This window comes from Elaeis guineensis, chromosome 7 (assembly GCF_000442705.2).
Source record: "Elaeis guineensis isolate ETL-2024a chromosome 7, EG11, whole genome shotgun sequence".
In the NCBI taxonomy this organism is placed as follows: Eukaryota; Viridiplantae; Streptophyta; class Magnoliopsida; order Arecales; family Arecaceae; genus Elaeis; species Elaeis guineensis.
Genome location: NC_025999.2, coordinates 16,634,619 through 16,706,707, shown reverse-complemented (window position 1 = coordinate 16,706,707; position 72,089 = coordinate 16,634,619). Strand labels below are relative to the sequence as shown.

Genomic DNA, 72,089 nt, shown 5'->3' with positions numbered 1-72,089 from the left:
GATGGACTGGCCAACTATATGTCGGTATTCGGCTGCCGGGATGTCGGGTGATAAATCGGAGACACCGTCGGCTGGTCAGGTATCTTGTGAAAGTCGGGCGTCGGCTGCCACCCCCGACAGCGGGTCGGTGATTTGGGCTCAGCCGCTTGATCGATCAGGAACAATATGAGTCTGTTCGGCCAACATACCTTCGGTCGGATATCGTCGGCAGCCATCGTCGGCAGTCATCGTCGGAGTCGTCCGTCGGAGTCGTCCGTCGGTCCAGTCGGTAGAGTCGGACATCGGTCGGATCGGTCCGAGGATAAGTCGGTGTACAGGGGTCGGTCGGTATATCCCAACAAGATTAATCACAACTTATTTAGAGTTACAATTACATGTAGGAGAAGAACATTCGAATTACCTGAATCTTCTTTTTAATTCTTTCAATTCCCTTTTGAGTGCTCACATACGTTCTCCAGGTGACACAAATCCATTCCATCCAATCGTTCGTTAAATGTCAGACCATACCATCCACTTTGGTTGGTGGCATGGGATAATAAGTTGCCAGATCTGGATACCATAGCCGTTATTCTAATTCTCTTTTGTGAACGATGTGCTTAATCCCACATCGGGAACAATAAAAAATTCTGTAAACTTTGTAATACACCATGTCATGCCGCATGTCGCCGAGTCGTGTAGCGCCGATTTGTAACCCGAGCGGGGGCAACAGGGTGGTGGGATGGTGGGATCTGGTTGATGGGTGGGGCGTAGCAGTGCCAAGTCTGGCTTGTCCATTTCAAGTTAGGGGGTTGAGCCATATGATTCGGGCGAAGGCTCGAGTCAACTGGCCTCCTAAAGTGGAGGGCACCGCGTCAGGCTGGCTTCACAGAGCAGCGATTACCTCTCGCCCTTAACGGTGGAAGGATTACAGGCCGGTGCGCGCTACGCCCACCGTGCTCAGCAAGCAGAGCATCATCAAACCACCATCTCTTTTTTCAGTCTCAAATGCTTGATCTTGCTGATCAATTGGCCTGGCCTAGCTCCCAAATCCTCAGTATATTTTGATGGTCCAACTCTACAACACCCTATATTTTTTTTTTTTTATGGTGTTGTAATATGAAAATGATTAAAACCTTAATACCAAGTCTATGTATGCTTGTTGAGGGCAATGTGTCATATTTTCATTTGACTTTAGGTACTTGGTCTCAAGGTATTTTTTGTTTGATTTTCTGTTGCCTTAAAATACCAATTACAATGTTCATCTCCTATAGTCATATGACTCATATGTAAATCTATATATCTTTGTACAATCTCATGAAAAGATTAGTGGTATAAAGAGTTCTTGTTATAGTATTTGGTGATCCAAATGGGATCACCACAGTGATCTAAGATCACTAATGATCTGAATCCTATGATGATCTTAATCATCAGTGATATAAAATCACTATATTTGGTATGCCATAGTCTGATGATTAAAGATCTTCGGATATTCATGAGTAATCTATTTGATATTCGATAAAAATCTAAGATCATTGATAATATAATACCAAAACTATCCATAATATATTTCATAAAAATATATTTATTAACCATACATAATATATTATAAATAAAATATTACTATATTTATTAATATATTAATAATTAATAGATTTTATAAAAATATATTTATTAGTCCTATAAATAATTAATCTTAAAAAATATATTAATTGTTATTATAGAATTAATATTTTTTAATATATATTATTTATTAATATGAATATTTATTTTGATTTAAAAAGATAAATAGAAGTAATATACTAAATATTTTTATTATATAAATATAAAGTACAATAAGATATTTTTGTTAGAAAATATGTCCCAAAAGTCAATCGTCAACCTGTTGACGGTTGAGCAACCTTGTATTGTAATTGATTTGTTAATAAATAAAATATATTTTTGATATTTTCATAATAAGTTTTCATTTTCTAATGAACTATGTTGTTGTGATGAAGTCCTTAGGACTATTTAGGTTCGATAAAGAAAAGATTTATCGATTAGTCCTTAAAACTGTTCACGATCAAATGATAGGCTGTTAATAAAGACGATAGCTTCTATCGAGCATAGGTTGCTGTAGACCATATGGGTTGGTTGTCCTCTTAACCAAAGAGTGTGGAGATACTGGTATTGCATACAGGTGAGATGTAATGGTACATCATCATTGAACGTGACCAACTCCAGTGCATTCTGCTGTCAAGAATGCCTCTGATGGGATATAGGTATAAGTGTCCCTTAGACTTGAGATTGCCTCAGTGACTTGCAAGCAATTCACTGTACTTTGGTACTAGACTAACTGAATTTTTAATTCAGTGATGGAAGGCTTCTGAGCACAGTCAAGTACTTGTGAAGTCAGAGTGTGATCAAGATGGGATTGACCACTCCAAGAGTTGGAGAAGAATGAGTCGCTGTATTTTAATTTAGCAAAATCTTGACCAATATAATCCATCAGATGGATTTGATATTTTAAAATACAATGTGGACAACCTGATCAGAGTTGACAGTTGAACTCTGAGGTGTCCTATGAGCATTTTGATCAAGGGGATGAATTATATGGAAACTATATCCAAATGGATTTTAAGGATGTTGTTCTACACATTCGACCTATCCGGTCGTCGGATACTATTGCTAGATGGTCACTTCGATTAGTATAAAAATTTATTTCTATGCTACCGACTTAGGTTCGAACCTATGAAGTCACACACATCAGAGTTCACGATCCGATCGGATGGTTGATCAACGATTAAGAATCGTTCTAGGGTTAAATGATCAATACGATGACATTTAACCTAGTGCAAGTATTGCAGGAAGATCGATTAGTAATTCGATTGCTAATTAGCTTAATTTGATTAAGCCAATGGGTTAAGATTAAGTCTAACTGAATATGATTTAATTAGATTTAGTTTGGACTTGATTGGATTAAGTCAAATTGATTTATTGGATAAGCCAAGTGCAAGGAAAAACTAGTCCTAGTTCAATTAGGACTTGGATCAACCTAATTTTTAATTCAATTAAAAAATTAAATTAGATCTAAATCTAATTTAATCTGATTAAATTAGATTCTTAATTGGGTTAAGACTTATTTTAATTAGATTGATTTGATTTTGGTTTGAGAAATCAAATTTGAACAAGTCAAAGATTGAATCCTAGTAAGATAAGGATTCCACCTTGCGCCACCTTAGCCCCCCACGCCCACTCTCACTTATTTTGTGCGACAAAACCTTCTCTCCCAGGCCTTCACGCATGCCCAAAGCTTTTCACTCTTTCTCTCTTATATGGAATGTGGTTGTGAACCAAGTCAAAGTAGGAATTAGTTTGGATTTTAAATTCTATGAGATGGAATTTTAGGAAATCAAAACTCTTTCCTTATGGTACTAATTTTACTCAAATTTTTTTTAAGATTTTTGTAGCTTTTATGGCACATATTCTGTACCCTTTTCTGGTAGTCCATGACAGAAAAAGAAAGAGGGGGCACCCATGAGTTGGGCACCTCTTGTCTTGCCCTGTTTGGATTTTCTTTGACTAGGTATTTGACTAGACAAGGATTCTTCATATCTCATTATTTAAGATGAATTTTTTTTAAAAATTTTTGTGAATTATAGAGCTTTGAGAGTCTTTTGGGGCATGTAAAAATTAGAGATAAAGAGTGTTGGGGCACGGAGATATAATAGACACAAAACTAAGTGTCTGGGTTAAAGCAAAGAGAAGAAGAAGTGGGTCTTCTTCTACGGTTGCTGAGTTCACCTCTTTTCCTCCTCCATCTGTGAGTTCTCTGAGAGTGTCTCACATCTAAAACTCCTTCTCCTATTTCTCATCTTTGGAAGAGTCCAAATCAAGACGAAAGAGGCATCTGATCGACCATTGAAGAAGGATCAGCACAGTACTAGCATATTGTGCTGATTTTCTGGACCAGGACTTCTGATCGTGATTCGTGGGCTCGTGTGGATGACTCTTAGAAGTCGGATGCATATATGGCTCGCAATATCATCCTCAAGCCCAGATCAGCAAAGTTAGAACGTCTAACTTGCAAGGTAATAAATCTGATCTATTATATTTTACATACATTAGATGTATTATAGAAATATGTTGATATGATCAACATGTAGTTTTTGCTCTTTATATTTTAATTTTTAATTTAATATCATGTAATAATCATGTAATAGGATCTTAGATCTAGAGATTCTGTGATTTTATCAGATAAATTTTGATTTATTTTAGTCTTTCGCTGCCTGATCTTTAAAAAGTTTCAAGATCTAACCCTGAAACCCTAGATCTGGTTCCTTAAATTGGTATTAGAGCCTAGATTGTTATTACATGATTATTTATATATGCTTAGATTATTTTTTAGATTAGATCTAATTTATAATCTGATTGTTAAATCTGAAATTAAAATTTTTAGATCAATCATGAACTGTAGGTTGTCCTGCTGTAAGGTTTACCCCTTATAGTGCAAAGATTGTCCTAATTCGTGTAGATCTATCTTTAATCATAAATTTGTTAAATGTGATCTAGATTAAATTTATGATTTATTAGATTTAAAAAGTGTTTAAATCTAAAATAAAATCTCTTTGTTAATAATTTTCGTGCAAAGAGCCATCATATATTTGTCTGAAAAATTTGCGCAGTTTAAAGTTGAAATTGTTTCAATTACATGAACCTGTTTAGATAAGATCTAAAGTAGTTTCATGCTTATTTTACTTGCATTTTGATTATGAATCAAACATGCAACTTGGTTGCTAGAACCATGTTGTAAAAATATTTTACAAATATAAAAATTATTTTCGAAAAGTCGAACCTCAACCCTCAGCCCAAAACTTAATTGAGAATTAAGAAGTTGTTTGATTAGGTTCTAGGATTGTGAATTGAAGAACCTAAGACACAAACCATAACACATTAGGTTAATGGGTTAGTGGGAATTAGGTCCATTAATTGGGTTAGACCTAAGGTTAGATTAAAGATGGACTTAATTAGAGAATTAACTAAATCTAATCAATTGTTGTCTTAGATTAGGTCAATGATTCTCTAGATCAATTCAATAGTTGTAGTTGGTCAAGTCCATGTCTTTAACGAGAACCAAATGGACTTGATTCTTGGCTAAGCAGTCTAGCACGAACTGTTAGGTTGATCTAATTGAAACTAATTAAACCAGTTGGTGTCTAAGGTAAATCAGACCGGTGGTTTTTAATTGGCAGCCCGCTTACCTGGTCATTTCTGATGGTGTTTAAGGCAAGCTGTGGCAGACCCTCCCATCGATCGAACTTACCTGGCCTCTTGGTGAAATTATATTTTGATTGGATCACTTGACTATTCGAGTTGACCCATGTCAGGTAGGTAAATCAGTGTGACTGATTTAGGTGCTCCTAGACCAGCCCTTCTAATGGTCTCCCTTAAGCTGACTTGGTGAAGTCAGTGGGAGGATCATGATAAGCTGGTTCATCTGACCTCCTCTAAATCAATTAAATCCTCTAAAATTATTAGATCCTTAAAATAAAATAGTTATGGTGATAACTAGATCATAGCCTCCCATTAAGTGGATGATAATGGATCCATCAGTTGGATAATCATTGGAGGCCCAAAGGCCTGATGCTTATCGGCTGATGGAATTGTCATTCATAATATGATTTTTTGACTGCATCTTTTTAAATGGTGGTTAGGTTGGCCAACCAAAGTTGGGCCTAATCATTCATTGGCTAGATGGGCCAAGTATGGTCTTGTTAATGGTTGGACCTAACCAGACCTTTTCAGTGGAGGCCAAAGCCTACTGATTAGGGACTGGGGCAAAATTTAATTTACTAAAAATTATTTAGAGAAATAATTGATTATGAATCTATCCTTAGATGTACATGGGTTGGCCAACCAAAGTTGGGCTTGTGTGTAGTCTAAGTGGATTCTAGTATCCACTAAGAAATTAGGATAATTTCTCGAATTGGAAGTAGAGGCTACTAATTCGAATAAAATAGTGGAAGAAACTTTTTGATTAAAGTCTAAATCTTTAGGTTTAATGAATCAATTACTAATTAGGTTATAGTTTTTCTTAATACAGATATGGCCACTTTCCTATCACTACGATCATTATTGGACAATGAAAATTTGGTGGGACCCAACTTCGGTAGCTGATACCGAAAGTTGAAGATAGTCCTGAAGCATGAACAGATCCTATATGTGATAACGGACCTGCACCTGGAGCCAGCTGCCAATGCATGTAAAACAGTCAGAGACACTTACCAGAAGTGGCTCAATGACCGGACCACAGTGCGCTGCATTATGCTGGCTGCCATGAGCAACGAGTTCAGTCACAGATTTGAAACGGCTCAGCCAAAGGATATGCTTCAAGTGTTGGAGGATGCCTTTGACACACCCGATGATGTAGAGAGGCACAAGACTAGTTATGCCATCTTCAACGCCAAAATGCAGGATGGTGCCTCTATCACTGATCATGTATTGTACATGATCGAGCTGATGGAGAGTTTGAGCAAGCTCGGCTTTCCCATGCATGAGCAGCTTGGAAAAGATGCAATACTGAACTTGCTGCCCCAGTCTTATCTCTCATTCCTCACTCATTATAAAATGACAAAGCCTGAAGTAAACTACCATGGGTTACTGAGGTTGCTTCAGAACTTTGAGAAGGATCACCAACTCTACAAGGAGTCGGTGAACTTAGTGGGAGGTTCGTCTTCTAGTTCTCGACCCTTTGAGAAAGGAAAGAAGAACAAGAAGAAAAAAGTAAAGAAGGTACAAGTTCAGGCTGGAACATTAGTGCAGGGCCAGACCAAAAAGATCAAGCTCGATAAGAGTCAAGCTGAATGCTTCTTTTGCAAGAAGTGGGGGCACTAGAAGAGAAACTGTCCTCAGTACATTGCCTCCCTGGATCCGAACAGGTAGAGAAAGACGCAAGCTGTTGCTGGACAAGGTATTTATATGATAACTCCTTGCAATTTCTTTATTTGTGATATAACTGATTGGGTATTGGATACCGATAGCCCTTACCATATTTACAATTCGTTGCAGGGGTTGCAGGTCAGTAGGAGATTCGAGTAAGACGAGAGGTTCTTGAATGTTGGAGATGGAAGATCAGTTCCAGTTCTAGCATTAGAAATCTTGAAACTTGTATTTAAGTCCCATACCGTTGTTCTTAATGATTGTCATTTCTGTCTCAGTTTTTTTTAAATGTTATTTCTGTAGACCTTCTGGCCAAAAATGATTATGAAATTTCAATAAAGAAACAAGTTTATAATATCATTATGAATGGTGTTACTATTTTTTGTGGACATTTGAACAATGGTGTGTATATGTTATCACAACCTGTTAACATTGTCTATTCTACTGGCAAGCACCCTAGATTAGATAGTGTATCAGATATCTATTTATGGCACTATAGGCTAGGTCATATAAACAAGAATAGGATAAACATGTTGACTCAAGAGGGAATCCTCAAAGTCAGTGATTGTGAATCGCTTCCAACCTGTGAGTCCTGTCTTCTTGGTAAAATGATCAAGTCACCTTTCACTGAAAAAAGTGAGAGAGCTACTGAGCTCTTGGGCCTAGTACATACTGATGTATGTGGGCCCATGAGCATAAGTGCTAGAGGTGGATAATTCTACTTCATCACTTTCACGGATGATCTATCCAAATATGGATATGTCTATCTGATGAAATATAAGTCGGATTCATTTGAAATGTTCAAACGATTCTGAAGTAAAGTAAAAAAATAAACTGAAAAGAGTATTAAAACTCTTCGGTCTGACCGAGGAGGAAAATATCTTTCTAGTGAGTTTCTCACATATCTAGGAGAGAATGGGATTCTCTCTCGATGGACTCTTCCAGGAACACCACAGCATAATGGTGTGTCTGAAAGGAGAAATCAGACTCTGTTAGACATGGTCCGATCAATGATGGATTTTTCCAGCTTGCCGATATCCTTCTGGAGATATGCACTCGAATTGACCTGTTATCTGTTAAATAGGGTTCCAAGTAAGTCTATAATTAAGACTCCATATGAGATATGGACAGGACGTAAGCCAGCACTTTCACACCTTAAGGTCTGGGGGTATCTGGTCTATGTCAAACGGTTAGTTACAGATAAATTTGGATCTAGATCTGACAAATGCATATTTATAGGGTATCCCAAAGAGACCAAAAGATATTTTTTTCTATAATGCTGATGGACAAAAAGTGTTCGTCAGCCTTAAGGCAATCTTTTTAGAAAAGGAGTTCCTTGGTAAAGGAACCGTTGCCTCTAAGGTTGAACTTGATGAAGTTCAATAGGTAGAAGGACTGACACCAATAGCTGAACCTGAGTCAGATTTGATTAGATCAGATTCAGAGCCCAATGTACCTGCATCATTAAGACGATCCGGTAGAGTACCGCGTCAGCCAGACAGATACTACGGTTTCTTGGTCCGAGACAATGATCCCATCGAATTCGATGAGAACGATGAGGATCCGATCACCTATATGGATGCAATGCAGAGATCTGATTCCGAGAAATGGCTTGAAGCCATGAAATCCGAAATGGAGTCCATGAAGGTCAACGATGTATGGACATTGATTGACCCACCTGAAGGGATTAAACCCATTGGGTGTAAATTGGTCTTCAAAAGGAAGAGGGATGCAAACGGAAAGGTGGAGATCTATAAAGCCCATTTGGTTGTCAAGGGGTATCGTCAACATTATGGTATTGACTATAACGAGATGTTCTCTCCTGTGGTAATGCTCAAATCCATTCGAATAATGCTTGCAATAGCTGCCCATCTGGATTATGAGATCTGACAGATGGATGTAAAGACAGCTTTCCTGAATGGAGAGCTGACTGAAGAGGTGTATATGATACAACCTGAGGGGTTTACTTCCACAGATGAGTCTAAGGTGTGCAAGCTTCAGAGATTCATTTATGGATTGAAGCAAGCTTCTCGGAGTTGGAACATGTATTTTGATAAGGTGATCAAAACGTATGGCTTCGTTAAGAATGGAGAAGAGCACTGCATCTATAAATGGACAAATGATCTAATTGTGGTATTCCTTGTCTTGTACGTGGATGATATTCTCTTAATCGGAAATGACATCCCTGCACTACAGGGAATAAAAGTTTGGTTGTCATCGCAGTTCTCCGTGAAGGACTTGGGTGAAGCATCCTACATCCTAGGGATGAAGATCTATAGGGATAGATCTAAAAGGATGCTTGGGTTATCCCAGTCCACGTACATAGACACTGTGCTGAAGAGGTTCAGCATGGAGAATTCTAAGAAGGGCTATCTACCGATAGGCCATGAAATTTCTCTCTCTAAGAAGAATTGTCCGACAACTCCTGAAGAGAGAGAGTGTATGAGTAGAGTCCCATATACTTTGACCGTGGGATCTATCATGTATGTCATGATCTTACAAGGCCAAATGTGGCATACTCACTAGGAGTAGTGAGTAGATACCAATCTGATCCTGAAAAAAACTACTGAAAAGTAGTTAAAGCCATCCTTAAGTATTTGAGAAATACTAAGGACCAATGGTTGGTTTATGACGAGTCAGATCTGAAACTTGTGGGGTTCACAGACTCTAGCTTTCAATCTGACCATGATGATAGCAGAAGCGTGTCGGGTTATATTTTTACTCTGAATGGTGGAGCCATCTACTGGAAGAGTTTCAAGCAGCATACTGTGGCAGACTCTGTTTGTGAGGTGGAGTACATCGCAGCATCAGATGCCGTGAAGGAAGCTGTGTGGCTGAGAAAATTAATCATCGAGCTCGGAGTAGCACCCTCCCTCGATGGTCCGATCCTGCTCTAATGCGACAGCACTGGTGCCATAGCTTAGGCGAAGGAACCCAAAGCACACCAACGGATGAAGCATATTTTGCATCGCTTCCATCTGATCTGAAAGATCGTGGATCGAGGTGACATCGACCTTCAGAAGATTGACGAAAAGGAGAACCTGGCCGACCCCTTCACTAAAGCCCTGATGATAAAAAAGTTCGATGACCACAAGTCAAAGATGGGTATTAGATCCTGTGCCGAGTGGCTTTAGGACAAATGGGAGTTGTTGAAAAATATGTCCCAAAAGTCGATCGTCAACCTATTGACGGTTGAGCAACATTGTATTGTAATTGATTTGTTAATAAATAAAATATATTTTTAGTATTTTCATCATAAGTTTTCGTCTTCTAATGAACTCCATTGTTGTGATGAAGTTCTTAGGACTATTTAGGTTCGATAAAGAGAGGATTTATCGATTAGTCCTTAAAACTGTTCACGACCAAATGATAGGCTGTTAATAAGGACGACAACTTCTATCGAGCATAGATCGCTGTAGGCCATATCGGTTGGTTGTCCTCTTAACTAAGGAGTGTGGAGATACTGATATGGCATACAGGTGAGATGTAAGGATACATCATCATTGAACGTGACCAACTCCAGAGCATTTTGCTGTCGAGAATGTCTCTGATGGGATATAGGTATAAGTGTCCCTTAGACCTGAGATCGCCTCAGTGATTTGCAAGCAACTTACTATGCTTCGGTACTAGACTAACTGAATTTTTAACTCAGTGACGGAAGGCTTCTGGGCACAGTCAAGTACTTGCGAAGTCAGAGTGTGATCAAGATGGGATTGACCACCCCAAGAGTTGGAGAAGAATTAGTCACTCTATTTCAATTTAGCAAAATCTTGGCCAGGGTAATCCATCAGATAGATTTGATATTTTGAAATACAATGTGGACAACCTGATCAGAGTTGATAGTTGAACTCTGAGGTGTCCTATGAGTATTTTGGTCATGGAGATGAATGGATGTTGTTCTACACATTCGACCTATCCCGCCATCGGGTACCATTACTAGATGGTCACTTCGATTAGTATAAAAATTTATTCCTGTGTTATCGACTTAGGTTTGGATCTATGAGGTCACATACATTAGAGTTCACGATCCGATCGGATGGTTGATCAACGATTAAGAATCGTTCTAGGGTTAAATGATCAATACGATTGACATTTAACCTAGTGCAAGTGTTGCAGGAGGATCGATTAGCAATTTGATTGCTAATTGACTTAATTTGATTAATCCAATGGATTGAGATTAAGTCTAATTGAATATGATTTAATTAGATTTAGTTTGAGCTTGATTGGATTAAGTCCAATTGATTTATTGGATAAGCCAAGTGCAAGAAAAAATTAGTCCTAGTTCAATTAGGACTTGGGTCAACCTAATTTCTAATTCGATTAAAAAATTAAATCAGATCTAAATCTAATTTAATCTGATTAAATTAAATTTTTAATTGGGTTAATATTTATTTTAATTAGGTTGATTTAGTTTTGGTTTGATTTGGTTTGAGAAACCAAATTTGAACAAGTCATATATTGAATCCTAGTAAGACTAAGATTCCACCTTGTGCCACCTTAGCCCCCCACGCCCACTCTCTCTTATTTTGTACAACAAAACCTTCTCTCCTAAGCCTTCACGCATGTCCAAAGCTTTTTACTCTTTCTCTCTTACAAGGAATGTGGTTGTGGACCAAGTCAAAGTAGGAATTAGTTTGGATTTTAAATTCTATGAGATAGAATTTTAGGAAACCAAAACTCTTTCCTTATGGTACTGATTTTATCCAGATTATTTTTGAGATTTTTGTGACTTTTATGGCACATATTGTGCACCCTTTGCTGGTGGTCCATGGCAGAAAAAAAAGAGGGGGCACCCATGAGTTGGGCACCCCTTGTCTTGCCCTGTTTGGATTTTTCTTGACTAGGTATTTGACCTAGATAAGGATTCTTCATATCTCATTACTTAAGATAAATTTCTTCTTAAAATTTTCATAGATTACAGAGGATTGAGAGACCTTTGGGGCATGTGAAAATTAGAGAGAAAGAGTGTTGGGGCTTAGAGATATAATAGACACAAAACTAAGTGTCTGGGTCAGAGCAAAGAGAAGAAGAAGAGGGTCTTCCTCTTGGGTTGCTGAGTTCACCTCTTTCCTTCCTTCATCTGTGAGTTCCTGGACCAGGACTTCTAATCATGATTCATGGGCTTGTGTGGATGACTTTTAGAGGTCGGACATATATGCGGCTCGCAACATCATCCTAAAGTCCGGATCAGCAAAGTTAGAACGTCTAACTTGCAAGGTAATAAATCTGATCTATTATATTTTACATACATTAGATGTAGTATAGAAACATGTTGATATGATCAACATGTAGTTCTTGCTCTTTATATTTTAATTTTTGATTTAATGTCATATAATAATCATATAATAGGATCTTAGATCTAGGAATTCTCTGATTTTATAAGATAAATTTTGATTTATTTTAATATTCCACTGCCTGATCTTGAAAAAGTTTCAAGATCTAACCCTGAAATCCTAGATTTGGTTCCTTCAATTTTCACTCTAATTTAAAATTATCATTGAATCATAATATGACAATAATATGATTAATAATATATTTTATAATTAATATATATCATAAATATGGTATATAATATTAAATATAATATAATATCATATATATAATATTAATATATATTAATGATATATTGATATATTAAATTTTTTTGCCAAATTAAGGGATATTTTTGTCTTTATATTTCAGCCCAAGATCACTGTTTAGGGATGATTTTGGATTTCTGACCTTGAGAATAGGTACCCTATCATTAGATTGGGGGGATGATTTTGAAATCACTACCGCCTAAAATCACTATAGTATAATCAAATACGGTGATATCATCACCTCCACCCACATCACCCTTAATCTTAGGTGGATCACCCCATATCAAACATCCCCTTGGTGAGATAAAACTGAGTGTCTTGATATTTTACAGGATAGTAAAAAGTCCATGTGGATAAAAAATTACTGTGAATATTTTAAGATTGTCTTTCTTTTCAGTTGCATGATTTACTTTTGTGCTTGAGTTGTTCCGTTAAATGTGTGCTGATCTAGTGTTCTAGTTTGTTATTCTGGTCTTGTAGGCTCATGTTGGATGCTCCTTTTATACGCTGATGTAAAGAAGATTGTAAGACTACTTTTGCCATGAAAGATGATAAAAGGTTTTTTCTAGTACTATATATTTTTGCTCTCTCAACTCTCAAGTATTAGTTTCTCATCATGTCTTGACTAAAAATACAGATGACCTATTGTAGGAGACATTGATTAATTATACAGACCCATTTTCCTTTTATATTTAAGATGACATCAAGCTGTTGACGTATTCTGGAGAATTTGATCCCTTATTCACCTAACTTGGCAAGGCTATAGAAACCAGATTCATAACTTTTTAATCTCTTTGATTACTAAAAGGTGATGCATGACAAAACTTTTTGCTTTGGATTGTGCTACGTTTACTAGTATTGTGCTATAAGTAGTAGATGTTACTTTTAATTTTTCTGCTCAAGACTCTTTTTTCAGGAATATATATGGTTGAAACTTCTTGCTTTTACTTCTGCTCTCATTTTCTGTAGGTTCATGCATGTTTGCTCTCATTGGCAGCTCTGTCTTAAAAGATGAAAATGATCAGCACATGGGCAGTGGGTTTAGGTCCATTGAATTTGCATGTGATCATCTTTCCTGAGCTACAAATAACCACATTGGCTTCTCGAAGAGATGTATATATCTTATTTGTCTTTCTATCTTTTAATAATTAGACTGTAAATTATATATGTTCACTAAAATTACACTAGCTAATTTGCTGTTATACGAAAATATTTGGTTTTTCCTCTCTGTGTTGCATGGATATAGGTGTGTGGCACATATTATTAAGTTCTCCAATGTTAAAATTCTGAAAACATGGATATAGGTGTCTAGCACATAGCATTGAATTTCTCCAGCAATGCTAAAAACATGCAAAATATTAGTTCCTTATAGCAAACTAAGTTGATGCTCATCATCTTTTTTTCATTTTGATCAGTGTGTCAACATTGTTATAGAATGTTATCCTGCTTCATATATTGTCTAATTGCTTATAATTTTCAATCTTTCCTAATATCAGGTTGGAGCAGGTTATGTTGTTACATCTGATGGTGGGCAGAAGTTTGTGTCTTTGGCAAGAAACTAGAATTGTTTGTCTTTGTAAGTTCTTCTACCTAAATAGCCTATGTTCTTTTTCCATTGAGACAATTTTGGCTCATGTATCAAAATGATTTTAGGTGAAAAAAAAAAAAAAAAAAAGAGAAACGAACATCAACTATTAGATATGAAAATGTCCAACCGATGCAATTCAAAAATTTATTCTCTCATCCTGTACATCCAAGTTCTAAATTGCATACAGCATTCATTTCCTTAGTGTAGAATAGTTCTTTTCTTTAATAATATTCAATATTGAGGAATGCATAGGATTCACCAATATGAACAACAATAAATAAACAGGTGCACAGGATGGTGCATGTGCCAGACCAAAATTTTGAAAGAATATGACTCAAAATTTTGAATCCAATGTTATATTTCATAGTTTTATGAATATTGAAATCTTTTTATTATTTAATCATTTGCACATCATGAATAATAATCAAGTTAACCTTCATATTGTATGAAAGTTAAATTATTCTTCTCTGAAAGTCAGAACACTATGCTCATTTTTACTATATTTTAATTAATTAATGAGTAAGTCAAGATTCGAATTCGAGCTCAAGTATGACTTAATCAATATTTAAGCCGAGCCAACTCAAGCTCAAGATTATTTTTTTCTTATCGAGTCAAGTTTGAGCTTAGAATATTAAGACTCGATCGATCTCGAGCAGAATTTCTAGCCTGAATATTTAAAGTCGAGTTGAGTTTAAGCTTCCAGATACTCGATTCGGCTTAGCTTGTTTGCATCCTTACGCTCAACTAATGCTTAGTTAAGTATCACTATAGTGGAAACAATGAGTAACTATGAGAAATGTAAAAATTAAAAAAAAAATAAGATGTGAGCAATAATAACACATACACAAATACCAAATTTGATAATGATTCGGTACCAAACTCAACACTTATATCCACTCTCCAAAATACTTTTTTTGAAAATTCTACTATAATCTATCTAAAATTATAGTATGAATGTTTTATTTAGGCTTATAATCAAATACAGTTGATTTTATCAATAAAAATCAACGAAAACCACTCCCTCAAGCCACTCTTAGGCTTGTACAAATAATACAATCTACTTCAAGGCTTGGATTGGTTTTTTCCTCAAGTTTCAATTCTAATTATAACTTGTTATAGTAAGAAATGATTAAGTGTTAAAGAATACAAACAAAAGCTGTCAAAGATCAAGTAAAAGGATTGTTGAAGCTCGAGTCGATATTGCTGAAGATACTTTGCAATTAATGCCCATCTCTTCTTTTTTAAATCCAAAAAAAATATCTCAAGAGTGTAGTGGTTGGAAAGTAAATATACCCTCTTGAATAAACACTTGGTATTTCTTAGATTTTTGCTTTTCCTCTGCTTTCTTCAATGTGTTTGGCATAAATTTAAAGCTCTTGAAAGGTCTGAAAGTTAGTTTATGACTGTTGGAAAGCTGGAACTAGTCGTTAAAGCCATTCTGCACACTTCTATATTTTCTACAAAACTAGCTGTTAAAGCTATCAGATATCGTAGAGTCGACTCGTGGGAACTTGGGGTCAACTCAAAATAGACTTAGGATCACCTTGGACCAACTAAAGATGGATTTAGCAACAAATAGATTTCGAAAGCTCTTTGTCTTTTGCCTAAGACCATTAAGCAGAAAACTCTGCTGAACTTGGAGTCAACTCGAAGTATACTCATGTTGGCTTTTGGTTTGAGAGAGTTGGCTCAAAACTAGGATGAAAAATAGTTCTCCCCATCTTAGGCCTAAGAGAGTCAACTCACGGTAACTTAAAATCGACTCACAATTTTATACCACTTGAGATTTTACATATAAGAGTCATTTCATTAAAATTTTAGGTCAATTCTTGACTTTCAACTTATTTTTCTCAAAGTGTAGCTTGCCAAATTTGCATCTTTTGATCTTAAATTCTTGTAATTGCTATAATATTTTTAGATCAAATTAGCCTACTAAAAATCTTTCCAACACATACTTCAACAAACCATGAGTTCCATTATATACTCAAATATTTTGTATTCATCAAAATGATTCTTTGGTCACTACTACTTAATACCATCAACTTTTTTGTTTCTACCCCCTCTCCACTGCTAGCAAGACCCTTCCTCCCCTTGTCAAATAAAAAAGGTGAAATAAAATAAATGATAAATTAAACAAAATAAAGGGAAGTAGCTCTCCAATTGCATGATAGCAAATCCATTGGGGTTCTACCAACTAGAAATTCAGCATATGGTTAGCATTTTACTGGATGTGCTGCAGCAAAACTCTAATATACTCCAAAGGAGAGAATGAAGTGGCTTAAAAATTGCATTACGGCAAACCTAACCTGATCCTACCAACTACAAATTCAGCATATGTTTAATATTTTAAATCGACATATGCTTTAGAAAAATTCTATTTTTTTATTAAAATATTGATTGCTAAATGCTAACATATATATTTCCATAAATTATCATGTTTATTGGATGCCATTTTGGATCAGGGTATCCATCAAATTATCCTCTCTTTTCATTCATGCCTCATACATGTGTATCAAATGAATATCCCAAAATCCTAGGCAGAAGCCTTTCTCCCATACATTCCATATGGATTTCAACTCCTAAAAAGCCAAAACTGACAGACATTACTTCAGTGAATGGATTGTATTCGCATCTTGATCTGGAGCTCTAGTCTAACTTCAATTGGAACTCAGTTCCATGCCAACTTCACACCCTCCCCCAGTCTCCTCCCATAAGCTCTTCCTCTTTGATCAACAAAGATTTGACTTAACACGAAGGTAGGAGTGGGAATGTAGGACAATGAACAATCACCTTCTCTCCAAACTCCTCATTTATGATCAACCAAGATCTAGCTCAATAGCGAGGTGAGAGTGCGCTCAGGGGCAACATCAAAGCCCTCTCTCCCTTCTTTCTCCTTGCTATCCTCAACCTTCCTAAACTCTCTAAACTTATTTATCTATTTTTTAAGGAAAAGAAACAATGATTGCCAAACATGTTCCCATCTCAAAAATTTTGGAGAAAAAATGAAAAATATATTTTCTTTTATATCTTTGAAAATAAAAAAAGAACTTACAATATTGGCAAAATGCCGAACAATCTAAATATTTATTTTTCCATTGATAAGTGGGTTTGTGATAAAAGAAAAGGCCCAATCTCAAAATACCATAGATAGGGATATGATCCATTGATGATAATCCTCTCAAAGTGGTGCCCAAAAAAAAAGACCCACAGGAGGGTATTAAGAGATGATTGTTGTATTGGTGCAGGTGTAAAGGGTTGTCTCAAGAGAGATATTATCAGGTGTTGCTATAATATAAAAAAAGAAGAAACTGAAGGAAAATGGGATGATTTCATTCTAAATCCATGATGGACCTGATCCATCAAATAATTATTCATCTCAAGAGCATGATGCATGTTTTATTTCAATGTGCATTAGGGTGATCATGCGATGTGAAAGATATGTTAAATCTTATTGGTCCACATTGTGAATTCACATATTGGTTCGAGACATCATGTACGTCATGTCCAATTTTGATGATAAGTCTCAAAGGCTTCTATTATGTTTTTTTGTGATTATTTGAATTGTTTGAATGATAGATAACATTTAGATGTCATATCGATTGGAAAACATATTATTATGCTACGATAACGCTCTATGATGCATTTTTCTGGGTTGCTAGCATGATTTTGTCAGAGATTTAGTCAAATTTATAAGAATAATTTCTGCCTCATTAGGGCAATGAGGCGGAGTACGTGTGGTCAATATGGCCCATTGACCAGCAGAATTGCCCTCAATTTACCCTTAATTGTTCTTTAGATAATGTATACAAAGACAAGTGGGACTAAGTTAATAATTGGAGAAAGACAAACAAGTAAGATTAATTCAGAAGAAATTCCTTGAGGTAAAAAAGATTGTGCTGAAGTTTGAGAACATTTCATATCAACGAGCACCTCAAGGATTAATGTTCAATGTTAGGCTGCAATTTAGCCAACTTTGATGTAGCATAACTTTTGATCAAACCTAGCTCGAAACAAAATTTGATATCTGAATTCAATGATTTCAAAGCACTCCAATCTCTTTCTTCCCTCTATTCGCACAGGTTTCGAAGTGGATATCATATAATCGAATAGTTAGGGTTGTGAGAGAAAGAGAATCATTCTTTTGTGCACAATCGGAACCGTAGTCCATATATGGACTTAATTTGTTTGCTTACAGGGAGAATGATAATTTTCTTTGTCATTCGTATTTATATGATAGGCTTAGAAATACCACCACATATACCCTACCTTTCCCCACTGCGTAGAGTTTTGTGTTGAGATTATTTGATATGCATGTTAGGATGGCATATAAACGAATGTGGGCGAAGAAATCGAATGACGAGGAGGCATGGGCTTTCCTGCTTTCCATGCTGCTATAATGAGTTACCTTTTCTGGGTCCCCAGTGCCATATCAGCGTCACATATTTATTTGTTCCGGGTTTGAGCCATCTTAGGTTAGTCCCACATCGAATAATGCAGAAATATCCATTAGTTTATAATACACCTACAATGCCATCTCTGCCTTCGAGCATGGTGGGTTCTGTTTACAGGCTCCGATGTGGTTGTACTCAAGCATGGCCTTTCTCTTCCTCTTTTTTTTCTTTTTTTTTTTTTGTTTGGTTAACAAGTGAAAGAACTTCATTAATATGGAGCAAAACTATTACATTATCCTGTTTTACATCCTATTTACTAAAACTAAATAGATTAGAGAAGTTATGACTTAGGCATGGATTAGAAAAGGAATAGGTGGGATTTAGCTCCCAAGGGGGTGGTTCTCAGGCGGTAGCAAAGATGGCAGCCAGTGGAGATCCCACATTCCCTGGTTGGTACATGTTAATGAGTCACTGGTTCTGAGTTCTCAATTCAAGTGGAAGGATAACAAGTGGGTGCACCGCACTCCCTGTGCCGAGGAAGCAAACCATATGCAAACCACCATCTTTTTATTTCATTTTTGCCGTTCCATTTCCGTGAATAATAATTTAATTTGTAATTTTGAACCACAATAAAGATAATTTTTTTTAATTTTAATTTTTATTTTCTTCATCTAATCTTTGGATCCATTTCAAGGCTTTCCTATCTGATCACGCGGGAAGCTCCCAAATAAGCCCTCAATATTCTTTTCTTCCATCAGGTTAGGGCTGAGCATGGGTCAGATTCGATTAAGTTGAGAGAAAATTTTCATCCGATTGAACCCAATCGAATTGAAGAAAATTCAATTCACTGTCGATTGTTTATCATGTATAAACCGTCGTTTGCAGAAGGTGAGCCAGCGCCAGGCAATATATCGGGAAGGCAAACCGACGTTGTGCGATTTGATTCTGGCATGTAGATTTTTGCCACGTATTGGGATGTTATTGAGTTGGAGATGTACATGCGGATGGAGGTGATGTTGTTTAATCTGGTGCAGGTGCGTCGAACCGTCGGATCGATGACGGGTCCAGATGCTACCACGTGTCATCATCCAGTGTGGTCTCGATCTGGCTGCTTTCATCCGGGCCATTGTGCGTTCCTCTATATAAAGGACTACTGTCAGCCGGATATCCATCTCTCATTTTGTCTCTTCTGGTGGGAGAGCTTTGCCAGAGAGCTACTTTCGTGCAAAAACATTCATTGTCGTTTTCTTTTTGAGTTCCTTTGGATTTTTGATAGTTCTTCCAATGGGTGAAATTCCTGTAGGGGGTGGTTGGTCGGAGGTTCCAGCCAATGACTCTCTGTCAAGCCTAGGAGTTTTCTTGTACTTGGGTCCGATTATTGGTCGGTTTCGGAAGCGACATTGTGCTTCGGGCTGATGTCAGCTTTTCACTCCTGCTGCCGATGGTCGGATCAATGACTCGTTACCGTATATCCCACATCCCCATCTCAGCTGCACGATCAAGGTCATCTTCGATGGTGGACAAAAATCTGAAGCCCTCCTCTAGCTCTTATACGAGGAGGGTGTGGTTGTCAACTGGGTGAGACCCTCTCTGTTCCCATACAAGTGGATCAAGCTGTTGATGTAGTTGGCTGAGCAATGTGCGATCAATCATCTTCATAGCTCTACTCGAGTCATATCATCCCTCGAGCTGGAAGGTAGAGTTTGCCGAAGAAGTCGATTCAAGGTGGGCCTGCCAATTCTTCAGTAGAATGAAGGGCGCCGATGAAGATTAGTCGGTGTTTTCTTTGGTTTCTCTTTTTGTAAAGAAAGATGTAATCGAACTTCGGTCTGATTTTGTAATATCTTTTTTTTAATAATGAAAGAAGTACTTCTATTCTGAAATGCTCCTCTGTATCATCGAGTCTGCAATATCCGTTTGTAGAATAATCTCTGAATGTAGATCGTAGATCCGATCATTTTGCAGACTTTGTAGAATCTGCTAGTCGCGTAGTTTCTGACGTATTTAGTTAGGATAACGATGGTAAGTTGAATATTCATTATCCGAAGCTTGATCGGATTTATACATCGTATTGTTTGATAATCGGTAGTAAGCCGAATATCCCTCGACTAGCCGTGGCCATGTCGGTATAGTTCCAATCCGACTTTGGTCGTCTTGGTATTTTGCCTTTCTTAGTTGATACTAAGTCGGCAACTTAGCCAACTGCTTCAATGGAGAGCTGACTATGAAGGCAGCACAGCTTTTATGAAAAAAGTCTGCATCCCCGGTGCTGGCCTCTAGTTGAAGTCGATAAGTCGGTTCTGTAAGGGAACTGGAATGTAGCTGGTGTCGAGATAGTCGATCTTCTGGCTTTTACAGTGAAAGTTGAAGCACAGTCGATGTCGAGATAAAGTCGGTCTTCTAACTTTTTACAGTGAAAGTCGAAGTACGATCGGTGTCGAGATAAAATTGATCTTCTGATTTTTTACAGTAAAAGCCGAAGTATATTCGATGTCGAGATAGTCGATCCTCTGACTTTTATAGTAAAAGCCTGCATACTTGATGTCACTTTAAAATCACAGTTGGGATGTCGATTTTTGCAAGAGGACTGAAATATAGTCAACACTAAAGCAGTTGACTCTCTGAGTAGTTGCATTCGGAAAGAAGTCGAGTAGAATAAAATATTTGTCATACTTTTATTAGCTAATTGTTGAAACAATAACAGCATCATCGTGAGGAGTTTGAATTCTTCGAACATCCTCTTCCGAGAAAATTGTTATATTGAGTTGTTGTCGTTTCGCTGACTCTTCTTCGGGAGTTATCCCTCAGTTCAATCGTCCAGAGATCATATTGATGACTCCCGCAGTCGGCTGATTATTTACAGCGTCCTCAATCGGATGGAGGTTGAGTCGGTGGATCCCTCCAATATTTTTTGAGGTAGCCTCATCGTATCAGGACCTCTATTTCATCCCTGAGCTGGATACATTGTTCGGTATCATGGCCGTGGTCATGGTGAAACCGACAATACTTCCTTCGATCGTGGTTCCTCATTTTCATCGATGGAGGGTGCCGTAGATATTTCGCTCTTCGATCTCCATGAGGATCTATGCACGAGGAGCAGAAAGAGGGGTATAAGAGTCATACCTGTTATACGTCGGCCTTGGACTCTATTGTCGGGGTGAGGTTAGCTTATTAGTCGAGGGCCTATTTGATTCGGCTGGAGCTCCACTCTTCTTTTGCTTTTTCTTCTAACTTTTGGCTTCTGCTTAGCGTCGGTCAGAAGTTTCTTCGTCTGCGCACATGTATTTGTACGTGTGCTCCAAGAGTTCAGCATATGTCCGAGAGAGAGTCTTATCCAATGAATATGTGAATCGAGATCCCCTCAGTCCTCTTATCATGGTCGATATGGCCATATCTTCGTTGAGATCCTTGACCTCGAGCGTGGCTGCATTGAATCGGGCCACAAAATCTCGGAGTGTTTTGGTCTCTCCTTATTTGATCGAGAAGAGACTATCCGAGATTCACGACGGCCTCCGACTGGTGCTGAAGTGGGCCACAAAGGAATATTTCAGCTGCCCGAAAATATGGATGCTTTCCGACCGAAGCCCGGAGTATCAGGCTCGAGCAGCTTTCCAAAGTGTGGTCGGAAAGTCGATGCATAGAAGGGTGTCTGTTGCCCCTTGGATTGTCATGAGAGCCTTGTAGCTCTCAAATTTATCAACTGGGTCGATGGAACCATCATAGGGTTCCACATACAGCATCTTGAATCGAGTTAGGATCGGCTCATCTAAGACATGTTAAGAGAGAAATTGGATGGTACAAAAATCAAAATCGTCTGAAGACTTCTGACCGTCCACAGGTAGTTGGGCATGTCGGCGGTCAATTTCTTCGAACTTACATTCGTAGTCTTCAAATCACTGGTGATGGAAAACTTCAAGGGTTGAACCTCCTAATGAATTTGAAGGAGAAGCAGACGGTGTTCGCAGTCACTTTTCCTTCCTTGCCCGATCTAACTTAGAAGCAGAGGGGTGCCGTGAATGGTGGGTGGCGCATCGAGAGCACCACGAGTGCCTCTGCTCATCCCGATGAGAGAGCCGAGACGGCCGCTCTGGTGAAGGAGACTGCCGTGGATGACAGCGGCTATGCTTGGATGGCACCGAATGCGCCACCGGTTGCTCTACCGACGGCTGTGGTGGCTGGGTCTGCTGCTGTTGGAGGCTTCTAATCACCTCCGTAAGAACGTTCATTTGCTGTACAGATTGCAGCAATCTGGACGTCCGTAGTGACCACGGGTCGCAGAGAACTGGGCTCTGCTATCGGAGGCAGGAGAGGAGATTCTTCCTGACGGAAAGAGTGCCTTGCCGATCTGATTGCCGTTGACCGTTGAGCTCTAATTTTCATCATTCCGAGTAATCTTCTCCCCTACCTGGCATGCCAATCTGTTGCATCTAACTCCCTCGTCACCTGTCGTCGAAAACAAGAACCTGCAAAGCAACATTCACACTGACCGGAGTTGTCTCCGACGGAGACCCTCCGATGCTTAAGTCAGAGAGGGAGACTGAGCAACAGTATTTTTGAATGAGAAAGGTGGCAGAGCTCAGCTCGAAAGTGGCCCTCCGATGTTGTTGCCTTACCTCTTTTTTATAGAAAAGATAGTTGTAACCGTCGGATATGGTCCCATACTTTATGGCGTAGAATCATTGGACTGTAATCTCGTGGTGGGTTATGAATTCCCATGGATCATGCTGCGATATCTGAGGGATAACCATCCATGACAGTTATGATATGTTGAATGAGTTGGCCGACTATGCGTCCGGAGTTGACTGTCGGTTGAGAACTCTAAAATACCAGCGATCGAAGTAGTCCGCTGCCTGTATTGTCCGAATATCGATTGCTTGCAGATCTTGAGTCGATGAGGTGTGCTCAGTTGGTCGGTTGAGAGTAGTATCGGCCTGCTTGATCGATGTTCGATCGGTCGCTTTCAGGGTCATATCTGTTTGTGGGGCTAGAGTTGGGTGTTGGTCAATTTGTGCTGGAGATCAGTCGGTTTATGGGAGTTGGTCGGTTTATCCCAATAGAATCCTAAATATATGCATATACATGCTAGATCTTGGTATAATTAGCTATACTTTACAACCAGATCTAAAATGCAGGTTTGTAAAATATGAGCTTTGGTTGGACCATATAAAATCTAAACCATATCTCATTTCATTAATATGAAATAGGAATGGGCCAAGCTTAGGAGTGAAAATGATATGGATATTATTTGTTCGAATCCATTTTCACATCCGAATTAATTCGGATACAAAAAAAATTTAAAAATCCGACTAATATCTATATCCGTATCTATATCTATAAAAAAAAAATAGATATAGATATGGATAGATAATTATTCGATCTGTATCCGAATATCTGAATTTACATATAACCCTATATAATTTTATATAGTATTTATTAATTTTTAAAAAAATATACAATCATATAAATATGTTATTAACTTGATTTATCATCTATTTAATAATATCTTTGATTCTATAGTCATAAAATTTAATCATCTAAGTTATATCCGTAATTATATCCATACTTCTAATATCTGAATTGTATGCGCATCCATTTAAAATAAATATAGATATAAATTTTTGCATCCAACATATTAATATCTATATCTGTATTTGTATTCATCAAATAAAATAAATATAAATATGAATATGCTGATATCCGGTCCGATTTCAGCCCAAGCCAAGCTCAATCCAGAAGAGGCCCCAGCAGACCCAAGGAAGCAGTTTACATACAGTCTAGATGGATAAGTATCTCTCGTTGGATGCCATAGAACGCTCAGTTTTATCCACTTGCAAAGTACGAGCTCACCACCCATAGAGCATCTGTTCCAGTGGAACTCAAACCAAATCAATCACGGAATGAGGCTTAGAGACACCAAAAGAGTATACACTGACCTTTTCCCATTCCACAGAGAATTTCATCTTAAGATTAATCACAGCTTATTTAGAGTTATGAGTACATGTAGGAGAAGAACATTCGAATTACCTGAATCTTCTTTTTAATTCTTTCAATTCCCTTTTGAGTGCTCACATACGTTCTCTCCAGGTGACACAAATCCATTCCATCCAATCGTTCGTTAAATGTCAGACCCTACCATCCACTTTGGTTGGTGGCATGTGATAATAAGTTGCCAGATCTGGATACCATAGCCGTTATTCTAATTCTCTTTTGTGAACGATGTGCTTAATCCCACATCGGGAACAATAAAAAATTCTGTAAACTTTGTAATACACCATGTCATGCCGCATGTCGCCGAGTCGTGTAGCGCCGATTTGTAACCCGAGCGGGGGCAACAGGGTGGTGGGATGGTGGGATCTGGTTGATGGGTGGGGCGTAGCAGTGCCAAGTCTGGCTTGTCCATTTCAAGTTAGGGGGTTGAGCCATATGATTCGGGCGAAGGCTCGAGTCAACTGGCCTCCTAAAGTGGAGGGCACCGCGTCAGGCTGGCTTCACAGAGCAGCGATTACCTCTCGCCCTTAACGGTGGAAGGATTACAAGTGGAAGGATTACAAGCCGGTGCGCGCTACGCCCACTGTGCTCAGCAAGCAGAGCCATCATCAAACCACCATCTCTTTTTTCAGTCTCAAATGCTTGATCTTGCTGATCAATTGGCCTGGCCTAGCTCCCAAATCCTCAGTATATTTTGATGGTCCAACTCTACAACACCCTATATTTTTTTTTTTTTATGGTGTTGTAATATGAAAATGATTAAAACCTTAATACCAAGTCTATGTATGCTTGTTGAGGGCAACGTGTCATATTTTCATTTGACTTTAGGTACTTGGTCTCAAGGTATTTTTTGTTTGATTTTCTGTTGCCTTAGAATACCAATTACAATGTTCATCTCCTATAGTCATATGACTCATAATATTTTTCATAAAAATATATTTACTAATCATATATAATATATTATAAATAAAATATTACTATATTTATTAATATATTAATAATTAATAGTTTCTATAAAAATATATTTATTAGTCCTATAAATTATTAATCCTAAAAGTATTTGATTTTTCCTCTCTGTGTTGCATGGATATAGGTGTGTGGCACATATTATTAAGTTCCCCAATGTTAAATTTCTGAAAACATGAATATAGCTGTCTAGCACACAGCATTGAATTTCTCCAGCAATGCTAAAAACATGCAAAATATTAGTTCCTTATAGCAAACTAAGTTGACACTCATCATCTTTTTTTCATTTTGATCAGTGTGTCAACATTGTTATAGAATGTTATCCTGCTTCATATATTGTCTAATTGCTTATAATTTTCAATCTTTCCTCATATCAAGTTGGAGCAGGTTATGTTGTTACAGTGAGCAGAAGTTTGTCTCTTTGGCAAGAAACTAGAATTGTTTGTCTTTGAAAGTTCTTCTACCTAAATAGCCTATGTTCTTTTTCCATTGGGACAATTTTGGCTCATGTATCAAAATGATTTTAGGTGAAAAAGAAAAAAAAAAAAAAAGGAGAAACGAACATCAACTATTAGATATGAAATGTCCACCCAATGTAATTCAAAAATTTATTCTCTCCTCATGTACATCCAAGTTCTAAATTGCGTACAGCATTCATTTCCTTAGTGTAGAATAGTTCTTTTCTTTTATATTATTCAATATTGAGGAATGCGTAGGATTCATCGGTATGAACAACAATCAACAAACAGGTGAACAGGATGGTGCATGTGCCAGACCAAAATTTTGAAAGAATATTACTCAAAATTTTGAATCCAATGTTATGTTTCATAGTTTTATGAATATAGAAATCTTTTTATTATTTAATCATTTGCACATTATGAATAATAATCAAGTTATCCTTCATTTTATATGAAAGTTAAATTATTCTTCCCTGAAAGTTAGAACACTATGTTCATTTTGACTATATTTTAATTAATTAAAGAGTAGATCAAGATTCGAATTCGAGCTCAAGTATGACTTAATTAATATTTAAGCCGAGCCGAGTCAAGCTCAAGTATTATCTTTTTCTTATCGAGTCGAGTTTGAGCTTAGAATATTAAGACTCGATCGATCTCGAGCAGAATTTCGAGCCTGAATATTTTAAGTCAAGTTGAGCTTGAGCTTCTAGATACTCGATTCGGCTTAGCTTGTTTGTACCCGTATGCTCAACTAATGCTTAGTTAAGTATCACTATAGTGGAAACAATGAGTAACTATGAGAAATGCAGAAATTACAAAAAAAAAAAAGTAAGATGAGAGCAATAATAACACGTACACAAATACCAAATTCGATAATGGTTCGGTACCAAACTCAATACCTATATTCACTCTCCAAATATTTTTCTTGAAAATTCTACTATAATCTATCTAAAATTATAGTATGATTGTTTTATTTAGGCTTATAATCAAATACAGTTGATTTTAGCAATAAAAATCAATGAAAACCACTCTCTCAAGCCACTCTTAGGCTTGTACAAATAATGCAATCCACTTCAAGGCTTGGATTGGTCTTTTCCTCAAGTTTCAATTCTAATTATAACTTGTTATAGTAAGAAATGATTTAAGTGTTAAAGAATACAAACAAAAGCTCCCAAAAAGCAAGTAAAAAGATTGTTGAAGCTCGAGTCGATATTGCTGAAGATACTTTGCAATTAATGCCCTTCTCTTCTTTTTTAAATCCAAAAAAAAAATCTCAAAAGTGTAGTGGTTGGAAAGTAAATATACCCTCTTGAATAAACACTTGGTATTTCTTGGATTTTCACTTTTCCTCTACTTTCTTCAATATGTTTGGCATAAATTTAAAGCTCCTGAAAGGTCTAAAAGTTAGTTTATGACTGTTGGGAAGCTGAAACTAGTCGTTAAAGCTATTCTGCATACTTCTATATTTTCTACAAAACTAGCTGTTAAAGCTATCAGATATCGTAGAGTCGACTCGTGGAAACTTGGGGTCAACTCAAAATTGACTTTGGATCACCTTGGACCAACTAAATATGGATTTAGCCACAAATAGATTTCGATAGCTCTTTGTCTTTTGCCTAAGACCATCAAGCAAAAAACTCTACTGAACTTGGAGTCAACTCGAAGTATACTCATGTTGGCTCTTGGTTTGAGAGAGTTAGCTCGAAACTAGGATGAAAAATAGTTCTCCCCATCTTAGGCCTAAGAGAGTCCAGTCACGGTAACTTAAAAATGACTCACAATTTTATACCACTTGAGATTTTACATATAAGAGTCATTTCATTGAAATTTTAGGTCAATTCTTAACTTTCAACTTAATTTTCTCAAAGTGTAGCTTGCCAAATTTGCATCTTTTGATCTTAAATTCTTGTAATTGCTATAACATTTTTAGATCAAATTAGCTTACTAAAAATCATTCCAACACATACTTCAACAAATCATGAGTTTCATTATATACTCAAATGTTTTGTATTCATCAAATGATTCTTTGGGTCACTACTACTTAATTCCATCAACTTTTTTGTTTCTACCCCCTCTCCACTACTAACAAGAGTCTTCCTCCCCTTGTCAAATAAAAAAGGTGAAATAAAATAAAATGATAAATTAAACAAAATAAAGGGAAGTAGCTCCCCAATTGCATGATAGCAAACCCAATGGGGTCCTACCAACTAGAAATTCAGCATATGGTTAGCATTTTACTGGATGTGCCGCAGCAAAACTCTATTGTACTCCAAAGGAGGGAATGAAGTGGCTTAAAAATTGCATTATGGCAAACCTAACCCCTACCAACTAAAAATTCAGCATATGTTTAATATTTTAAATCAACATATGTTTTTGGAAAATTCTATTTTTTTATTAAAATTTTGATTGCTAAATGCTAACATATGTATTTCCATAAATTGTCTTGTTTATTAGATGCCATTTTGGATCATGGCATCCATCAAATTATCCTCTCTCTTCATTCATGCCTCATACATATGTATCAAATGAATATCCCAAAATCCTAGGCAAAAGCCTTTCTCCCATACATTCTATATGGATTTCAACTCCTAAAAAGCCAAAACTGACGGACATTACTTTAGTGAATAGATTGTGTTCGCATCTTGATCTGGAGCCCTAGTCTAATTTCAATTTGAACTCAATTCCATGCCAACTTTACACCCTCCCACAGTCTCCTCCCATAAGCTCTTCCTCTTTGATCAACAAAGATTTGACTTAGCACGAAGGTAGGAGTCGGAATGTAGGACAATAAACAATCACCTTCTCTTCAAACTCCTCATTTATGATCAACCAAGATCTAGCTCAATGGCGAGGTGAGAGTGCGCTCAGGGGCAACATCAAAGCCCTCTCTCCCTTCTTTCTCCTTGCTATCCTCAACCTTCCTAAACCCTCTAAACATATTTATCTATTTTTTAAGGAAAAGAAACAATGATTGCCAAACATGTTCCCATCTGAAAAATTTTGGAGAAAAAATGAAAAATATATTTTTGTTTATATCTTTGAAAAAAAAAAAGAACTTACAATATTGTCAAAATGCCAAACAGTCTAAATATTTATTTTTTCATTGTTAAGTGGGTTTGTGATAAAAAAAAAGGCCCAATCTCAAAATACCATAGATAGGGATATGATCCATTGATGATAATCCTCTCAAAGTGGTGCCCAAAGAAAAAGACATGATCTTTGTGTGAGATATATTTTTAGATGCATTCAATTTTTTTTTGTAAGTTCATGCATCTTTAGGTTTGCTTATATTATCATGTGATTTCTAAATGGTATTAGATATTAAAGACTCATAGGAATATTTTAAGAGAGTCGATTAATTTGGCCAATCAATGAAGGATAAGATTTGTCATTTTGGTATCAAATCCTATATTGGTACCATCCTATTACAATGTTGGTATAGTTTTGTACAATATGAGATAAATGAGTGTTAGTACAGTATGATATACACTATACCAAGTGGTGTAGAGCGATACTACATATCATGAGGGAAAAATATGACTCCAATTCTCTATTCATTAAACATACTTTTGGTTGTTTGGGAAACCAAAGAAAAGAAAAAAAAAGTCAAAGGATTTCCAAAGAAAAGGGTAAGTTTAGCTAAATTTAAAGAACTTATATTTGTTTTGTTTTCCAAATACCAAATTGATGGAAAATTGTATCAAAGTTACCATTATCTTTAAATTTGCATTTCAATTAGTTGTTAATTTGTTATAATTGTATATCCTTATTTTCTCTATTTTTATCTTCCTAGATCAGATTGTATCATTCAAATTATATCCTTATCCTTATCTTTCTTTACCTACTCATTGTATTATATACATGTAAATCTCAATCAATAGAATACGTTCAGTATTTTTCTCTTCTTATCATGGTATCAGAGCAGCAGTAGCAAAGGAAAGAAAACTCAATCATGTTTTCTTCTCCAGCCACTAACTCTAACAACTCTTCAGGAGTACAATCAAATGGGCTTATGGTTGTTGATAATTACAACAATCCTTATTATCTTCACCCTTCTGACAATCCTGAGAATATTTTGGTCTCCAATATCCTTATCGGTGACAATTATCCAACATGGCGCCATGCAATAATTATGGCTCTTACTGCCAAAAACAAACTTGTGTTTGTTGATGGTTCATTCTTACAACCAGATTCAAAATCTAATAATTTTCAGTCATGGACCTGTTGTAATACAATAGTGACTTTTTGGATTCTCAATTCCATCTCAAGGGATATTAGTGACAGTATCATTTACTCTAAATCTGCAGCTGTAATTTAGAAAGAATTAGGAGAACGCTTCTTTCAAGGTAATTCGACCAAAATCTATCAACTTCGTAGAGATATTGTTTTGAATTCTCAAAATCAGCAGCCTATTTCAGTTTACTTTAATAAGTTGAAAGGACTTTGGGACGAGTTGTCCTACCTGAGTGCAGTTGTGGAATGGCTAAAGCCATTGGTGATATCCAGCAGCAGGAACGCTTAATGCAATTTCTTATGGGGCTAAATGACTCTTATACTTCCATAAGGTCGCAGATCTTATTAATGGATCCATTACCAACTGTTTCCAAAGCATACTCTTTACTGCATATTTCATTTATATCAGGGAATGCTCTTGCTATCGCAATTCAATCAAATGCTTCGCAGCGACAAATGTTATGCTCTTCATGGATATCCCAACCAATCAAAGGCAAATCAAGTTCAGTCCTCTCCTTTGAAAAAAAAAAAAAAATTCCAGCAGCACGTCCTCTCAGTTGCTTGCTCTCGTCTCCAACAATCCAACACCAAATAATCACAGCAACTCAACCACTACAGATTCACAAATAGCTGCTAGTTTCGCTGCCAATCTTACTGCTAAGCAATATTTTAATTCTTCTACATGAATTGTTGATACTGGTATACGACAAATCATATGACTTGTTCCCTTAATACTCTTAAGAATTCTATGGTTCTTGAGGCCTCATGTCCAGTTCAACTTCCTACAGGTGATACAACTTCCATCACTCATATTGGTGAGGTTGTTCTTTCTCCATCTCTTGTTCTCCATGAAGTCCTTTATGTACCTGCATTTAAACAAAATCTCCTTTCTATTAGTGCCCTCACCAAATCCTTGAATTGCATCACCATATTCACTCCAGAATTTTATTTTTTTCAGGACCCACACACCTAGAAGATGATTGGAGTAGCTAAGAAAGATGGCAACCTTTATTTATTACAGACTGTTTTCCAAGCATACAGCACCCATTTTACACCCAGTTTGATATTTGGCATTGGCGATTAGGCCATCCTTCTCGCTTTCGTTTAAATTTTCTGTCTAGTGTCAATAAGAATGTTATAGTGTCTAAAGATTGTTTATGTGAAATCTGTCCCATGGCTAAACAATCTCGTTCTCCTTTTTCACTGAGTTCTACATCACCTACTTCTATTTTTCAGTTAATACATTGTGATATTTGAGGCTCATGTGCTACACCTACATTATCTGATGCTCATTTTTTCTTAACTATCGCTGATGACTATTCACATTGCACCTGGGTTTTTTTGATGGGCCATAAATCTGAAATCTCCACCTTCCTAAAAAGGTTCTTTGCAATGGCTCATATACAATTTGGTGCCCATGCGAAACAAATTCGCAGTGATAATGCCAATGATTTTTTTAATAATGAATTTTCTTCGTACCTGGCTGATCATGGCTAGTTTGCATCAACATAGTTGTGTAAGGATCCATCAACAAAATAGGATAGTTGAATGGAAACACCAACACATTTTCCATGTTGCTAGAGCTCTCATGTTCCAAGCCAACCTGCCCCTAAAATTTTGGGGAGAATGCATTTTAACAGCAACTTATCTAATAAATAGACTTCCCTACACCATTCTCCATAATCAAAGTCCTTTTGAACTTCTTTTTGGATCTAAACCCACTTATAGTCATTTACAAGTGTTTGGTTGTTTGTGTTTTGCCCATAATATCCATTGCCAACACAAATTTGATAAGGGAGCTCGCAAATGTCTTTTCACCAGCTGAGATGTTGTTTTCCATGAGCAGGTGTTTCCCTTTAAACAACTTCCTACCAAGCCAGTGGAGCATGCTGTAATTTTCCTATCGATTTTGGATACAGATTCTTCTCCACCTTCAGTTCCAACATCTGTCCCTACTGTTCCTCAACTGGCCTCAACAACTTCTTCTCCACCATCTTCAATATCCTCTTTACACCATTCAACTAAGATCACACAACATCCTCCACATTTGACTAATTATCAGTGTTCTAAAGCCTCTCTCAAAGCTACTTCGTCGTCTACACCAGGAACCAGTTATCCCATTGCTAATTATCTTTGTTATGATAAATTTTCTATAACATACCGTGTCTTTCATTCTACCATAACCTTCCATGCAGAACCTTCCAGTTTTAAACAGGCTATGAGTGATTCTAACTGGCAAGAGACCATGGCAGCTAAAATTAAAGCCTTGGAAGACAACCATACTTGGGTTCTTACTGATCTTTCTCCAAATAAACAGGCCATTGGATGTAAATGGATATATAAAGTCAAGTACAAGGTAGATGGATCAGTTGAGAGGTACAAGGCACGTTTATTTGCAAAAGGATACACTCAACGAGAGGGGTTGGACTATCATGACACATTTGCATCTATTGCCAAATGGTTACTGTTCGTTGTTTACTAGCCATTGCAGCAGCAAAATAATGGCCTTTACACTAATTGGATGTCCACAATGCATTTCTTCATGGAGATTTACATAATAATTCTATCAGATTTTGCTCGAAAGGGGGGGCATCATGTATGCAAACTACAGAAGTCTCTATATAGGCTTAAGCAAGCATCTCATCAGTAGTTTGCTAAGCTTTCTCACACTCTATTAGAGGTTAGGTTTGTTCAATCCAAAGTTGATTACTCATTGTTCATTCGCAGCACTGGCTCTCACATGATATTTGTCCTAGTATATGTGGATGACATCATTGTGACGGGAGATGATACATCTGCAATAGCATCTCTCAAATCATTCCTCCATTCTAAATTCAAACGGAAACACTTGGGTCCTCTCAAATATTTTTTCAGTTTAGAAGTTGCTCGTTCTACTAAAGGCATTTTTCTAAATCAAAGAAAGTATATTTTGGAGCTCCTCTATGAATTTAGTCAACTAGGAGCTAAACCATGTGGTTCTCCCATGGAACAATATTTAAAACTTACTGATTTTGCTGGTGATATAATCTTTGATCCAACACTATATTGACGACTAGTTGGAAAACTTTTCTATCTTACAACCACTCATCCAGATATTGTTTTTGCAGTCAACATGCTCAGCCGGTTTATGCATCAACTTCGACAACCTCATTTACAAGCCACCATTTATGTACTCAAATACTTAAAAGGTACGTCAAGTCATGGAATTCTTCTTTCCTCCACTGGCACCATGCAATAAACAAGTTATTGTGATTTTGATTGGGCAAGTTGTCCCATCACTTGCAATTCAACTTCAGACTTTTGCATTTTCTTAGGAGACAATCCTATTTCTTAGCGCACAAAGAAACAAGATGTTGTTTCTTAATCTTCTGCTGAAGCTAAGAATAGGTCCATGGCATCTGTAACTTGTGAACTCATATGGCTGCGTTATTTGCTATGTGATTTTGGAATTTTACATTCCCAATCTTCAACTCTAATTTGTGACAATCAAGCTGCCATCCATATTGCAGCAAATCTTGTATTTTATGAATAAACAAAACACATAGAAATTGATTGTCACCTAATTTATAAAAAGATTGAAGCTAGTCTTCTCAAGACAGTCCATGTGTGTACTTCAAATCAGCTTGCGGACATCTTTACTAAAGCTTTAGTCAAAGATCAGTTTCAGACTTCAGTTTGCAAATTGGACAGTTTTACTCTTCATGCACCAGCTTGAAGGAGAGTGTCAAAGTTATCATTATCTTTAAATTTGTATTTCAATTAGTTGTTAATTTGTTATAACTATATATTCTTATCTTCTCTATTCTTATCTCCCAGTATCAGATTGTATAATTCAAATTGTATCTTTATCCTTATCTTTCTTTACCTACTTATTGTATTATATACATATAAATCTCAATTAATGGAATATGTTCAGTATTTTTCTCTTCTTATCAAATTCAATTTTTTCAAAAAATTTTCACAGCTATGGATGAGGTTCAGAGACTTCATTCTAATGGCCACCAATTATGGATGATGGCTGTAAGATAGTGACTCATACACAACGTCATACTTATAATTTGTCAAACCATTCTGAATTGGATAGTTTGGGATATGCTGAATTGTCCTGAACTAGATAGATCAGGCTGCTATACCAACACTAACTAGTACGATTTGGGCATTTGATTTGGAACATCGATTAAAATAGATCAAGAGAAAAGGAAAGAGAAGAAGAGAGAGAGAAGGGGAGGGAAGGAGAGGAAAAGGCTGATGGTGGCCCCAATTTTGAATCCATGATGGCTGCGAGACAGAATTGGGTCATTCGGAGGCTACGACGGCCCACCTATTGCCTTCCCTCACTCCACTTCTCTCCCATCCCTTTTCTCTCCATCTCTCTATTTTCTTCAATGTGTTTGGCATACATTTAAAGCTCTTGGAAGGTTTGAAAGTTAGTTTATGATATTTGGGAGGCTAGAACTAGTCGTTAGAGCCATTCTGCATACTTCTATATTTTCTATAGAGCTAATCATTAGAATTATCCAATATAGTGGAGTTGACTCACAAAAACTTGGGGTCAACTCGAAGTTGACTTAGGATCGACTTGGAGCAACTAGAGAGCAACTTAAGAACAAATCAACATCGGTAGCTCTTTGTCTTTTTGTTTGAAACCATCAAACAAAAGATTTGGCTAAATTTGGGGTCGACTCGAAATATACTCGAGTTAGCTCTTGGTTTGAGAGAATCAGCTTGAAAATAGGATAAAAAATAGTGCTCCTCATCTTAGGCCTAAGAGAGTCAACTCATGGTAACTTAAGATCGACTCGCAGTTTTATACCACTTGAAATTTTGCATATAAAAGTTATTTCGTTGAAATTTGGGGTCAATTCTTGACTTTCAACTTCATTTGTCCCAAACTTGCTTCCTTTGACCTCAAATTCTTGGAATCGCTGTAACATTCTTAGATCAAATTAGCCTACTAAAAATCTCCTCAACAAACTTCAATAAACCATTGGTTTCATTATATACAAATGTTTGGTATTTATGAAAATAATTCTTTGGGTCAATACTATTTAATACCATCAAATTTTGTTTCTACTCCCTCCCCACCATGGCGAGGGTCTTCCTCCCCTTCTCAAAATAAAATAAAATAAAATAAAATAAAATAAAATAAAGGAAAGCAGCTCTCCAATTGCATCATAGAAAATCCAATGAGATTCTACCAACTAGAAATTCAGCATATGGTTAGCATTTTACATAGACATGCTGCAACAAAACTCCAATGTATTCCAAAGGAGAAATTGAAGTGGCTCAAAAATTGCATTATAGCAAACCTAACCAGATCCTATCAACTAGAAACTCAACACATGTTTAATATTTTAAATAAACATATGCTTCCAGAAAATTCTGCTTTTTTAATTAAAAATTGATTGCTTAATGCTAACATATATATTTCCATTAATTGGCTTGACTATTGGATGCCATTTTGGAGGATATTTTACCTAAATAATGTTATTTTTCAAAAAAAAATACCAACATAATGTCGTTCCAAAAGTATTTACCAAATTACTGCTCAAAACAAAGTCACTCTATGATAAGAGAACTTTATGTGCTGACTCACCATAATCCAGACCATGTGGGAGAAGTCAGCAATCGGAGACTCGTCCTATGGAAAAGCGATTTATAGAGTCGCCCTATCATATGACGACTTAAATGCTGGAAATCAAAAAAAAAAACTCACTAATCCTTCCGACTAAATCCTTCCTTTCCCCCTCTCCATCACTTAGGCCAAAAAAAAAAAAAACTAAAACCCCTCTCCCCTGTCTTCCGAAGTCATCCCCCTCTCCTCTCTCCCTCACTAATTCTTGGTCCCCACCGCCCCCTCCTCGCACACCCCCCAACCTCTCTCGCGGTCCCCGACGTGAGAACCGCCCTTCCCTCTCCCTCCCCGACACGAAAACCCCTCCCTCCCCCTCTCAATCCCCGATGCGAGAACTCCCCTCCCACCCCACACGCGAGAACTCCTCTCCCATCCTATGCGTGGAAAGGTTAGTGAGATTTTTTTTTTTTAGTTTTCAGCACCAAAGTCACCATATGGTAGGGTGACTCTATAAGTCGCTCTTCCATAAGACGGGTCTCTACTTGCTCACTCTTTCTTTCACATGGTGTAGATTGTGATGAGTCAGCACATAAAATCGCTCTATCATAGAACAACTTTATTTTGAATAATATTTTAATAAATAATTTTGAAACGATATTATTTTGATAATTTTTTTAAAAATAATATTATTTCAAAAAAAAAATTCATTTGGGACCATCAAATTATCCCTTCTCTTCGTTGATGCCTCATGCATGTGTATGAAACGAATATCCCTAATCTTAGGCAGAAGACTTTCTCCCATACGTTCTACATGGATTTCAAATTTTCAACACCCAAAAAGGCCAAAAGTGACAAAGATTACTTTAGTGAATGGATTGTATTCGCATTTTGATCTGGAACCCCCGTCTGACTGCAACTTGGACTCAGTTCCATGCCAACTTCATTTTGCTGGCTGCAAATTTACTTGGCTTGCCAAGGGAGTCTCCTTGCTTATTCACTTACATTATTACATTCCTGTTTGAGAGCACCAATAAATTACTTCTGAAATATATCCATACATGGCTAGTGAGAGAGGAACGAGAGAGCGGTTGAAGGGATGGAGTTCAACAACTGAGGAAAACTTTGGACCTGTACACTTAATCACCTCCGAAAAGGTATCCCATATATTTCAGAACCTTCCATCCTGTCACTCTTCTTTTATTTGATCCATGGCTATTTGAGTAGTTTATCCATGGAAAGTTCATATCAACATTCAAACAGGCATTACAACTTCACAGTTTTTCGAAAAAAGATAGTGGCTGCTTGGTTTTCCCTGCAAAATATAAAATTTCCAATCCCCCACAGCTGTGCATTGATATTAGTCTGTGAACATATAAAGATCTAAACGAGCAATCAGGAAACCTGCTAACATCAGTCTATCATTCTTCCAAGGAATGGCACTGTCACTAAGTTTCCATCTGTTACATTTATTAACAATTAGAAACAAATTCTGAGGCAATTCCACATTTAACACATCACAGTTTCTGGAGGTCTGTCATGCAAATAGCTGAGAGAAAAAAGTGATGATTTGATGTCATATTCCCAACGAACTTGGTAAGTATGGAAAGTAAATATCTTATATTTGAAGAGATATTTTAAAAGCCAACTCTCCTTGCTCAAGTGCACGTGAAAAACTAGAACAACATAATAAATAAATTAAAACTAAAAGGAAAGATTAAGGTGCACATTAGACCTGTATACACGCAAGTTCTTTCAGCTAGTTTGCAACTGGATTCTGTGGTTGAGAGATCGACTTCAACATCTTATACATCTCAGAGCAAGCATGAGCAAAGTCGGACATAGCCCGGAAGAGCTCAGGCAAATGTGTCTTAAGACTTCCAAATGATTTCTCCCTCACCTGTTTGCACAATTTCTCGTGGTTTTCCTCCTCTTCATCGAGCCGGCTCTTCACAGTCTCTACCGCAATCTTCCTTTCTACAACAGGGTCTTTTTGATCAGCTCCCTCACCACCCTCTTGCCCAGCCTCCTCAGATAGTGCTGCTCTTCTATGTGAATACTTGCTGTACCAATCCTCAAATGCCCGTGTCTTCTTCAGATATTCCTTACGGGTCTCGTTGCATTTCTCTTTCTGCTTCAACTCCTCCTGTTGAAGTGTCATTATTGTGTTAATGACTGCTGAAAAGCTAAGAATAGCACTCTTGGCCAGCTCATCTGGAAGTTTCTCAAGATGGTCATGCCATGCATGCAGGAGGGCCTGGATAGGGGGTTGATGTGGCCTTGGTGGAGATGACACTTTCTCCTTCAAGCTACTTTCAATGGGGATAACGTTTGATTTCAGCCAACTACTAAGAGCTTGGATGTAATCTTTCTGATGGCTCACAAGTTTATCAAACTGAGAATGCCACCCTTTCACAACGTCAAACAGCTGCATCGTGCGCTTATAATGATGTTGACTTGTTTCCTTTGGAGCATTTGAGATGTCAAGGATTTTTAGGTTTAATACAGTCTTCAGCTGATTGTCATGGTGCACATACATGGCTTCCCACATTTTGGCCATCCTGGCTTAAAGAAAGATATGGAACAAATACAATATACCTATATTCAGCTGTGAGATAAATGGAAGTATCTTATCTAAAGCAAATGCAAATCAACCAAACATATGAGGGGCCAATGCTTTGTGTAGTTGGATCATGACTTGCTTTGACATATGGCATTCAAAATGCAGATAATGGTTCACTCATATGCAATTGTTTTCAGCCAAAAAATGTACAAGAGATACGAGGTTAAAATGCCCAGAAAACAAAATTGCTTATAACAATGATCAAAGCTAAAACCATAGTTGTGACAAAGGAACATAGAACCTTAAACATGCAAACCATAGTTGGTCATTGGTGCACCTATATTATGATGCTCTGCTTCCAGTATTGTTCTTTCCAAACCTCCAAATCAAAGGAGTCAGGATTTAAGGTCCATCTTGGATAAAACCACATGGAAAGAAGTTGGGGTGAAACAACAATACAAAGCTAAAAATATGCTTTCCCCTTCTAAACTGTGCTCAACTATTCCAATAACATTGTTTCTAATCATCAGAGTATAAAGTTCTATCTTGCTAATGTCCTCTCTTCTGGCTCCTTCAAAAATACTGGCTTCCAATTTACAAATCAAATATGGAAACAAGTGAAGAGCATCATTCTATTTTGCATCAAAAGCTCGATATTGTTTTTATTGATTATTATATTCCTTTGAGATAAAAACTAAAGGCTTGTTTGGCATCATTCTAATTTTCAGTTTATAGTTTTTAAAAAGTGAAAAAAAAAAAATGAAAAGTGCGGCAATTTTATTGTTTGCTACTTTTTTAGTTTTTAGTTTTTAAAAACTATGGTTAAAGATTTTGGAAAAGGAGAAAGCTAGAGAAACCAACTTTCTCTTCTGTTAAAACATCTTTCATCTACCCCCACTTTCTTCTTCTGAGGCCCAACCTCTTCATGCCTAGCCCTAGCTCCACCCTGCCATGTCTCCTACCTTGCCTCACACCACTTGGGCCCTATGCGAGCAACCTTCCCCTACCCTGCTGCTCCCCACCCAGCCTCACACTACCCCATTCCTTTTTACAAGGATCCTCTTCCTTGAGCTCTCCTCTCCCCTCTCCTCCCCACCCTTCCCGTCCCTGAGTTGCCTCTCCTCTACATGCTCCTCCAGCTCCATCACACCCTTCATCGAAATTTTCCTTTCCTAAAGCTCCTCCCTATCCAACCTACCTAGCTGTACCCCATCCTAGAAAGCCTAGCTCCTCCCCGCCCAACAGCGCCTTGCCCCCTCCCCCTCCCCACCCACACCCTCCCATAAGTCTCCTACCATAAGCTCTTCCTCTTTGATCAACAAAGATTTGGCTTAACAAGGTGGTGGGAGTGGGAATGTGGGACAATGAACAATCACCCTCTCTCCAAGCTCCTCCTTTATGATCGACCAAGATCTAGCTCAATGGTGAGGTGAGTGTACGCGCAGGGGCAACATCAAAGTTCTCTCCCTCCTTTTCCCTTGCTACCCTCAACCTTCCTGAACCATCTAAACATATTTATCTATTTTTTATGGAAAAGAAATAATGATTGCCAAACATGTTCCTGTCTCTAAAATTTTGGAAGAAAAAACAAAAATTGTATTTTTGTTTTCAGCTTTGGAAAAAAAGAACTTACAATATTGCCAAAATGCCAAGACAACCTAAATATTTATTTTTCCATTGATGAGTGGGTTTGTGGTAAAAGAAAAGACCCAATCTCCAAATACCATAGATAGGGATATGATCCATTAATGATGATCCTCTCAAAGTGGTGCCCAAAGAAAAAGCATGATCTTTGTGTGAGATATATTTTTAGATGCATTCTTTTTTTTTTTAATTCATGCATCCTTAGGTATACTTATGTTATCATGTGATGTCTAAAAGGCATTAGATATCCAAGACCCATAGGAATATGTTAAGAGTCGATTAATTTGGCCAATCAATGAAGAACAAGATTCGCCATCTCGGTACCAGACCCTATGCCGATACCATCCTATTACGGTATTGGTATGTGGTTTGATACAATATGAGACAATTGAGTATTTGCTACAGTATGGTATGCACTGTACCAAACAGTACATAGCGATACTACAAATCATGAGGGAGAAATAAGACTCCAATTCTTTATTTTTAAACATATTTTGGGGTTGTTTGGGAAACTAAAGAAAAGAGAAAAAAAAAAAGAGTCAAAGGATTTCCAAAGGAAAGGGTAAATTTAGCTAAATTTGGAGAACTTACTCATATTTGTTTTGTTTTTCAAATACCAAATTGATGGAAAATTCAATTTTTCCAAAAATTTTTCATGGCTATGGATGAGATTAAGAGATTTCATTCTAATGCATGCTAATTATGGATGATGGTTGTAAGGTAGTGGCTCATACACAACGTCGTACCCATGATTCTTTGAACCATCCCAAATCGGACGATTCGGGGCATGTCGAACTGCCCAAAACCAGATAGATCGAGACATACCGAACCATACCAGTGGCTAATCAATTTGGAACACTGACAAAAATAGAGCTAGAAAGAAGGAAAGAGAGGAAGAGAAAAAGGAGCGGAAGGAAAAAGAGGGAAAGACTGTCGGTGGCCCTTGTTTCAAAGCCGCAGCCACTGCGAGGTGGATATGGGCCATCCGGCAGCCATGATCGCTTCCTTGTTGCCTTTCCCTCACTACGCTTTTCTCCCTTCCCCTCTCTCTATCACTTTCTCTTCTCGCATCTTGTGGAGGACCGTGGAGCCCAAAGAGCCTCGGAGGCCCTCCAATGGCCACCACTGGCCTCCCTTTCCTTCCCTCCCTCCCCTCTCTCTTTTTCTCTCTCTCTTTTCCTCCTCGATTCATCCTTTATTTTTATGTCAATTTGGCCCCAATATGGGGGCATACCCACTTGTACCGTCGATCAGTCGACATGGGGTCCAGTTCCGAGTCTGTCCTTGGTCGTACCTCTATGATCAGTAAATGCTGAGCAAATATGCAAAGCCAACCTTGACTATGGCTGCCCCTTTTGCACTAAGCCATGTACTAGGTGTAGACACTCCAAGCTATAGTAGAGGCGAATCACTTCTTTAATTGCTTGCATTAACCATCAGATACAAGCTACCCAATCCTAATCCTTAACCCTTACCTTGACCTAACTAACCCAACCACAAGGGCCAAACACATCAAAACAATTACATAGGATTCTACAGATGCAATTGAAATTAAGCCTACCATGGAACCAATGTAAAATTGGAGTAAGATTGGATGTCCTGAGCTAATTCATGGATCCCTTTATATTCTCACTCCACGAATTTCCCTCCTATAATAGGTATGTCCCAGTTTGAAATCCTCCTACATACATAAGGGTGCACCTTGATAAAATCATCCCATACTTAACCTCCAACCATCTCTCCCTATAGGAGACCACTTGCCAATGAAACCCCTCTCTTGCCACCGCAATGTTCTGCAAACTAACTTGATCCCTCATCTGCATCCTCTTGCCATATATCCCCTCCACCATTATCCTCGGTACTCTCCTTGCACCAAATCTTGTTCACAAGACAAACCCAATAAATCCTTTACAAGTCATAACGGACCTCATCTATTCTTGATATTAATCCCATGACATCCACAACATCCAAGATTTGTCGTATCAACCATACCACATTGTATCAGTAACATATCAGTTTCATAGTGATGTTTGATTCGATGTATGAGCTGAAACACTGTTCATACCGAGTTGAACTATCCTAAAAGATTTTATGTCCTGACAAGATGGGGGCATCCCAACGATCCCATCCCATTCCTATGAGGAAATGGGACCAATACGAGCTCGAAACTTTGAAACACATCCATGCGAGCAGAGAGAAGAAAAAGGAAAGAAAGAAAGAGACATGAAATGTGAAAAATGTAAGGAAAGAAGAAGAAAAATGAAGGAAAGGGAGAAGAAAATGAAAGGAAAGAGAAAAAAGAAGAAAACAGAAAGAAAGAAAGAAAGAAAGGGATAAGAAAAAGAAAAGGAAAGAGGGGAAGATAGAAGAATAAAAGAATAAAAGGAAAGAAAAAAGAAAGAAAAAAAAAAAAGAAGGGGAGAGACACGATGGATATCTATTGCGATGCATGATCGGGATAACTACCAGGATGGAATGGGATAGCGGGGCATTCCATTTAATAGAGATACTAGGACATCTCTATCCTTAAAATCTTGCTATCCTATACCACTTGATACCTACCTATGCTATCCGGCTTTGAACAATACTATGGCTAGGAGTGGAGAAAGTGTTCATAGCCTATCTTGGTATTGGGTGCATACCACATAGCACTAACCAAGGTTGGTTGTACTAACACGAACTGCTTGATTCGGGGAGTACCGAACCGAACCAATCCTAGCTTCTAGATCTTACTAGCCTAACTCTCCACTCTTAAACCACCCTTTGTCCCCCTTACACAATCCTAGCCTCAAATTCCTAAAGAAACACAACACACCCTTGATGCATCCTAACCCTCCAACCTAGCCACTTAATCAATCCCCTCCAAAACACTAGAACTAATAGAACTGAGCCATCTATCACCTCTCCTCAACCATTAGATTTAGCACTATCCTCTCCCTCTATAAATCCTAGCCATTGGGTTATCAATCCTCCCCCATAAGTACCCCCACTCCTCTCCCAAAAACCACACAAATTCTTTAAAAATTAGGCCAGAATTAGCAAACCCTAGTAAAACCCTACCACCTTGAATCCACCAAACCCTAGACCAGCACTGATTTTGATCCTCTCTCCCTTATGTCCTTTCAATGCTTATCCTTAGCCCTCCATTAGCAATTGTCTTAGGATGAAGGAGCTCTAAAGGGTTCTTGGGCATTGACATCCCTCGTTTCTTTCTTTTTCCCTCTGTTTCTTTTTCTTTAATTTACTAGCATGTGTGGACCCTAGAATGAGTTAGGAAACCAATACCTCCTCTTAGGACAGGTGGTAGGGTACGCGTTTAGGTCCTTCCCCATCATTATCATAGATCTTACTCTTGGCCTTATCTATATTAGGATCCTAGGTACCTAAGCTAGGTGGTGATTCCAAGGTCCTAAACCCAAGGAGACCAAACTCGGTATTGCAAACATGTGAATGCAGTAATTGAAGTCCGTTGTATGATGAAGACATGAAGTACGTGAAGCACATAAGGCAGCTCTAGGAGAGCCATTATAGGTAATGAGCATAGGTCACGTATTTACAACATCTGCAACTTGATACTCCTATGTAAACACTTCAGAAGTCCCTTATTTTTCCATAAGTATGAAGCTTATTTATGTTGCTGATGTGCACTGATACTGGTGAAATGTTGAATGGAATGGAAAACTTCTTGAGACTGCAATCTATATGCCAAACAAAGCTCACCATAGATATTTAGGATGATTCATGGTGCTAGATAAGGGCATCTTTGATTGCAGGAAAGTGTACAAAAGTCGCTTTCTCGAAGTCGGCTTCAGTCCACATAGTTGTTTGGGTGGCAAGGGAGAAAAACCGAACTCACATTCCCAACTTCAGATTGATGGGAACTGAAGTCACTTGAAAGTGGGTTAGCAGCACATCTAAGGGTTCCTCACATATAGGAAACATGGCAGCCTTCAGTTTGGCAGCAAACCAAACAGCAGAAGTGCATACTTCCCTGAAGTACACTTTTTGAAAATGCCACTGTCAAAAAGTGCCAACTTCCCACTTCAGTCCACTTCCTGCAACCAAACAGACCCATAGATAAATAAAACATCCATCCCTTGAGGACATAATTTCGCACTAACATTATCTAAATTAAGGGGAAAAGATCAATTTCGTAAAGTGGTACATCCAGCTTGCTAATTGTGCATCCTTTGACAGATTTTTTTCATGCAAGTTTATCCCTTGTTAAGGGACAATATGGAAAGCATGCCTTGCTGGCCTCTGGCCAGCATAGACAGGACGCATGCTGTTGGTATATTAAAGATGGTTCAAATGTGTCAAATTGTCAAGCTTGAGGAACAAATATCTTATCCGAAAATGAGTTCCTTTCTTACAGTATGCATAATGTGAGAGGTTGAATGGGGTTCAGATGAGGTCACCATTAGCAATCAACTCATCATTTTGTAGATGTAACCACATCCACAAGCAGTTTGGTGTTTGGTGTTCCTATCTATACATGCCAGTGCATTGTTTGCTGCAACTTTCAATTGGCTCGCTTTTCCTGGCTTATATGATAACCTGTTGATGTATTTATTCTAAAACTGACTTTTTTAGCTTCTCACAGGATCATGAAATTCAAATGTATGCCAAAGATTTGCAGGGAACTGCTGTTTTACTCTGAAAACCATTGTAAGGAAACAAGCATGAAGACATAATTATAATAACACACTTCTGTGCAATTGTGGTGGACTCAACAGTGCACAATAAGCTGAAATAAATCCAACAGCTCAATAGAAACGAAATTACAAGAGAATATTGCAAAAATAAAGAGCTATTGATGGTGTAAGGACTGATGCATTCATAGTGGAATAATTTGAGTTCTAAAAGTGAATCAAGTAAGAAAGATATCATACTAGTTTGACAAAAAGAAATTTTTCGAAGTATTTGGAGTACATTTAAAATGCAACAGATTATTAGTTAGCTTTCACAAAACTAAATATGACAATAAAAATCAAAGGTCAAAAGAGCTAATTTAGAATTTGATTCATAGGGTTCAAGATGGGAAGAACTTTAGAGAAGTGGCAATTGAAAAGAGAAAGGTTTCCAGAGATTGTCAGACACAACAGAAGAAAACAAATGTAGAAGATTAGCTATATTGCATACAGCAAAATGAGAATATAAGTATCATTAAATAAAAAGTTGATCAAGAAAAGAAACTGAAAAACATAATTTTGAGGAAAAGCTACTCCAAAATGCAAAAAAGGGGGGGGGGGTGTGGGGGAGTGATTCTCTTCAACATGACTTACCCATCGACAAGGTCCACTAATTTTGGGTATAGCTGATTATCTCTCAGGCATTCAACTTCTGATACTGTTGAATCCATTGACTGCATATCAACTATATATCTTGTATGCAAATGACTTACGGCTGCTTTAGTTCTTTCTAGTGCTTCAGCACTGACACTACGTTTCTTTTGCCTATTCAGCAAAGCAACCTTCCTTTGATATTCAATTTTCATAAGCTCACCTGCCTGCCTTACACGAATTAAGTTACCATTAGATTCAGATTTTGACAGTCAGGAATAGGCAAAAAAAGGGAGAGAAAAGAATGTTCTCTGCAAAAACAATGAGCAATTATAAGCTAAAAGAAATACATTCTAAAGGCTAGCATAACTCCAAGTCTTTAGCAGCAACAATTATGGTTAGCATAACTCCAAATCTTTACAACTGGCTGAAGACAAATAAAAAAGATATTTTGGTCGACCAATTGATGAAAATATTTGCACTGTCAAAGGATGATAGATGTCACCCTGGGTAAAGCTTTGGCTTTGTCAATTTTGACCCAAATTTTAGAATTTCAGTTGAAAAGGTTGACTAAAACCAAAAAGAAAAAAAAAATAAGAGAAAAAAGAAAGAGGTCATGACTAACTTTTTTTACTTCGAGATACCTCAGATCATAACTTGTGCAGCTAGAAACAAACTTATTGATGATGTGCACTAAATATTACATGAATGCACCAATCTATTTAGAATCATGTCTCCTATTTGGTAAAAAAACTGAGGACTAATTACAAGTTGAAAGCAACAAAGATCCCATAGATCATGCTTGCTTTTACCAAATTTACTTATTTAGAATGTTTTCCCGCAAAAAAAGAAGTAAAGAGCTTTAACTCTTCACATCGTGATTTTGAGTATTAATCCATCCCATATATCAACAGGGAGAGGCATCACAAAAAATGGGTGTCAACAATCCAGTCACTTGCTCTAAGGTTGCGAACCAGCTAGTTTCAGAGGGAAACAAAAGGGGCTGTGAGGTGATACCAACAGTTCCACATTGTCTCCAAGATTTTCTAGAACAATAAAAAAAGGAAAAAAAAATCCCCTAATCACCCCCAACAATCAACAAAAGCTCATTTCAATTTGTTTCAGTCACTTTCTGCCAAAACTGACCAAATCGTTCGGTTTTGCTTGGTTTTTGGACCATTTCAAGCCAAAACTGATCTTTTTTTCAACCTTGCTTCAAACATTACATATCAGAACAAGTGGATCATCTACAAATATGGATGATAAGACTAAATAGAGATCCACCATTACACATATTACTCAAAAGACCGAAGGGTCATAGCCCAACAAAATTTGTTATACAGTCTGTACTAGTTCACAATTTTAATATCACACCGGTGAAATGCCAAGACTATGCGATAATCCAGCTTTCCAAAAGTACCTTCAAGTAATAAGCAACAACACTAATCAGACCTGTAAATACCATTTGCAAGTCCAACAGCAATGAACCTTGACTAATGATCAAAGGCTTCCATACAGAATTGTATCACCCACATACCAACCATTACAGTAGTGTTTTGGCAAGGTATCTGTATCGCACCAAGCAAGGTTCACTGTGCTAGTACCGCAACCTGGACTGGTCAGCGGGTGGCACAATTCGGTAATGCCCCCATGCCGTTTCATACTAGGCTTGGACCAATACAGCAGAGAAGGCGAAGGGAGAACGGGAGAGAGGAAGAGAGAGGGGGGGAGGAGAGGGAGAGGAGAGAGGGCCATTGGAGGGCCGCTGTGCCACTGCCGATGCTGCTAGAAAGTCGGAGGATGGGCTCTGCCCTCCTCCGGTCCTTATTTCTTTCTTTTATTTTGCTTTTATCGGATGAAGTTGGAGCCCTCCAGCACGCTCCCCCCCCCCCCCCCCCCTCTTTCCTTCTCCCTCTCCCCATCGTTCATCGCTTTCTCGTTTCAATTACTGAAACCATCCCGATCTGCTGCTGATATGGCTTAGTACACTCTAAATTGGACAGTTCAGGACAGTTCCGCGATCCTTGGCACCAAGGCTTAGTTTAGTATATGAGCCAAATCAGTTTAAACCAAGCAGAACAGCCGCATACTGCCCAATTTTGGGATGCACCATGGTTGAGACTTGAGAGTGAAAAAAGTGTTCAAAACCTATGTTGCTATGGGGTGGATACCATACTGAATTGACAGCATAACGTTACAGTTTTCAGAACCGATTTTGTGGACTTTGCTCATGACATTGGCGCCATGTCAAGGTGTCTGTAACTGCTTTTGAGCATTTTGGAAATAAAAACACAATATGTATGTCATTTAGGTATGAAAAGCTGCATACCTATGTGGTGGGACATGGGCATTTTATATAAATATTTGGGTTACTACATCAATAACTTATGAAATCAATGTTAGCCTTACTAGAGGTGGTGTCTAGCAAGAAACCTTCCATAACTTCGAATGTCAAAGTTGAATGATGATGTAATAATTGCTCAGTCATATTGCATCTTATAAAAAAGAACCAAATATTTCGGGTGTTAAAGGTTTTAAACACTTCAATAGAAGCACTAAGAGGAAACTTACTTACCATTCAAAAAAATAGATATGAAAAGCATAACTCTCAGAGTTCACTTGAATAAACTCTGAACAATACCAACATCTCTTCTTAATTGTCAAATAGGGGGAAAGTATTTAAAAAGGTGGGGACAAGGAAGGTGTCGAGACTCTCACTAGTTCACATTGCAATCCTTCAACAACAATGCCTATACCTCATGTAGTTTTCTTAAATATATAAAAAGGTAAAAAATAAAAAATAAATGCACATGAAAATAAGCAAGATAAACGATTTAATTATTTCTGCTCTAGGACTTGTTTTTCATACAAATGCTTGTAAGTTCCCATAGGACCCATACCAATGTTTTTAAGGATCCCGATATCAAAAAAGAACTTGCTTTAGTTCAATATCATCATGTTTTGATATTTGCTACAAGATTGAAGTGCATAACAACATATCAGATCTATCTAACCCATGTCCACACTCCACATTCAATGATAGTTTAAACCATCCATTGTACTCACTTCCATTGGTTATGGGCATAACCAAAGCCCAATGTGAATGATCAAAAATGTAAAATAAAGCAAGTATATGCCTTTCTTTATATTATGCATACACCTATGTTTAAGCTTATTGGAAAAATGAGCTCCAAAGTGTCTCATAAGTGCAGTGTGAGGAAAGTTAGGTTTCAAATAAGCAACATGAAAAATGAAGAACTATGTGAACAAGATTTACAATCAAGATTCGCTTGCTCGAAACCAAATCCCGTGCTGGCCAGCTAATGATATGAGTCGGTACGCCCTTATATCAGACCATACTAAGCCCGAAGACATGATAACGAGAGAGAATCAGAGAGAAAAAGAGAGAGGGAGGAGGGAGGGAATGGGAGAGAAGAAAAGAGAGGCTGGCGAAGACGCCGGCGGTGGCACTAGAGGCCCTCGAGGGCCATTGAGGCCTCCGGAGCTCAAAGGTCCTTTGCGAGAGAGATTAAAGAGAGAGGGAAGGAAGAGAAATGGAGGAGGTGATGGAGAGGCTGTCGGACGATCGTCGAGTATCTACTGTGGCCACCGGATGGCAAAAATCCACCCCACGGATGCCGCAGTTCAAAACAGGGGCGGCCATGGTAACCACCCGACGGCCCTCCGACAACCTCCCCATTGTCTTCACCTCCCACATTTCTCTCCCTCCCCCCGCTCTCTCTAATCTCTCTTGCAAAGAAATACAGCCTGAGACACCTCGACGGCCCACCGGTGGCCTTTCCATTTTCTTCTCTCCCCTCCTCTCTCGTCCTTTCTTTCCTTCTCTTTCGCTCCGTTTTTGCTAGCATTTTAAATCAAACATCTGAACCGCATCAGTTGACCGCTAATACGGTTTTGGCATGCCTCAAACAGCCCGATGTGAGACAGTTCGGGGCAGTTCGGCATTCCATGATTACAATCATTTAGAAGGATATATAGTTACATACAAACATGTTATTGTAAATAGTCACATATAAACATCCATAAGGCAGTTTATATAGGAGCTTTGAAAATAGTTTAGTAATTTAGCAAACTTGCAAAATGCAAAAACAAAAAAAAAGAAAATATGAAATGAAATCAAAGATCATTTTCCTTATTGATGAACTAACTTTTGATATAATGAAATTAAAAAAAAAATGAAATAGGTCTCGTAAGCCAAATGCAGTCCTGGATTTCTAGCAAAAATGATGAAAATAGGCATACACACATGCAGACAACTTACATGGTACAATGTGGCAAGAATAGAGGACAATCACCATCCTCTCTTCACCATCCTCTCTGAAGAGATGTGAAGAGATATTCCAATTTTCTCAAAGCTCACAAACTAACAGCTCTTTCTATCTCTTGACTTTGATCCAGGAGGATACCAGACCAGTTATGGATAACTCTAGCCTTCCCAAGTAGGTTTGGATAAGGTCCCGAAGCACGATCCAGCATATCCAAGACTCAATCACAAATCTTAACTTCCACGGGCCATAATTTTTTCATCCAACATCCAATTTCCGCATGCCAGGCACTAGGGGTAACATCGAGCCAAGTTGAGTCGAGTAGCTAGAAGCTCGAGTTCAACTCGACTCAAAATACTCAAATTTCAAACTCAACACAAGATCAATCAAGTCTTAATATTCCAAGCTCGAGCTTGGCTCAACAAAAAATAGGCAAAACTCGAGATTGACTCGACTCGACTCGAATATCTACTGAGCCATATTCGAGCTCGAGTTCAAGCTCGAAATCAAGCCTTAGCCTACTAATAATATATACATTAATATATATATATATACTAAATAAAAATAATATTATTCAAATATATATATAAATTCGAGTAGGCTCGCCAGCTTTCGAGCCAAGTATCCTACTACTCGAGCTCGACTCAAAAAAATCATTCGACCAACTTGAGCTCGACAATAACCGAATCGAGTCGAGCTTGGAATCGAGTTGAGGTCATGAAGTTCGTGAGCAGCTCCACTCATTTGCACCCTTACCAAGCACCAAAACGAAGCTCTTGACGAGGTACCGGATGATGCATCAACCTTGATAGATTTGATGTATGCACCAATTGGGAACCTAAGATGACTTTTGGATCTCAAAATAGGATGGTCAAAACATAAAACATCTTGTTTGGGCCCATCTCTCAGTCCAAGGAAAATTGGGTGAAGCGGCTCAAGACAAACTTAATGCAAGAGTAGAGAACCAGCTTCAAAAGAATTTTAGCATTTCATGATTATTTCCATTGGTGGTGGCTATTTTGCAAAAGTTGTAACATCTTCCAACTAGGAGAAGAATTAGACCTGGATGGTGTAAGTGTGGATCGGGTATAAATAGAGGCCTTATAAACCAAATTTAGGGATGCTGAATGAAGAAAGAAGAGGCCTAGACCCTACTTTCACCAATTCTCTTATTCTATTCTACAGATTTGAGTTATATAGGTTGAAAATCTCCTTCTTTCTCCCAACTGAAAATCAAACTCATGAGAGACAAAACAAAAGACATAAATATTTTATTGATTGAGATAGATGTCCTTTGATGTTCTTCCAAAATCTATTCCAAGTCATATTACAAGGAATATAGGCTCTATCACAGATTTTTGTCCTAGTTAATTAGACTAGAGGACTTTCTTGTCCTACACAAACTATGACAACCTATACATTCTTCACTTAATATTACCAAAATAACAAGCATAAGCCAACTTGAAATAGAAACTAAACTGACTTAGAGACATCCTCAGATGCTAGTGGTTTGTGTAATTTCAGATCTTTCAAAACTAAATTTAGTTTTCTTTGGCTTTATATTATCAAGTCCAGCCTGGTTTCCTTGGACTCCATTTCTTGATAACCTTGGGAATGTCTTTCACATCACATGTGCATTACACAAATGCACACGGACATGCATGAGCAAACAAGCATGCGGATCCTTCTTGATCAACAAGCATTCCATGTAAGTGGGATAAGCTTTGTGGATTAAGGTATACTTCACCAAAGTAAGAATGTCTACAACTGATTCTTTGACTCAATATCAACTTCAACGAAACCTCCAAAAGTCAGACTTGAATTCTTGGCCAAGATAACCTCAACTAGATGAGGGTACTACCACAAATCCTACAAGAACAGCCGCAATATAGAGATAACTATCTTATGCAATTGGCTGTTGATGGATACAAGTAGGCTAAATCCCAAATGTAAATAAAAATATATGCTCACATACAGTTGACATGCTTTATACTACATTTACAGTCAATAATCTCTCGGGTTTGCCATACCGGGCCGAACCGCCCGGTACGAGGCGTGCCGAACCATCCCGGCAGGGAACCGAGACGGTTCCGGCATGCAAAACGGTACATGCCATTGCCGGGAAGAAAAAGAGAAGAAGAGAGAGAAATAGAGAGAGAGATGGAGGAAGGAAGGAAAAAAAAGGAAGGGGATCTGCCGGAGGGGCCGCCGGAGGCCCTCCGGCGGGCAGCCATGATCGTCGGGTGGCGGAACGGCCTCCCGCGGCTCCGCGCGGGGAACAGGGGCGGATCGCCCGTTTCTCAGATTTTTTTTTTAAAAAAGCTTTTTCAAAACGAAGTCGGCAAGTAGTTTACCGACTTCACTTAATTAAGTCGGCAAACCACTTGCCGACTTCATTTTGAAAAATTTTTTAAAAAAAAAAATCGAGAAACAGGGGCGGATCGCCCTTGTTCCCCGCGCGGAGCCGCGGGAGGCTGTTCCGCCACCCGACGACCACGGCTGTCCGCCGAAGGACCTCCGGCGGATTTCCCTCCCTCTTTTTCTTTCTCCTTCCCTCTCTCTCTCTATTTCTCTCTCTTTCTCTCTTTTTCTTTCCCGGTTTCCTTCGTCGGTTCGCCTCGGTTCGGAACGGAACGGAGGCGTGCCGTATCGTACCGCCGGCCGGCCGATCCGGCCACCGGTACCGGTACAGGAAACTTTGATCTCTCCTCAAACTGAGTACAAATAAATAAAAATTGTATGCTATGGACTTAAAACAAAGATGAATGTGAGAACTCATCAACATAACTAGTAGTTCATAAAGAAACTGAATTTTGGAAACTAAGTTTTTGACAAAGTACAGATGAAAGAAAAGTGAAGACTCAAATAAAACAAATAAAATAGATTTTTGCAAGCTAATGGTTTTGTTAGGTATATCTAACTCAATGTAGTTTGACTGTTCATGGAAAAGCAGGTTGCAAACAATTTATCAAGCAAATGGTATCACATGGAAATTACAGATAAAGTAATAATTCCAGATGTGGAATCATAGGGTGCTCCCAATGCTGAAACTAGAGGGAAGAACTTTGAATTACATGATGGGGATTTGCTCGGGCCTGCAAGTCTAACCAGCACAACACATCATTGATAATGCAATTTATCAACGCATCATTCAGCAGCAGATGTGCACAATTTTCAGACATGCACATTATGAATCATCAAGGGATACTATCCTCCAGTATTTTTTTGAGTAAAGACATCATCATCTAGTCATAAGAAACTTATAGAAAACTGAGTATTGCTTACAAGTCAACCTGGTTCAAGCTTCTTTTCACCATCTCCTTTTGTCACTCACGCCACTCAGGTACTTATTGACTTACTAGTCAAGGGTCTAAACCATGGACAATTGTTAAAGGAGCATCAGAATTCAAAACACATGATTATTCAGCAACAATCTTTTTGTCTTTTGTTCTTAAATGCTTCATATTTACAACCCCCTGTTACAGAAGCTAATGAACCATCCACCAAAGTTGCTGAGGCAAGGCTTGCTCACCCTCTTCCAATGAGCTTACTTCTCATGCATAACAGAAACTATTAACTCTTCAATAGCATTCTTTTTGTTTGGTCAATGCTCCTGTTACCTCCTGCCCTGTCCCTCTACCTCTCTCCTTTTTGCATTGCTTCATTATTCTTACGTGTATATTGCTTCTTTTCTCTTGCTATCCTTTCTTTCCTTCTTCTCTCTTTTCCTTTTTCTGAAGTCTTTAATTGGTTGTTGTGTTGTACGGGAAAGGCAGTTGGAATGCCTCTAAATGTTATGGGGTGCAGAAAAGAGGTAGGCAAGGAGCTCTAGGCATCTATGAAGCATGGACATGGATAAGGGTTACAGATCCACCAACATGGAAAATCTTGAAAAAGTGTGATATTTTAGAGCTATAATATGGTGCTTAACAAATAAATATTTATCTAAATGTATGTAGGAAAGCATCAAAAACGCACAATGGTTTATCAAATAACATAGTTTATACTTCCAAAAATATCATTAACATTCAAAAACTCCATTTAGTCATCATTCAAATCAATAGACTATAATCTGTATTCCATAGTCCATACAATAGTAACAACATCGCAAACTCCAAAATTTATCATTCATCATTCGAAAAAGGTCAACATTCATCCAAAAAACATAAAGCACTCTCTCTCTCTCTCTCTCATTTTTAGAGGTATGGGAGAAGCAGCTCGAGCATATCTAAGAAGTATTTGAAGACTTTTAGAATTTTAAAAAAGAATACTTAAAAAAAGTATTCGACATGTGCCTTAGAAGAACTGTTAACTAACCAAGTGAGCCAAAAGCTTAAGATAATTGGGAAAGGGTCCACAATGTATATCAGATTTAACACCCCCATCATGTGCAGCTAGAACCACACATGTGGAGCGACCCCAACAACTAATATGAATCGAGAAAACAACCACAATAAACTAGAATGAGTCAGAGTAATAACTAGCCTAATTGAATAAATAATTTGCATTGAGTGGATCGAACTTGTGACCTCCAACAAATCTAAATTTTGATGCCACGCTAACTAACCAATGGACCCCAAAAGCTTAAGCCAATGGGTAAAGGGTAAACATTGTATATAGTAAACAATCTTATTATTAATTTTCTAGGTCAATATGTTCAAAAAAATGAAGGAAAAAAATATTTATAAACTTTTTTCTTCCCTATTACAAAGCTAACCAACTTCAATTAAAAAAATGAATAAGGAAGAAAAGGCAACCAAAGGTTAGATCACCAATGAAGAGAATTGAAAATTTATCATATACCTTCACTTCATCATATAGTTTTTTCTCCCATGCCAACATCTTATCCAACACAGTAGCAATAGTTTCCCATTCATCATTATCAAAATCATCCCTTCCATCAGCACGAGGTATGCCCTTGAATGACCTGTTCCATGTGATGACTTGCATGACTCTTGCAGAATGGTCAATGTGTCCTATGAACAAGGAAACATACAACTATTATTAAAACACAAATAACGATTAACACAACACAAATAACGATTAACACAATCTCTATCTGAGAACATTCACGAGAACAAAGTTAAGTAAATAAAACGGACACATGGGAGATAGAAACAAGTCAGTTGCTCACCCTTATATAAAAGGGATACAAGGCATGAGTAGTTCAATTTTGGTTAGGCTTCACCAGAGAATTCCAGCTAACAAGCTAGACCAAGTAATTTGTGGATCAGTTTCAAACTAACAAAAGTCTACATAGGCTTGACCTAGAGCTCTAAACTATTATTAAATGAATATTTACCCACACATTTTATCATATTTAACTATATATTGTCCCTAAATCTAACATCCTTGATTCCACCTCTTTCCCTCCCTCATCTTTCCTACTTCCCATCTTCTCTTAAGGGTCAATAACCTTCCTCTTCACACTAAACACCAGGGCATTGCCAAGCATCCCCCTATCCTCCTCTCCGTCCCTTCCCTTCTCTTTCCCTTATCTCTAGATCCCTTCATCATCACTAGACACTAGAGCTCCAGTTGCAGTGGTTAAACATCAGAGCACCAGCTGCTCTAGTTAGAAACCTAAGCACCATCATTGCCAGAGTACCTCTCCTACTCCTATCACATGTTCCATGCCCCATTTATATTCTCTTTCACACTATCTTTCTTGGACTCACTGCCATTGACACCTTCATTGCCCCAACCATCTCCAAATACCTCATCACCCACTGCAAGAACCTTTGCTGCCACCAACTGCTATACCTACATCTCTTTCTTTGTATCATGGCTACGAATGGCATGGATCAAGCTAGGGTTTTCTCAAGTTTGGCTAAGCCACTCCTGTGCCAAAAATTTTACAATTGGATCATGCTCAAACTAGTGAGACTTAGCCCAAGGATGGATCAGGCCAAGCCCAAGCCAACATTTAAAACTTGATGATTAGTCATAGCCCAAACTAAATTTAAACTTGCCTTGTTAATGCCTGTGTCCACTCTGTAAGCCAAAAGAAGCATTAGATTAATCATAGAAGATTGCTATGTGAAGGCTTCCAAATCTAGCAGCATGTGGCTTCATTATAATGTTCTTGCACTATATATATGGTAGAAATCAGGTTTTCACAAAAACTATCTATTAGCATCCATTTGTTGTAATATGCTCCTTCATCAATGAAACTTTTCTCCTATTCCTTGAACATTTAAATTCCTAGTGAGACAGCAAAAGAAATATAGGTCATTGTAATTTGACAGTTCATCAAGGAAGTTGACCTTTTCAACTTAAGCAAGATGTCCGTACACCATTGTGGAAGACTATCTAAATCAAGGATCGCAAAATTGGTACCAACAGACATGCCTACAAATGACCAATACAATATGATACCAGTCTGTACCATACAAAACCGCAGCATACAAAAACAATGGTGAGGGAGGGGGAGAGGGCTGGAGAGGAAGGAGAGGGAGGAGAGGAAGAAGGAGAGGGAGGGGGAGAGAGGGAGGGAGAAGGAGAGGGAGGAGACACCTAACCAAAAGCTTTGAGAGCTTCACAGCAAGGGAGAGAGGCCAAATCCATAGTCAACATTGTCATTGTCACTATCCATCGCAGTCTCCCTACTATACAATTGTGCAGGGAGGAGATCAAGGCCATCATCCAACCCTAGGCTCGAAAAAGGAGGATTGGGGAAAAGAATGGTGGGAGACTGGAGAGCAAGGGAGGGTGGAGAGAGAGAGGCCAAAGGAGGAGATAGGAGAGAGGCAAGGGTTTCAAAGGGTGCATGATGGGCAACAAGGGTCTTGAAGGATCTACATGGAGGGAGAGGGAGAGGGGACAGAGGGGTTGGAGGAGGAGGGGGGAGAGAGAGAGAGAGAAAGAGAGAGAGGCAAGGGTTTCGAAGAGACTCTACGTCGATGGTTTTGAAAGGACTCCACTTTGGGAGTTGTCCACATCATCCATAGGGAGGGATTTACAGTTTTGAAAAGACTGAACCATGCTCGTAACCAGCCGGTCCAGTTCAGTGTGCCCCAAATTGGTTGGTTCAACCCAGCTCAGCAATCTGATCTAAATGATTCCATTTTTACTGGCATGTGGTTGCATAAAATACAACAGCCATTTTCTTGCTGATCTTTGACCATGGAATTGGAAATAAATTTGTTCAGAACAACTCAACATTCTGGTGCATAAAGTTCTTCGAGCATCAAAGCTATTTGAATTTGACATGACAAGGCCACCACCAAATTATAATGATACCATCCCTAAATACTTTGAACAAAGACCAAAATTTTACCCCTATTTCAAGTTAAGGACTTAACATGATATCTTTTCTTATATGTAAATTCTATAATTCTCCATATTTATTAGTTTCTTTACTTATTTTACAATGCATAAGATTGTATTGGTGCTATCGATGAAACACATTCATGTGGTGGTTCCTATGAATAAACAAATTTCATATATAGGGAGGCGATCTTATTGCACACATAATGTTATAGCAATATCTGGGTCTGGCAAGTGTTTTACATTTGTATGGATTGGGTGTGAAGAACTGCTTATGATAAACATGTTTTCATTGAGGTTTTTTGGAGACCAAAATTAAATTTTCCTCATCCAAAAGGTGGTGTGTAACAACTTTTATTTCTAACTTTATGAGTAGAATGAATGATAATTCTATTTGACATAACAATCTTTGTACTTTGGAATAGTTAAATAATATGTTATTAAAGTGGGATATCCAAACATGAAAGTGTGCTTGGCCCCACAAAAAGGATAAAGATCTCATGCTCCTCAATTTCACATAGAAATCAAAAGAAGGGTCCAGAATGAGGTATTCAACCAAGCTCATGCATCACTTCAATACATTTGGAGTCCAAAGATGGGATACATTTAACCAAATGCCTGATATCTGGATGACAAAACGATAATCATTGTTGCTAGCATGGCAACTCACAATCCATTAGAAAGCATTCAAAGTAAATGAGGAGTTTGATAAGGATGATAATCATGATAATTATATACCGTTTGTTGTGGGTGATATGGCCCGTGAGGAGATTATACAAGAGCCTCCATCAAAAATTGTAGCACAAGATGATAGCTTCATGGTTCAAGTGCATGAAAATACACATAATAATTTAATATAATAGATAGGTATTGGAATGTCTTCTTTTTTGTTGAAATGTATTTGACGATTATACAATGTTATTTTATTTTATTTTATTCAGACTAGCTTTAAGCAAAAAAAAATTGTTGTATCGTTTTTATGAAACTCCAATTGCATTATGGTACTCATTGCCTTAGAGCCAAACAATTTTAGAATCATTTTTGGGTCTTTGTCCTTTTGGTCATTCTGTCACCCCAAAGCAGCTTTTATGTTGGCTAGCGAAACACAAAGCAAATCACTTCTACAGCTTTAGAATCGCTTTTGGATCTTGCAACCAAATACTTTTACAACAAAACTATTTTGTCCAAAAGCATCTTTTAACCTCAAAATGTAACTTTTGCTAAAAATAGCTTCTATGCCAAATGCTATAGCATCCCCAACCAGAGCCTTAGCTTAAGGATAGATCAGGCCAAGCCCAGCCCAATATTTAAAACTTGATGATTTTTCATGGCTGAACCTAAACCTAAACTTGCTCATCGATGTCTTTTTTGTCTACTCAATAGAGAAATTGGATTCATCTTAGAAGACTGCTATTTGAAGCAGTGTTGACCAAACCGACCCGAACCAGGAGGTTCTGGGTGTGCCAAACCATACTAGTGACATTTTGGTACGATTCCGACAAGGAATCCGAAACACCAAAGGAAAGAGAGGAAGAGAGAGAGTGAGAGGGGGAAAGAAAGAGAGGGAAAGGCGGGGGAGACCGTCAAAGGCGACCAGAGGGCCATGGATGACCGTCGTGCATAGGAGGATGAACTGGAGAGGGAAATAGAGAGGGAGAGGGAGAGCCGGTCGTGGCCAACAATGGCCGTCGGAGGGCTGAAGAACCCCCGGAGAGTCCTCCCCCTCCATCCGATTGAAATAGAGGTGAGAAGCCCCCGTTTTGATCCCAATTCACGATCCTTTATTTTTTGCTATTTCACAGTGAAGTCGGCAAATTAGTTGTCAACTTCATCGTGAACCAGCGAAAAAATAAAGAATTGCGATTTTACGATCGAAAAAAAAAAAAAAGCAAGGCTCTCCCTGGCCCTCCAACGGCCACCACCGATCATGGCCAGCTTTCCTTCTCCTTCCCCTCCTCTCTCTCTCTCTCCGAGTCACCCTATCCCACGCACCATGGTCGTTCGTGGCCCTCTGCAGCCCTCCAAAGGCCATCATCATGGCCAGCCAACCTCTCCCTCTCTTTTCCTCCATCCCTCTCTCTTCCTCTTTGACTCTCCCTCTCCTTCATTTTCTTTGCTGTGTTGGTTCAAGCCTAATCAAGGTTTTAAATCCTGTGGGATAGAGATGTCTCGGTATCTCTATAGAACAGGACATCCCGCTGTCCCGTCCCATCTTGGCAGCTGTCCCAGTCATGCATCCCGATAGATATCTCTCCTTATTCTTTCATTTCTTTCCTTTTTTCTTTTCTTCTTTCTTTTCTTTTCTTCTATATTCCTTTCTTTTCTTTTCTTTTTATTTCATTTTCTTATCCCTTCTTTTTTTTTTTCTTTTTCTTATTCTTTCTCTTTCCTTTCTTCCTTCTTTCCTTTCTTTTTCTTCTTCTTCTTTTCTTTCTTTTTTTTCCTTTCTTTATCTTCCTTTCTTTCTTTCCTCTTTCTTCTTCTCTTCCTACATAGATAGGTTTCGAAGTCCCGACCCCGTCCCGCTCCCGTTTTCTCACAGGAACAGGACGGGATGGCTAGGATGCCTCCATCCGGCCAGGACGTAAAACCTTGAGTCTGGTACAATCCAATACGAGGATGTACCAAACTATACTGCCGGCTAGCCAGCATGGATTCGGTTCTAGTTCAGTGAACCTTAATTTGAAGGCTTCAGAATTAGGCATCATGTGGCTTCACTCTAATGCTTTTGCATCATGTATGGTAGAAAATCAGCTTTTCACAAAAAACTTAGTCATTTAACATCCATTTTAGTAGTATGTGCCTTCATCAACAAATCTCTCCTCCCTTTCTAGGACATTTAAAAGTGCTAGTGAAACTCCAAGAAAACTAAAAGTGTCATTGCAATTTGATAGTTCATTAAGGAAGTTGACCGTTTCAACTTAGCAATATATGCACACACCGTTGTCAAAGACTATCTAAATAATTCTATTAGATGCTTAACCCTATAAGCTGATCTCCGACAAACATCGCTCATCTAAAAAGTATTAAGATCTTCAAATAGAACTCATATCCTGCAAAACCATAGATTCCTTATCTAGGAATGTACTTGTATTCTTGATACTATACCTTTTTCAGGAAATCTCATAGGGCCCTCAAGTACAAAACTTAAAAACCATGTTATTGAACAAGATTTTCCGACATTTATAATTGCCTCCTCAAAAGTTTGACCATAGACTTTCCACTTGCTGCTTCTATGAGCTTCCTACTTCAAAAATTTCTTCTTTTCTGTGTTCCTCCACTATGAAGCTTTGGAAACCAGGTGAAAATGCCTCGCATATACAATACAACCTCTTTTCCCCTTTTTTTTCTTTTTCGAGGTTATAACATGATGATACATCCAAGACACCTGGCACAATCTCACTATAATACATTTTGCTTTCTACCCCTTCTTGACCCAAAATAATTGCACCCAATAATACACTCAATAGGCTTTTTGAAGTAATGATTTCTATGTGGCACTAAATAGCATTACCCAATTGGAAGACAAACTTGACTGAGAGCTGACAACTTTAAGGGTCCGTTCTTTTGTGGATAAAAAATTTACTTGAAAATCTATATTTTCATAAGTAAATATTTTCTAGGCAATATTTAGACTGAAAAATAATTTATCTATATTCTTTTACACATGAAAAAGTGGCTTCGGAATCTATTACCCATGTTCTTTTGCATTACTACTTTTCTATATAAATTGCTAAAATTTATCTATATTTTTTATAATATCCTTTATGCTTTTTAAGTTTGAAAAAAATGGACGATTGAGTTATTAGGTATAGAATGATATATGCATTGAAAATCGAGATAGGGCATTTTAGAAATAAAATTAAATGGATATTCTATTGACTGATGGAAAAATGATTTAGCCATCTCTTAGGTAGGTAAGATTTACCCCTCATTTCATAGATAAATGCTATCCATGAAAAATAATTTATCCATCTTAAAAAACATGAGAATATAGATAAGTTGGTCAATGAAAAAGTTGACCAATATTTTCATCATATTTACCCATAAGGTCCATTCTTTTGTGATAAAAAAATTATCTGGGAATCTATATTTTTTTAGGTAAATATTTTTTTAGACAATATTTAGAAAAAAAAATAATTTACACATGTTCTCTTACTCATGGAAAAATGGCTTCGAATAATGTTACCCATGTTTTTTTACATTACTACTTTGCTAGATCAGTTGCTAAAATTTATCTATATTTTTCATAATATCCTTTATACTTTTTAAGTTTGGAAAAAGTGAATGATCGAGTCATTGAGTATTGAATGATGGAGGCATTAGAAATAAGCATGGGAAATTTTAGAAATAAAATTAAATGCCTCTATGAGAAAATGATTTAGGCATCCCCTATGTATCCATAGAAAGTAACTTATCCATCTGGAAAAATAATGAGAACATGGGTAAGTTGACCCACTTTCTAATGATATTTATCCATAAAAGAACGGCCCCATAACAGGACCTGAAAGATTGCAACAAACCAACACCCAAAATAAAGTTCAAATTTAAGGTAAAGCGATGGAGGGGCATGGAAGTTCAAACTTCATGGGCTCAGAAAGAAGCATTGTGGGGGTTGGGAGGGAGGAGGAGGAAAGGAAGAGACGAGCACCTCTATTATCAGCGAAATTAGAGTGATAATGCAAGCGGGTGGCCTCAAGCATCTTCGACACTTCGTGAGTACTCTCCGACGCCTTGAGAAAATGGTCATCAACGTCAGTCAGGACCTGCAGCAGATCGATGCTGGGGGCTGCAGCCGCCACCATTTCCCCCCTCTTAGCATCTATGGGCGGCGCCGAGGCGGCATGCTGATGGTGCACCGCGCCACCCTGCTTTTGCTTTTTAGTCCCCATCTTCGGTGGCAATGGGGGTTCCAAGACCACCTTCACCGGCGTCACCGGAGGGTCATCATCGGCACCGACCGCATCGTGATCCACGGCGTGCGACCGCGAAGGTGGGGCAGATCTTTTGAAGCTTTCCCCTAGGGCCTCCTCTCTTTCCGGCCGGAGCTCCTCGGGGTGGCCCAGGGACTGTCCGCGCATGTTCTCATCCATGGCGAAGAAGTAGTCCCAGGTCGACTCCGCTGGCATTGGCGGCGGCGGCGGTGCGGGAGAGGGTGAGGGGCTCGCGGCGGTGGGGCGGCGTTGGCGGCGGTGGTCGTCCAGGTCTCCACCGTCGCGGTCCTCCGCCGTCGCCGCCGACTCCTCCTCCTCCTCCTCCTCGCGGATGGAGGCGTCCAGGTGGGACTTGGAGGGGAACTTCGTGGAGGGGGGTAGATCGGGCATGCTGATGGAGCGCTGGAGAGGGGACGGGGAGAAGTCCGGAAGCGGAGGGGGAGGGGGAAGGAGGGTGTCCATGGGAGGCTGGACGGCGGGGACGGTAGAGGCAGCGGTGGGCAGTTCGGTTGCAGCGGCGGAGGAGGAGCCGGGGGCGGAGGCGACTTCACCCTGGCCGAACTCGCTGAGGGCGGCGCCGGTGTTCTTGAGGGCGACGGCATAGGCGGAGTGGGCGGCGGCGAAGGCGTTGCGTGCGGTCACCGCCTCCTTCATCCACTGCTTCCGCTCCCGGCATCGGAAGACCGCCTCCTCGTTGTCCACCCGTGACTGCGCGCACCCCATTGTTTTCTCTCTTGGTTTTTCCTCATCCGAATGTTACGCTTATTTTGCCTCTAAGGCGCATGGGAGGTGACGGGATCCGGAGGGGTGCGGTGTGGTCACCGAGATGCTCGAGGGGGAAGAAGGGTCCAAGCTCCGGAGGGAAGGATCTGGTTCCGAGAAAAGCGAGCCGCATAAGCGGCGGAGCGCGTGCTGGTACTCTGGCAGCCTGCCGCCTCGCAGGGGCGAAGATTTAAAAAAAAAAAGAAGAAAAGGCGAGATGTGGGCCCACGGAATATAATTTTTTTTACAATTACGTCCAAAAAGCATTGAATGCACGTGGCTTGGGATGCCATTGTTGGGCCGGCAATTGGTCCGCGATCAGTTTGGTTTGGTCTGAGTGGTCATGTTTGCGGCTAAAGCTTGGTGGTCGATTAGCATGGGGCATGCCGGTACACGTTTGCAGAAGCTTGATAGCTTGGATTTGTATCCAGGTAAAATTTTCTATTACTTGAATGCCGGGACCAGATTCACTGGACCATTCCAATAATCCCTCGTCACATTGCCCTTTTGTATTTAAATTGCTCCAGGTCAAATGAAGGATGCTGTGATCTATCATACATATGCCTAGATATTTAGGTTAGAAGTGAAAGTAGGATAGATAATATTTATTTAAATTTATTTTTTATATTCAAATCTATCTAATTATGAATAAAAATTTGAGTATTCGATTAATATCCATATCTATATTCATATTCATCAAAATAAAATAAATATGGGTAGACAACTATTTTATACATATTCTAATATTCAATCCTATCTATGATCTTATTTAATTTTATATAATAATTATAAATTTTTAAGAGAGATATATAATAATATTAATTTGCCATTAATTTGATTTACGATCCATTTGGTAAGATCTTTGATTCTGTAGTTATTTAACTTATGTCTATATTTATCCATATTTTCATTATTTGATTTTATATACATATTTATCTAAAATAAATATAGATATAATTTTTATATCCAATTAATATCTATATTTATTTTTATATTTATCAAATAAAATAAATATGCATATACATATACTACTAGCATATCTGATTTCAATCTTTATTTGGGCTAATCTATTGAATCCGATCTGCGCAATAATTTTTTTACTTGAATAATTTAATAGATAATATGTTTTTGCTTTTAGTTGGCAAAATTTTATTTTATTTGGTATCGAGCACAAAATTTATGATATTATATTCAATGAGAAATCTTTTAAGGCGAAGTTGGACCTCTCTATGATGGGGAGGACTACTGACATAATATCGATCCTGAGCTCCATTCTGGTTTATCTTCTGGCTAATACTATTGTGTCGTGCTTCTATCTTAGAAGTCTTGAACAGCAATTCTGTAACTTTGTTTGGGGCTCTACACAAGGCGGCCATGGGCTTCACCTACTCTTCTGAGAGATGATTCGCCAACCTGCATAGGATGGGGGCTTGGGGATCCAGACATGCGGCCAAATTTCACACTTAGCCTAACTATTTGTAGAGCAGGATAATGATGGCTCGGTATGGGGCTTGGAGCCAGGAGTCTCAGATCCGTATTAACTATGGTTGCTCTTTTTTATGGAGGGAGATTTGCAGATACGCCCCTGTGGTAGTGGCCCAAATCAGATAGCTGATTGGTGATGGGACTTTAGTTGTTATAAGTCAAGATGCCTGGATTTCTAGCCTTCCCCTCTCATGTTGGCGGCTTACATCAACATGGAGGTAGACGATGATATGCAGATTTGTGATCTGATCACTGATGATGGCAGAGGTGGGAGGTCTTAGGAGGTTACTTATCTCTTCGGTGGTCAGCTTACTGATAGGATCCTGGCTATTCCCATTCTTATTCACCGAAGCTATGATCTGAAGATATGGAGCTGATCTTGCAGCCCCAAGTCCCTATAAGAGATCTTGTTGCGATGAGCAGGCTAGTGCCAAAGATGAGGATTAAGGCAGCTTGGATTTGGAGAGTGGCTGTCCATCCTAAGGTCAAATTTTTTCTTTAGAAGGTTGCTTGAGACTGCTTACCAACTCAAACTCTTCTCAAAGATAAAGGTGTAGAATTTTCGACCGTATGCCCCATTTGCAGGTTGGAAGAGGAGTCGATGGAGCATGACTTGCTCCAGTGTCCGAGAGCATACTTGATATGGGGGATGGCAGGTGACCAGCCTTGGAGGATGACCACTAGATCCTATCTCCCTTCCTTCTTGGATGCAATTTGTCGAAGCACATCTGAGGGACAGCTCTCAGGTGGTAGGATGGCATACATCACATATCAAATTTGGTTGTCTAGGAATAGCTTGGTCTTCAATGCCGAGGTAGTGCCTACGCATCGGATGCTGAAGAGAGCCTACTATCTTACGGAGGAGTATAGCCGCTTTGATGCTGCTGGCTAGTTTCTTGTCGTCCCAAGTTCTTGGGACTCCTTTGCTGCTTATGCAGCAATCCAAAGGGTTCTTTTGATTTCCTGGGAGCCCCCCACCCTTGGAGCTTGTCAATGTCAACTTTGATGGTAGCGTGAGAGATGGCAGATGTCACGCCTCCGATCTGAGATTGTGAGTCGGAGGTCGAGGCAACCGCCACATACTCATGAAGAACTCTCTCTCCAAAAATATGCAAAGCATCTTATCATGAAATCAACGCATCACAGTGAAATAGAATTCAAATAATTTATGACTCAATTTTATTTTAATTAACTAAATCAAATATCTTACATAATAAAATTTCATAGTCTTGCAATCAAATCTTAATAAATCCTAATCTAAAATAAAATGTCAAAGTCTTCCTCTAATTCACTCTCCCATATTGAATCTTCGGATTTAGCTAGATCTCTGAATCTATAAAAATAATAGAAACTCATCATAAGCTAAACAGTCCAGTAAGCAATGTGCACTTTAGCTAGATAAAGTCAGCAATAATAATATACTGAAAGATAAACATACAAGGTGCATCAGTTTAAACATAAAATACTAATCAAAATAAGATCATTCAAATTCAATCTTTCAAAATTTATTTTCAAATTCTTCGGTTCATAAATTTATTTCTTTCAAAACAACATACATATCTCGACAGCCATGAGCTAAATCAAAGTACCACTGTATAACCCCCAATGGTAGGTATCAAAGTATCAACATATAACCCCCACTGGTAGAGTACTGAAATATCAATATATAACCCCCATTGGTAAGGTATAGAAATACCAGTATATAACCTTTACTGACAGAGTATCAAAATACCAGCATATAACTCCCACTGATAGGGTATCGAAACTTAATCAAGCTACGAATCAAAATCCATCTCAATTCAAAATACTTGTTCATATTCTAATTTGAAAATCACAAATTAGGCGATATACAAAATCAATCAATATAATCTATATCAAATTTAATATGCATATTTATAAATCAACTAGGAGCATATTCAACAATTCAAAACACCATGCATCATATTCATAAATCATGCATAGTTCAATATAGAAGATATTTTATAATTTACTGAATAATCTAGAAAAAGTAAAGTATTACTTACTTTGTGAGCGAATCCAATTAATTCTGAAAATCATTTTCGGAGTTTGTTATCTTTGTATCAGAAGTTTGTGTATCTTGTTACATAAGAGTATAGACCTTGGGTCTGGGGTTCTGAATTTTTATTTTGGTTTTGTTCAATCATCGAGATAAACTGACTTTCTACTCTTTACGGACAATCGACTATTTTGTGGCCCTTCTGACCACAATCAAAATATGCATCAATGTTCCAATGACAGTCCTTTTTACTATGAGCTTTGCCACACCTAAAATACTTAATGCTATCAGTCGGCCAAGAACTACTACCTGTTGATCTCTTATTCGAACTCTCGATACTTTTACTATTCTGTCCTTGAATTTTATTCGACCTATTTTTCTTCTTTTGATTTCTTTCTTTTTCTGCACGTTCTTCATTGACTTCTCTTTCGATTATCAGTGCCTTATTTACCACATCTGTGTAAGTAGTTAACTCTAATGAAACCACTTATTTTCTAATTTCTATCTTCAGGCCCATCTCAAATTTATGCACTCGATCTCGCTCATCCTCAACCATCCTCAGAACAAACTTAGAAAGCTCAGTGAATTTAGCTTCATATTTCACCACCGACATACTTCTTTATTTCAAATAAATAAACTCTTGCTCTTTTTGAATCCTTACACCTTGAGGAAACTATTGAACATGAAATGCCCTTCGAAATCATTCCCAGATGAGTTGCACCCCTTCTTGCTTATATTATGTTCCAATCTTTGGTACCAATTAAACACCTCACCTTGTAATAAATAAGCAGCATATCTAATTTTTTCTTCATCATGACACTCTTGGATAGCAAAGGCCTTTTCCATCTCTCTTATCCAGTTGATGGCTTCTAAAAGTTCGATGGTTTCCTTGAAAGCAAGAGGAGCTATCTTTTTAAATTCTACAATGTTATTTCGCCGCATTGACTGCTCTCCATGACCATGCTATTGTGATGTATCTCGATGTATCTATTGCTGTCCAAGCAATTGTTGCTGTCTTTGTATCACTTCTACTATGGTTTGCATCAATTGGGCCATGTTCGATTCTTGACGTGCTGTCGGAGTAGTTTCGGTAGGATTAGCAACTCCCTCCTCTTGAGGGGTGCCACTAATCAGATGAAGAGTATCACCCTTCTGTTGATTCGATCTCTCTCTAACAATAATCCGAGCAGCTCTATTTATTCGACGTGGAGCCATCTTAGTCTCGTTAAAGTTCTTTTCAAACCTAAAATTCAAAAATTATTATTTTATTGAACTAAATCTTAATTATTTTAAAATAAAACACTAAATCTTCTTAGGCAGCCATCTATTGGTCGATGGTCAAGATCCCTTTCTTAGGATCTCAAGGGCTATTAGAGTGTTTTCAAACTGAAGGGAGAGGAAAAAGAGAGAAAAAATCCAACATTTTAGAGAAAGAAATCTGTTAAAAGAGAAACGATCTGGAGAGAGAATATTCTAAAGAGAGAAAGTAATTTTTTTTAGAGAGAGAAAGTGCAAGCCCTTGAAGGAAGTATTGGGAATAGTATCCCAAAGCCAATCATCAGCTTGTTGACGGTTGTGTTCATTTTTGTATATGTACATGAATTATGAATTAATAAAAATTATTTTAACATTTTTCATCACAAAATATTTCATCTTCTAATGAACTCCTATGTTGTGGTGAAGTCCTTAGGACTATTTAGACTCGACAAAGGAGGATTTGTCGTTTAATCCTTAAATCTGTTCGCGACCAAATGATACGTTGTTATCAAGAACGATAATGTTTATCAAGCATAGGTCGTTATGTGCTATATAGGTTGGTTGTCTTCTTAATCAATGAGTGTGGAGACATTGGTATGGCATACAGGTGAGATGTAAGGGTACATCTACACTGAATGTGACCGACTCCGGAGCTATTTCTGCTGTCAAGATTTGCTCCGATGGAATATGGGTATAAATGACCCTCCGACCTGAGACCGCCACGGTGACTTGCAAGCAACTCACTGCACTTAGGCACTGGACTACCTGAATTTCTAAATCAGTGACGGAAGGCTGCTGGGTGTAGTCAAGTACTTGACTTGTCGGTGCGTGTATCAAGATGGGATTGACCACTCCAGTTTAGGAGCTGTGTACAGTCGTGTTTCAATTTAGCAAAATCTTGACTAGGGTAGTCTTTGTGAGGAGTCACAGGACTGTTTGAGTTGAGCATGATTCGGATGATCTAATCAGGTTTGACAGTTAAAATCCTGAGTCGTCCTAAACACAGAGGTCAAAAAGATGAATTATATAGTAACCATATTCACATAGGTTCTGAGTGTTGTGATTGTGACTATTCGACCTATTCGATCGTCGGGTACCATTGCTAGATGGTTACTTCGATTAGTACAGAAATTGGTTCCTGTGCTATCGGCTTAGATTCGAACCTGCGGGGTCACATACATTAGAGGTTCCTATCTGATCTGATGGCTAATGAAGAGTTCTAATGCTCGTAGACTATGAGTCCTACATGTCTGAAACTCTGTGATCGAGAATCAAGATTCTCTGATTATAAGTCCCACACATTTTGGGTACCGGGGTCAAGAGTCCCACTGGTTTGGGACTCTTCGATCAGGGTTACATATCGATGAATTCTGATGCCCGATTACCCATCGAATTTGGACTCAATATTTATGAGAGGTTTAATTAATGATTTGATCACTAATTAACTCAATTTAATTGAGTAATTATTTTTGGATCAAGTCCAATTGAATTAGATTCAGTTGGGTTTGACCTAATTAGGTTAAGAGTTGACCTAATCGTCGAGATGGTTTGGTCCCTGATTTGATCAGGGGTTGGGCTTAATCAATTCTTGATTTGATTAGGATTTTATTGAGCCTAATTAAGTCTAATTTAGTTGGGTTTAAATTAGTCTAGTTGGGCCTAACTTATTTGGTTCAATTAGGTTGGTTTAAATAATGAAACCACCTTGACCCATTCTTCCTGCGCCACCTCACTTCCACTGCGCGATTTGAATTCACAAGAAGGAAGTTCTCATGAATTTTTCCTCATGCAAAGCCCTCCTCATGCCCTACTTTAATGCACCAAATGAGTGGATAAGGATGATTGGTTGGCATTCAAATTCAAAACAAAGTTTAAATTTGAATGAGCAACCAATCTTAGCGCCTTGACCTTATCCTCTTTTAGCATCCCATTTATTACACGAGAAAATATTTCTTATGAAATCACTCATGCACAAATTAAGCCACACCCTCCTCTTCTCACACCCTTAGTGGATAGGGATAAATTAGTTTCCATTTGAATTCAAAATTTGATTTGAATTCAAATGTGCAATTACTCATCTTTATCCTCTCACGTGGATAAGACGTTTGACATTGTTTTAAAAGGAGGAGAAGAGTGGGGCGTGTGAAAGAAAAATTTTGAAGAGAAAATCTGGGCATGAGGAATCCTTGTGTGCAAGGTGAACGTCTATATCCTTCCGAGAGAAAAAGAAAGAAAAAGTGTGCGTAGGGTTTCAGTGAGTTCTTCAGGATTTCTGTCTGGAGTTCGGAAAGTGAGAAGGTGAGCTACGAGTGTCGTGAGCCCATCAAATTTTAGAAAGATCTTCAACATTCTCTCAAACACGTCTGCTGATGATCCGAAGTATTTAAAGAATTGACAGACATCGATCGAAGGAGTTCGATCAGCATCGACCGTCGAAAGGGCTCTACAACGAGCTAGCACTCGTGAGGAGTCGATCAGACCGGTAGCTTCGTGTGGATGATTAGCAGAGGCCAGACACGTTGTGTGACTGCATCGCGATGATCAGACTCTTTCGATGATTATCAGATTGCGGTGATCTACTACCCGCACAAAGGTATTGTGTTCTGAACACATTACAGTAAAGTGTTTACTGTTCAAATTCGAATTTCAAATTTAAATGTATGCATGCTATATATCATATTTAGATCCTAGTGTAGGATAAATTCTTATTAATTAATTAGATTAATTAATAATTTTTACTATAAAATAGTGATTTTAAAAAAAATTTAAAATTATCATTTTACCCCTGCACTGAATTTTTCCACAAAATGGTATCAGAGCGGGTTCTTAGATATGATATATATATTTGCATGCATAGATTAAGCTGTAATCTAAAAGTTTAAAGTTTAAAATTTGAATTTTGAAAGTTGTTCAAAATTTAAAATTCAAAATTTTGCAATTCAAAATTTAAAATTTAAATTTTAAAATTTCAAATTCAAAATTCAAAATTCAAAAATTTGAAATTCAAAATTTAAAATTTGAAATTTAAAATTTGGTTGAAATTTCAAATTTAAATTTTAAAATTTAAAATTCAAAATTTAAAATTCAAAAATTTGAAATTTATTTGAAATTTAAAATTCAAAATTTAAAATTTAAAATTTAAAATTTAAATTTTGAAATTGGTATATTTAGATATACTTGATCCAAGTAGCAAGTAATCGAATTGGGTTGGTTGCCATGGTCCTATAGGAGAAAAGTAGGATTTAAAGGCCCTCTCTTCCCATTCGATAGGGTCTCCTATAGCGGTAGGGGTGTCGATGTGATTATATCCCATGCAGATGAAGCAGCGAAAGAAATATTCATGATTTATTTTGATTGAATTATTTTCTGTTATGTAATTAGCAATAGGATTGCTATTTATGAAATATGCTGATATATTTGTGTAATAAGTCAACATATTTGGTGAACAAAAAATAAAACCTTTCAAATTTGAAAATTATTTTCGAAATGCCAAATCCTGACCCATCAGCCCAAATACTTAATTAAAAGAATTAAGTATTGTCTAGTAGGTCTAGAATTATGAATTAAGACCTAAGACAATTGCATAAACTTGTGGGTCAATGGGTTAGATGGATTAGGTCCATAATTGGATTAGACCTAAGGTTAGCTTAAAAAAATAGACTAAATTAGAGTAATTGATCAAATCTAATCAAAAGTTGAATTAGATTAGGTCAAGGATACTCTAGATTCAACTCCAATAGTTGTAGTTGAATGGGTCCATGTCTTTAACTAGACCAAAATGGACTTAATTCATGGCTACGCGGTGGAACCCTATTTACTAAGTTGATCAAATTAAAACTAATGAACCGATTGGTGTCTAAGATAAGTTTGGCAGTTTGACCAGTGGTTTTTAAGCGGGAGCTACTCGCAGTGATTCGATCTCTGACGAGTTAATGGCTTATCCCCACCACTGATCTCACTTAACTGGCCAACCTGGTGAATTAGGTTTTGATTAGATCACTTGGTGATTAAGGCTCACCCATATCATTAGGTAAATCAGTTTGACTGATTTAGGTGCTCCTAATGCCAGCTTTAAGTAAATCCTTTTTAATCTGACTTGGTGAAGTCAGTGGGAGGATTGAAATTGACTGGATATTTTCTTCTCATCTATTCTTTAATAAAATTCTCAAAAAAAAAATTATTAGGTTCTAAAAATGATTAAGTTATATTGATAACTAAGTCATAGCCTCCCATTAAGTGAGTGATAATGAGTCCATTAGTTTAATAATCATTGGAGGCCCAAAGGCCTGGTGCTTATTAACTAATGGAATTATCATTCATAGTATGATAATTTGGTTTGAGTCTTTCTGATAGTGGTTAGGTTGGCCGACCAAAGTCGGGCTTGATCATTTATTGATCTGATTCACCAAATCAAATCATGTTAATGGTTGGACCTAACCAGATTTTTTCAGTGAAGGCCAAAGCCTACTGATTAGGTTCTGGGACAAAATTAATTACTAGAAGTTGTTTAGAGAAATAACTGGTTATAAACCTACCCATAGATGTACATGGGTTGACCAACCAAAGTTGGGCTCATGTATAGTCTGTGTGGATTCTAGTACCCACTAAGGAATTAAAGTAATTCCTCGAATTGAAGGTTGAGGCTACCAATTCGTAAAAATACTGGAAGAAACTTTAGACTAAAGTCCAAGTCTTTAGTATTAATAATTTATGTACTAATATAGGTCTGATTTTTTTTTATGCAGCTATGGCCACTACCCTGTCGCTCCGATCATTATTAGATAATGACAAGTTCATGGGACCTAATTTTGATAGCTGGTATCGAAAATTAAAAATCATCCTTGAGCATGAGCGGATCCTTTATATAGTAATGGATCCGGCACCTGAGGAGCCAGCCCTGACGCTAGAGGGACGGTCCGAG

The 72,089-nt window shown here is 38.0% G+C and overlaps 1 protein-coding gene across 2 annotated transcripts; it reads right to left on the bottom strand.

Moving 5' to 3' along the window:
* Positions 1-37,270: 37,270 nt before the first annotated feature.
* Positions 37,271-62,581, bottom strand: LOC105060463 (protein ALTERED PHOSPHATE STARVATION RESPONSE 1). Of its 2 annotated transcripts, none has more exons than XM_073260839.1 (4): positions 61,365-62,580; positions 54,248-54,420; positions 45,162-45,385; positions 37,271-38,230 (listed from the first exon to the last, which is right to left on the bottom strand). In XM_073260839.1, the coding sequence occupies exons 1-4, from the start codon at positions 62,368-62,370 to the stop codon at positions 37,429-37,431; spliced, it is 2,205 nt and encodes a 734-aa protein (XP_073116940.1). In that variant the 5' UTR covers positions 62,371-62,580; the 3' UTR covers positions 37,271-37,428. The 2 variants fall into 2 exon arrangements, with proteins under 2 accessions (XP_073116940.1, XP_073116941.1); XM_073260840.1 differs by lacking the exon at positions 37,271-38,230 and adding an exon at positions 43,611-43,931 and having other exon boundaries at positions 61,365-62,581.
* Positions 62,582-72,089: the final 9,508 nt, after the last annotated feature.

Excerpts from the sequence above, each read along its gene's own strand:
- LOC105060463 (XM_073260839.1), bottom strand. The coding sequence starts at position 62,370 with ATGGGGTGCGCGCAGTCACGGGTGGACAACGAGGAGGCGGTCTTCCGA. Across the intron at positions 54,421-61,364 it reads TAATTTCGCTGATAATAGAG|GACACATTGACCATTCTGCA; the intron begins GTGCTCGTCTCT and ends CCTTGTTCATAG. Across the intron at positions 38,231-45,161 it reads TTAGTGGACCTTGTCGATGG|GATGGCCAAAATGTGGGAAG; the intron begins GTAAGTCATGTT and ends TCTTTAAGCCAG.